Source organism: Pristiophorus japonicus, chromosome 18, assembly GCF_044704955.1.
Source record: "Pristiophorus japonicus isolate sPriJap1 chromosome 18, sPriJap1.hap1, whole genome shotgun sequence".
Classification (NCBI taxonomy): Eukaryota; Metazoa; Chordata; class Chondrichthyes; family Pristiophoridae; genus Pristiophorus; species Pristiophorus japonicus.
This window is the reverse complement of record NC_091994.1, coordinates 49,067,839-49,139,927: the sequence shown is the minus strand read 5'-3', so window position 1 is coordinate 49,139,927 and position 72,089 is coordinate 49,067,839. Positions and strand designations below refer to the sequence as shown.

At 46.7% G+C, this 72,089-nt stretch overlaps 1 protein-coding gene across 3 annotated transcripts; it reads left to right on the top strand.

The window, feature by feature from the left end:
• Window positions 1-32,918: 32,918 nt before the first annotated feature.
• On the top strand, window positions 32,919-64,825 carry LOC139228704 (procathepsin L-like). 3 transcript variants are annotated; one of them, XM_070859973.1, is made up of 8 exons: window positions 32,919-33,001; window positions 37,635-37,776; window positions 38,534-38,656; window positions 41,990-42,169; window positions 46,817-47,035; window positions 51,125-51,287; window positions 60,800-60,905; window positions 64,408-64,825. In XM_070859973.1, the coding sequence occupies exons 1-8, from the start codon at window positions 32,967-32,969 to the stop codon at window positions 64,505-64,507; spliced, it is 1,068 nt and encodes a 355-aa protein (XP_070716074.1). In that variant the 5' UTR covers window positions 32,919-32,966; the 3' UTR covers window positions 64,508-64,825. The 3 variants fall into 3 exon arrangements, with proteins under 3 accessions (XP_070716074.1, XP_070716075.1, XP_070716076.1); XM_070859974.1 differs by lacking the exon at window positions 32,919-33,001 and adding an exon at window positions 33,237-33,362; XM_070859975.1 differs by lacking the exon at window positions 32,919-33,001 and adding an exon at window positions 35,065-35,111.
• The last annotated feature ends 7,264 nt before the right edge of the window (window positions 64,826-72,089 follow it).

Genomic DNA, 72,089 nt, shown 5'->3' with positions numbered 1-72,089 from the left:
GCGATGTATTGATGTAAATGATCCTGTTTTTGTCCTCAACTACGCTGCAGGGCCCTAATGGCTCACAGGCACTGTGATTGCCAAAGAGGGAAATAGGATTCTGGTAGTTTAACTTACCAATGGACAAATCTGCCGCAAACACGTGGATCAAACAAAAAGGAGGTTCAGCAACCCCATAGAAGAAGCAAAGGAAGAACACGATGTAGAGTTCACTCCACCACAGGTGACCGCACACTGGAACCAAAGCGAGGAGAGCCCAATCACTGTGGGCAGTCTGGATAGACCTGAGGCACCGCAAACAGCAGACACTCAGGCCAGCGCCCAACAACCAGAGCCCCAACTCAGGTGCTCTACAAGAGAGCGTAAACCAACAGAGAGACTCAACCTATGATCCCAATAACTTTGCTGGAGAGGTGATGTCATGTATTCAACCAGCATTGTAACCCATGTATAATCTGACCTAAGTTGTACACTGTAAGAACAATGACCACCAGGTGGGAGACACTCCTAACCTGGACCTTCAGGTATAAAAGGGGAAGCTCCACCCACCTTCATCACTTATGTGCGAAGGAATAAAGGACAGGTCACAGACTGACCTTCTCTCAAGCATGGGCCTCGTGTGCATTTATACTATATAGTAAGGACGTATCACTTAAGTTCGGCAGAAAGTTCCCAAAACAGTCCCAGGAATGATCGCAACTCCGACGTGTTGCCGGGCCTAGGCGCCCGGCGAATCGCCTCAGTTTTTGATTCAGTGGGCCGGATCCCATCTGCGGTAACCCTCCTGCCCAGGAACCCGACCTCTGGGGCCCAAAACGCGCTCTTGGCCTTTTTCAGCCGCAAGCCTACCCGATCCAATCGGCGTAGCACCTCCTCCAGGTTGCGGAGATGTTTCTCGGTGTCTCGACCCGTTATAAGGATGTCGTCTTGGAATACGACCGTTCCAGGGATGGACTTGAGCAAGCTTTCCATGTTTCACTGAAAGATAGCCGCTGCCGAACGAATGCCAAACGGGCACCTGTTGTAGGCAAATAATCCTTTGTGCATCGTGATGGTGGTCAAAAGCTTGGAATCTTCCGCTAGTTCCTGAGTCATGTAGGCTGAAGTGAGGTCCAGCTTCGTGAACAGCTTTCACCTGCCAGTGTGGCAAAGAGGTCCTCTGCTTTCGGAAGCGGGTATTGGTCTTGCAGCGACACTCGGTTGATGATGGCTTTGTAGTCGCCACAAATCCTAACCGAGCCATCTGCTTTGAGGATGGGAACGATGGGACTTGCCCAGTCGCTGAATTCAATGGCCGAAATTATGCCTTCTCTGAGCAGGCTGTCCAGTTCACTTTCAATTTTCTCACGCATCACGTACGGCATCGCTCTGACTTTGTGGTGCACTGGTCTGGCGTCCAGAGTGATGCGTATCACTACTTTAGTGCCCTTGAATGTTCCGACACCGGGTTGAAAGATTGACTCGAATTTTTGCAATACCTGCGAGCATGAACTTCGCTCCACGGATGAAATGACGTGCACATCCCCCCATTTCCAATTCGTCTCAGCTAGCCAACTCCTCCCCAAAAGCGCGGGGCCATTTCCCGGAACAATCCAGAGTGGCAGCCGGTTCTGTAATCCATTATGCGTTACCACCAAGTTTGCACTGCCCAGCACTGGGATGATCTCTTTGGTGTATATCCATAGCTGCATCTCAATGCGTTCCAATTTGGGCCTGCTATCTCTGTGTGGCCATAGTCTCTCAAATTGTTGGACGCTCATGAGTGACTGGCTAGCTCCCGTATCTAGCTCCATGTGCACCGGGATGCCATTCAGTAAGACTTTCATCACCATGGGTGGCATTTTAGTGTATGAGCTGTGGACGTCAGCCACATGAACTCTCTGAACTTCATCATCCATAGTTGTTCCCCAGGCCTCATCCTGCATTGCAGACCCCTCGTCTGGTTCCTCTGTCTCGCAGACTAGCCTCGCTACTGCCTTTTTGCACATCCTGGTCAAGTGTCCACTGACATTACAAATCCTACAGGTATAAAGCTGGAACCTGCAGCTTTTGGCAGTGTGTCTACCTCCACACCTCCAACATGAGCTGAGAGTGCTGTCAACAAAAGGACTATTCCCAGGCATTCCTCTCTGATGGGCCGTTTGGCTGTTTCTAAGCACTCTGATGGAGGGTGTTAATGGTCCCATCACAGGATGCATTGATCCCCGTGATGGAGTGAATTGCCAATCCCCTTTCCATTGTCCCTGTTGCGGGCCCACCCTGGAGCTTGTTGCTTGCCTGGGCGGTTTCGAATTGCCCTTGCCTGCTTGTTTGGGCAGTGCCGAAGTGCCCTTGCCTGGGGGGTTTTGTATCACTTTTACAACATTAACTCCTTGGTTCATCGCAACGTTAAAACCGGGGCTGCGTGCGTAAATTAGCTTGGTCTCCTCTTCCCCTGCCAGAAAGGTCTAAGCTACCAACACCGCCCCTTCTAAAGTCAGGTCCTTGGTCTTTATGAGCTTCCTGAAAATGTCGGCATGATTAATGCCCTCGATGAAAAAGTCCCGTAACATCTCCCCCCTGCAGGCATCGGAGAACTTACAAAGACTGGCTAAACGCCGCAGTTCCGCCACGAAGTCCGAGACGTTTTGACCCTCCCGATGCCGGTGAGAGTAGAAACAGTGCCAGGCCATGTGTACGCTACTTGCCAGCTTGAGATGCTCACTGATCAGCTGGCTGAGCCCTTCGAAGGACTTGTCCGCTGGCTTTTGGGGTGCGAGCAGGTCTTTCATCAGCGCATACGTCTGTGGACCACAGCTGGTCAGTAGATGCACCCTCCGCTTGTCAGCCGCTGTCTCTTCCAGCCACTCCTTTGTAACAAAGCTCTGCTGGAGCCTTTCCACAAAGTCATCCCAGTCCTCACCCACACAGTAGCATTCCTCTGTGCCACCAGTGGCCATCCTCGTGGTTCAGTGATTCCCGTTTCTTGTCGCCAGATGTAGTGTCTCTGCACCTTGTTCCAAACTCACACGAGGCATGTATATATCAGACACGGTCACTCTGTGACCTTCACTTTATTCCCAGGACCAAGGAGTGCTGACCTTGGGTGGGCCCTCCTCTTTTATACCTGGAAACCCAGATGAGGAATGTCTCCCTCAAGCTCACCCCCTGTGGCCAGGGTGTGCATTTCAAGGATACAGGTACAGTGTGCATGAGTTACAGTTACATAACTATTGTCATTGCAAGATGGTGAAATAGAAGCCATACTCCATCTGTAAATGTTTGCCCACTCACTTAGCCTGACTAAGGGCTCAGTTTTCCCCAAGCCGTATTGCCAGAGTTACACCCGTTTTACTAGGCCATAAATGCGCCAGAGATAGTTTGCCAAAGTTTCCCCAATGTATAATTCGAATTTGGCGTTGGGCAGAGTGTCCAATCACCTCAGGGGTTGGAACCTGCTGTCCACGCCGAAAAATGAAGCTGCACCTTCTGCGCATGCGCGGGGATAAAAATGATGTTTTTGACGTTCCAATGGACGTGCATGCTCAGTACAGCTCAGATTTGGCCATCGGCCATTTTTAAAGAGCCAGTTGTGTGTGTGAGCAGGAGTGCTGTGAGAGCATTGGGAAAATCGTAGCTGGAGCAATACAGGATGTAACGCAGGGCAAGGACGAAGAATTTCTTACAGGATGAAGTGGAGGCACTAGTTATTGTGTTTGAGAACAGATGGCTGGAGCTGGATACCAGCAGAGTTCACATAAAAGTTCCATCCAAAGAAATGAAAAAAAGCTGGAACTAAATTGCAGAAGATTACTGCGCAGTGGTGACCAACATGAGATCTGGAGGCCAGTGTAAAAAGAAATGGCAGTACCTTGGTCAAGTAGTTTGTGTAAGTAATATTTTCATTTATTCAATGGAATTGCAATTGCAATTGTAAATGTGACCAGCTGTATATGTCCCACCCAGCAGAAAGACACCCTCTCTAAAAAGTTTCATTTTCATCTTTGCAGAGGAAGGTGGCACATAATAAAAGGGAAGGAACTCGAACAGGAGGAGGCCCAGCAAATCTGCACCCACTGAAACCCTTGGAAGACAGGGTCGCTGCTTTGATGGGTTCCACCTGAAGAAAAGCAATCACCACTGCATAAGTTGGGCCCACACTCAAGGGAGAGGGTAAGTCCTGCAAATTCATTGTGGTCCTTCAAAACAGCCTGCTGCCTGGCCTGCGATGTGTGAACCTACTCATGCCATCCACCTTGCCCCCTCCTCTGTTGCTAACCATTTGACTGTTCTGTTATCTTTTGCAGAACTTGAGGACAACCCTGACAATGCAGAAGCAGATTCAGACGCGGATGAGCCTGAAGAGGAGAACATCTTCCAATCCAAACCTCCAGACCAAGAACATGGGGGTGAGAGGGAGGGGGAGGGGATGGAGCTGGATGAAGCTCCCACTGTTGTGCTGACTTTGGAGGAGGAGCCGCTCATGGAGGTGACAGCCCCTTCCGTGCCTCGTGGTTTGAGTGTTGATGGGACATTCCACCTTCCAAGGTTGCGGGTATCAGTGGTGGGGTGCAGTGAGGCACACCCAGGGCCCCACCATCCCAGGCTGTAGGTCCTAGTGGTGTGGTGCAGCGAGGCACACCCAGGGCCCCACTATCCCAGGCTGCAGGTCCCAGTGGTGGAGTGCAGCGAGCCACACCCAGGGTGAGGAGGGGAAGGAGAGCTTGACTGCGCTCTCTTGAGGTGCAGGATCAAACAGGTGTGGTTCAGATGATGTCATTGAGTGCGGAGAGCATTGATCTTACCCAATCAATCCTGGACGCCATTGGTGGGGTGAGTGATGAGGTAGTGGGACTGTCGGGAGAAATAACAGCAATGACACGAGAAATGGGAATGATATCCGGTACCATCAGTGAGGGAATAGTGGCCATGAGGGAGGGAATGTCAGAGGTAGTGCAAACCACATCATTGACCATGAGGGAGGGAATGTTGCAGATCGTTGAGACACTGTCGGGGCACAAGAGGGACGGCATGTTGGAGTTAGCTGCTGCAATAAGGGAACACGCCCAGACCCAGCGTCCATTGACAGAATCAACTGTCACTCCCACTCCAATCCCCACACTAGCCTATGATGAGCCCAAAGCTGGGACCTGCAACTTGCCGCCTGAGCCCTCCAACTTGCTGCCCGGGCCCTCCAACTTGCCGCCTGACGCCGATGCCATCCACCCTCAAGAGGTGTGCAGTACCCGAGATGATAGAAAGAATAAGCTTGGTATCAAGCCCAGAAACACTGCGGGCAGGGGTGGTGGAGTGTCCAAGACTAAGTACAGCGGGCGGTCTCAGAATAATGTGGATGAGAGATGGGTGCAGCCTTTCTTTGCTGCTGTTGTTGTTATTATTATTGTTACTGCTCTCAAATTAAAAGTATTTTGTAAGTTATGTACATTTACAAGTCTATAAGTGATCTTAAAGTTTTTAAGTGATCTTAAAGAGTATATTAAAGTAAAGTTTGAGACAAGAATAATTTTATTCAGTTAAGTTAAGTACTTATAAACTTTTGAATGAAATCATGTTGCATTAACACAACACAACATAACGGAACAACTCCAAACAGTAAACATGTCCATGTGCAATAGTTGTCGCTGAGCCCTCAGGCATCAGTAAAGCTTTCACGGATGAGCTGCTGGCGCAAGGCTCGAGCAATCGTTAAATGGGCACGATGGCCCGACCTCCTCCGCCGTCATGCTCCGGCCTCAGGCACTTGCCTGGCTTCCTCACCCTTGTTGTCGTCCTCGTCCTCCTCCTCCTCCTCCTCCTCCTCCTCCTCCTCCTCCTCCTCCTCCTCCTCCTCCTCCTCCTCCTCCTCCTGCTCGTCACCTGCACCTTACACATCATTATCATCAGCCACTCTCACCGCAGGTGGGTCTTCCACTACCAGGTGCTGCTGTCTCATGATGGCTAAGTTATGCAGCATGTAGCACACAACAGTGAACTACCGACAATCTCAGGGGAGATTGTAACCTCCGGAATGGAATGGTCCGGGCATCGGAAACGCTGTTTCAATATGCCAATGGTCCTCTCAATGATGCTGCACGTTGCAATGTGTGACATGTTGTATTGACGGTCAGCTTCCGTCCGGTTACGTGTAGGGGCGTCATGAGCCAGGTGGTGAGGCCGTACCCTTTGTCTCCTAGTAGCCAGCTCTGTCCTTCTGACTGCTGCTAAAACATGGCAGAGATAACGCAATCGCGTAGGATGAACGCATCATGGGTACTGCCAGGGTATCTTGCATCGACTGGCATGATATGATGCATGTCGTCACACATGAGCTGCGTATTAATGGAGTGGAAGCCTTTTCTGTTCCTGTACATCTCGGAATCCTTCAAAGGTGCTCGCAAGGAGATGTGGGTACAATCAATGCAGCCCTGTACCTTTGGGAAGCTAGCAATCCTGGAGAAGCCCACAGCCCTGTTATGGATTGCTTGGGCGGTCAGGGGAACTTTATGAAGTTATTCCTACGCGTGTACAGTGCAGCCGTGACCTGCCGAATGGAGACATGTGTTGCATGTTGCAAGATGGCGCACACATCCCCAGTTGTAGCTTGAAATTATCTGAAGGCATAGAATGAAAGTGCAGCTGTAACCTTCACTTCAACTGACAAAGCAGCCCTCCTGATGCTTCTCGGCTGCAGGTCTGCTTTGACTAACTCACAGATCTCACTTGCAACTTCTTTGCGGAAACGCAGCCTTCTGACACAGTGTGCATCACTCAGGTGGAGGTACGAACACCTGTCTCGATATACCTGAGGTGGGTAAGGCCTCCTGCCCAGCACCCTATGGGCTCTGATGATCCTGATGCGATGAAGTCGAATCAATTGTCTCCTATGTAGCACCACGATGCAGAAGGCTCGCACAAGGTATGACATTGACAGTATTGCCCCATACTTAAATTTAACCTTTGAAAGAAGCTCAAAACGACAGGAAAGCAGGCAGCACAGGTTCACAGTTGTATCTCTCCAGGTCTGTATAGATGGACCATACCCAAAGGTCTTGTGACCCTCCTCTCTCCCTCCCCGCCCCCCTTGAGTCTTGTGACTTCTCTCTCTCCCTCCCTCCCTGGGCTCCAAGCCTTCCGATCGGCACCTCACTCGCTCTCTCTCGCTTCTTCTCCTGCCCCTCCACCCCGCACAGAGGCTGATTCTGCCGGCCAAATCTGCGACCCTCCAGCCCTGCTTCAAGACATTCAGGTGGCGTGTGAGTGAGTAAAAAAATGAGAAAACTTCTGAAATCCAACAAATTTACACCTACGTTGACAGGTAAAAAAATTTTGAACTTTATTATTGATTTTGATTGTGTCCTTGACGTTCAGGGAATGCAATCCTTTTTGATTTCGGTAAATCTCTGGCTCCTCTAAAGGTGCTTGCAGGGTGATGTGCGTACAGTCAAAGGTACCCTGAACCTTGGGGAACCTAGCAATTCGTCCACAACCTACAGCCCTCTCATTCTGTGCCTCCCTGGTCATTGGAACGTTTATGAAGTCCACCTTGCATGCGTACAGTGCAGTAGTCACCTGGCGAATGCAGCAATGTGTCGCGAACTGCGAGATGGAGCATATGTCCCCTGCTGATGCCTGAAAGGAGCCAGAGGCATAGAAGGCAAGTGCCGCTGTCACCTTCACCTCAACGGGCAGTGCAGTCATGTTACTGCTGGGTGGCTGTCTTTATGAGCTGCCATATCTCTGTGACCATCTCTTTTCGGAAGCGCAGCTTTTGAATGCACTGTGCCTCAGAGAGCTGCAGGTATGAGCGCTATTCCCTGTAAACTCATGGGGGGTAAGGCCTCCTCCCCATACATCTGCGAGCTCTTCGAATACGCCGAAAATGCTCATTAAGAAGACTTCTTCCAGTTCGACGCTGCGTGGAAAAAACAGCCAGCAATAATGGCTGGCCAAGTATAGCCCCCATTCTTTTAAATGTCCTTAAATATCCTTAACAACGAACTACAAACTCACATAAAGCTCATTGTGTAAAACACAGCCTTCCTGCCAAATCCTTTTATGCATGGAACTTCTGCTCCGTTTTTAAAGATGGTGCCATTAGTGCGGGTGTGTCGTGGGTCCGACCTGGTAAGACTTAATTTTTTTCGGGCGTGTTTTTCGGCGGGCGATAAAAATGCCGATATTGGCGAATTTGACACGCCTGGCGATAGCGCAGCATTGCATACCAATTGACATCATAAAAACAGCTAAAAAAACGAGCGGATGATAATTATTAATGCCATTGCAAAACTGCTGCCGAATTTTCCGCCTTGGCGTTAAATTTTGTGTGACTCGTTTAGCGGCAAAAAAATTGCTTTTTCCGCTTCGCCATGGCGGAAAAATGGGCACAAACCTGCCAAATTTCTAGCCCAAACTTCAATAAAGCCAATTGCATCGGTATGAAGGGTGAGTTGGCTAAGGTAGATTTGAAAACTGGATTAAAAGGTATGGCAATAGATAAGCAGTGGCTAGCATTTAAAGAAATATTTCATAATTCTCAACAAAACTGCATTCCTTTGAGAAACAAAAACTCCACAGGAAAAGTGGCGAACTAAAGAAGTTAAGGATAGCATTAGATTGAAAGCAGAAGCTTATAATGTTGCAAAGAATAGCAGTAAGCCTGAGGATTGGGAGAGTTTCAGAAACCAGCAAAGGGTGACCAAAAAATTGAGAAAAAGAGAAAAAATAGACTATGAGAGAAAACTAGCAGGAAATATAAAAACTGATTGTAAAAGCTTCTACAAGTATGGGTGTTTTGTTCACTGTTTTTGTGAAGTTTCTGTTAATTTAATCTTTATCATATATTTATTTATTTTCAAAACTTTCCTCTGCCTGTCTACCCTGTGTTGGGGGTATTGTGTTCGGCATGGTGCAACCCTGTGCTGATGCCCTCCGTCCTGTGCAGCATCAGGGCATGGCGGAGAAAGTTGGTAGTGTTGTTATTGGTGCTACTGGTATGCCTGGTGCTATTGGTATTGGGGCTGATCATCACATTCTGAGGACCAGGGTGAAGCAGTATAAACGGTACCCTTGCTCATGGAATAGATGGCAGGTGAAGTCGAGATGACAGAAGTAATCTGTCAATAGTGAAGGAGGTTTTGCCAATGAGGTGACTGTGGATGGAGACTTTGCTTGAAACACTTGCAGCCTGCAAAAAAGCTCCATCAGTGTTGTAAATGCAGTGAGAAACAGCTTCTGCATGAGGAACGTGATCAGCTGTCAGGTGGAAGCGTTTATAATATATTCGATCCTGTCAACTAATCAGCTGGTGTAATGGCCATTCAACTCCTGCCTCAGGTTTACAGAATTGGTTCTCGAGCAAAATGGTCTCTGTAGGAACTCAGTGAAGTTTACAAGGTAAGTTTAAAATCACTTATTAGGGTCTGAAAACAAGGTAATAATTGTTTAAATTGGGTCCTCTGCCGCTATCAGTCGGGTCAGGTCATGGAAGGCAGACGCGCCTGTGGGAAAGGTGTGTGGGAGTGAGATGTCAGCGGGTTCTTGACTCACTGTCAAAAATTACAACTTTCCCACCTGACCTGACAGCGATCTCGCACACTACCACCCCGGAAAATTTCGGCCATAGTTTCTGCATCAATCATTAACCATAGAATTGAGCATTGGTGAGTGTGTGAGTGTGAGAAGAAGGTGGTGTAGTGGTATGTTGCAGTAATTGTAGGAGAATGAAGGGTAGTGGGGAAGGGGAGTCTTGTATGTACCTGGACCTGATGGCTTGCATCCTAGATTCTTAAAAGAGGTGGCCTAACAACTCCTGATGACATAGAGATACAGAGTGTCCACAGTGTTTGGTCTGCCCTCAAGGCCTCCATAATTAGCACCTGCGAAGAGACGCTCGCTCACTCGACCAGGAAACACCAAGACTGATTCAGTGAGAACAACCAGGAGATCCAGGAGCTAATAAGCCACAAGCACAAGGCATTCTTGAACTGGAAATAGCAACACAACTTGAGAGCAAGAAAGCAGCACTACAGACGTCTGAAGGCCGAGGTCCAACAGAAAACCAGCAACCTAACGAAAAGATTGTGGGTGGAGAAAGCACAGTAGATCCAGCAGTTAGCTGACAACCATGACATGCGAGGATTCTTTAGCGCAGTCAAGACCACCTACGGCCCAAGCACCCAAAGTCCTAACCCACTGCTGGCCAAGAACGGAGAGGTGTTCATCAAGGACAGAGAGGCAGTCAGTGCCAGTAGGAAGGGGCACTTCGAAGATCTCCTCAACCGAGACTCTGTCTTCGACATGAGTGTCCTCGACTCCATCCCACAGCATGCCATCCGCCATCATCTCAGCACAACCCCATCCTGGCACAAGGTAGAAAAGGCCATCCAACAACTGAAGAACAACAAGGCATCAGGAGCAGATAAAATCCCTGCCGAAGCACTAAAACATGGCAGAGAATCACTTTTGGTGCAAATACATGACCTCATTTCTCTTATTTGGAAGGAGGAGAGCATGACAGGAGATCTCAGACACGCCATAATTGTGACCATCTTCAAGAAAAGTGGCAAGTCTGACTGCGATAATTACAGACGAGTTTCACTGCTGTCAGCCACAGGGAAAGTCATCGCAAGAATCCTCCTCAATTGCCTTCTCCCTGTGGCTGTAGAGCTCCTCCCAAAGTCCGCCCACTAAGGGGCATAATGGACATGAACTTCACCGTGCGGCAAATACAAGAGAAATGCAGGGAACAGCACCAACCCTCGTACATTGGCCTTCTTTGACCTCACAAAGGCTTTCGACACTGTCAACCGTGAGGGATTATGGAGCTTCCTCCTCAGATTCAGCTGCCCCCCAAAAGTTTGTCGCCATCCTCCACCTGCTTCACGATAACATGCAATCCGTGATCCTGACCAACAGATCCACCACAGACCCAATTCACATTCAAGGCTGTGTCATCGCACCAATACTCTTCTTGACCTTCCTCGCTGCAATACTGCAGTTCACCCTCAGCAAGCTCCCCGCTGGAGTGGAACTAAACTATGGAACCAATGGGAACCTGTTCAACCTTCATCCCCTCCAGGCTAGATCCAAGGTCATCCCATCCTCTGTCATTGAATTACAGTATGCAGATGACACTTGCCTCTGCGCACACTCAGAGACCGAAATACAAGCCATCGTCAATACTTTCTCTGAAGCGTACGAGAGCATAGGCCTTACACTAAACATACGTAAGACAAAGTCCTCTACCAACCGACCCCCACCACACAGCACTGCCCCCCAGTTATCAAAATCCACGGCGAGGCCTTGAACAACGTGGACCATTTTCCATGCCTTGGGAGCCTACTGTCAACACGGCCAGACATCGCCGACGATGTCCAACACCGTCTTTAGTGTGCCAGTGCAGCCTTCAGTTGCCTGAGGAAGAGAATGTTTGAAGACCAGGACCTCAAACCCAGCACCAAGCTCATTGTCTATGGAGTAGTAGAGATACCCGCCCTCCTATGTGGGTCAGAGACATGGACTATGTACAGCAGGCATCTCAAAACACTGGAGAAGTACCACCAATGCTGCCTCCGCAAGATCCTGCAAATCCATTGGCAGGATAGGCACACCAACGTCAGTGTTCTCACTCAGAGCAACATCCCCAGCATCGAAGCATTAATCACGCTCAATTAGCTCTGTTGGATGGGCCACATTGTCCACATGCCTGACACGAGACTCATAAAACAAGTGCTCTACTCGGAGCTTCGACAAGGCAAGTGAGTCCCAGGTGGGCAGAGGAAACGTTTTAAGGTCATCCTCAAAGCTTCCTTGAAAAAGTGCAACATCCTCACCAACACCTGGGAATCCCTGGCCCAAGACCGCTCAAAGTGGAGGAAAAGCATCCAGGAAGGCGCTGAACACCTTGAGTCTCTTTGCAGGAAGCAAGATGAAGCTAAGCGTAGACAGCGGAAGGAGCGCACGGCAACCCAGGCTCCTCACCCATCCGTTCCTTCAACCACCGTCTGCCACCGTGTGACAGAGGCTGTAAGTCTCGGGTTCATCAGTCACCTGAGAACTCACTTTTAGTGTGGAAGCATGTCATCCTCAACTCCGAGGGATTGCCTAAGAAGAAGAAGAAAAAGGATGCATTGGTTGTAATCTACCAAAATTCCCTGGATTCTGGAGAGATCCCAGTGGACTGGAAAACTGCAAATGTAACACCCCTATTTAAGAAAGGAGGGAGACAGAATGCAGGAAACTATAAACCAGTTAGCCTAACATCTGTCATTGGGAAAAGGCTGGAGTCCATTATTAAGGAAGTAGTAGCAGGACATTTAGAAAATTATAATGCAGTCAAGCTGAGTCAGCATGGTTTTATGAAAGGGAAATCATGTTTGACAAATTTTCTGGCGTTCTTTGAGGATGTAACGAGCAGGGTGGATAAAGGGGAAACCAGTGGACGTGGTGTATTTGGATTTCCAGAAGGCATTCGATAAGGTGCCACATAAAATGTTACTGCACAAGTTAAGAGCTCATGGGGTTGGGGGTAATATATTAGCATCGATGGAGGATTGGCTAACGAACAGAAAATAGAGAGTCGGGATAACTGGGTCGTTTTCAGGTTAGTAAACTGGAGTGCCACAGGGATCAGTGCTGGGGCCTCAACTATTTACAATTTATATTGATGACTTGGCTAAAGGGACTGAGTGTAATGTAGCCAAGTTTGCTGATGATAGGTGGGAAAGTAAGCTGTGAGGAGGATGCAAAGAATCTGCAAATACTGCAAATAGATAGGTTAATGAGTGGGCAATAATTTGGCAGATGGGGTATAATGTGGGAAAATGTGAGGTTATCCACTTTGGTCAGAAAAATATAAAGCAAATTATTATTTAAATGGGGAGAGATTACAAAATTCTGGGGTAGTGAGTGATCTGGGGGTTCTTGTACATGAAACACAAAAAGTTAGCATGCAGGTACAGCAAGTATTATGAAGGCAAATGGAATATTGGCCTTTATTGCAAGGGGGATAGAGTATAAAAGTAGGGAAGTCCTGCTACAAATGTACAGGGCTTTGATAAGACCACACCTGGAGTACTTTGTGCAATTTTAATCTCCTTACATAGGGCCCAAATTTGGCCCTCCGGTTTTTTAGACGCACTTACGTGAGGTGTGCTGACTTCCTACGCTCAAAACGGCACTGAAAAGATATCCCTGTATTCTCCCCGCTCTGTTGACTGTCCTTGTGCTTGGGGCGCAGCGTGGCAATTACAATGGGGGGGGGGGTACGGAGCTAGGGCCCTGGGCTCAAAAAAAATGTGCCAGCAACTCAATGCATATGCATGTGCATGTGCACTGGAGGTTTCGCGCATGCGCAGTAGCTCCTCTGCAGCTTGGGACCCAATGTCCTGCCCCATCCCAGGCCGAGTGGCATCACGACATGCGCCGGGCTGCTGCACGTCCTGGAGAGAGTCCCGCACCTATCCCCCGCCGAATGGCCTGCTGCACCGGCCGGCCCAGCCCGCTGACTTCCCGGGCCGAGGTAGGACTTGAGTTTTATTTTTTATTTATCGATGATTGTGAGGAGAGTTTTGATGGCGGTGGGGGGGGGGGGCGCGGGAGGAGGAGAGTTTTGATGGAGGAGGAGGGGAAGAGTTTTGGCCAGTGGGGAAGAGTGTTTTGATTATGGGGGGGCAGAGTTTTGATGGGGGGGGGGGGGTGTTTTGATATGGGGAGAGAGAAGAGAAGTCCCTCGGAGAAGAAGTCCATTAGTCCCTCGGAGTTCTGCGAGCCCAGCCTGCTGTGTGTCATGTGTGGCCAATTTCCTGTGCTCTCTCTCATGCCCGGGCGTCCCACCCACCCGCAGCTGTCCCCAATAGAGCAGCCTCTCACACCGGTAGGCTTGCTGACTTCCCGGGCCAAGATATGAAGGTAGGTCTTAAGTTTTATTTTATTTTATTTATTTATTATTTATTTATTATTGATGGTTATTATGCTTCTTGAATGTTGTTGTGAAGGTGCTTAGTGCTTTGCAAGGTCCTCACCTAGAGCAGCTGGTGCTTTTACAGAGAGTCGGGATAAACGGGTCCTTTTCAGAATGGTAGGCAGTGACTAGTGGAGTGCCGCAGGGCTCAGTGCTGGGACGCCAGCTCTTTACAATGTACATTAACGATTTAGATGAAGCAATTGAGTGTAATATCTCCAAGTTTGCTGATGACATTAAACTGGGTGGTGGTGTGAGCTGTGAGGAGGACGCTAAGAGGCTGCAGGGTGACATGATCAGGTTAGGTGAGTGGGCAAATACATGGCAGATGCAGTATAATGTGGATAGATGTGAGGTTATCCATTTTGGGGGCAAAAACACGAAGGCAGAATATTATCTGAATGGCGGCAGACTAGGAAAAGGGGAGGTGCTACGAGACCTAGATGTCATAGTTCATCAGAAAGTGGACACGCAGGTACAGCAGGCGGTAAATGTAGTGTCCCTGCATCTTATTACAAACTCACACGAGGCATATATATATCAGACATGGTCACTCTGTGACCTTCACCTTTATTCCCAGGACCAAGGAGTGCTGACCCTGGGTGGGACCTCCCCTCTTATACCTGGAAACCCAGGTTAGGAGTGTCTCCCGCAAGTTCACCCCCTGTGGTCAGGGTGTGCATTTCTAGAGTACAGGTACAGTGTACATGAGTTACAGTTACATGACTATGTCATTGCAAAATGGTTAAATACATGACAGTAAAGAAAGCAAATAGTATGTTGGCCTTCATAGTGAGGGGATTTGAATATAGAAGCAGGGAGGTCTTAATGCAGCTGTACAGGGCCTTAGTGAGGCCTCACCTGGAATATTGTGTCCAGTTTTGGTCTCCTAGTCTGAGGAAGGACATTCTTGCTATTGAGGGAGTGCAGCGAAGGTTCACCAGACTGATTCCAGGGATGGCTGGGCTGTCATATGAGGAGAGACTGGTTCAACTGGGCCTTTATTCACTGGAGTTTAGAAGGATGAGAGGGGATCTCATAGAAACATATAAGATTCTGACGGGACTGGACAGGTTAGATGCGGGAAGAATGTTCCCGATGTTGGGGAAGTCCAGAACCAGGGGACATAGTCTTAGGATAAGTGGTAGGCCATTTAGGACTGAGATGAGGAGAAACTTCTTCACTCAGAGAGTTGTTAACCTGTGGAATTCCCTGCCGCAGAGAGTTGTTGATGCCAGTTCACTGGATATATTCAAGAGGGAGTTAGATATGGCCCTTACGGTTAAGGGGATCAAGGGGTATGGAGAGAAAGCAGGAAAGGGATACTGAAGGAATGATCAGCCATGATCTTATTGAATGCCGGTGCAGGCTCGAAGGGCCGAATGGCCTACTCCTGCACCTATTTTCTATATTTTTATGTTTCTATGTTTCTTTCCACTTCCCTTTGCCCCCCTATCTCTGGCTACCTGCGCTGATTTCTTAACTCTCCGCAAGGGTTTTATGTACTGCCACAAATGCTGGCCTAAGTTAGTTTGGAGCAACTATTAGCTGTCCAAACTGGCTTAAATGGCCAAATCAGCCGTAGGTGGCTGGTAACACCCTCTTTTGAAAAAAAAACTAAACTAAAAAAAATCCTAACTAACTCACTTACACCGACGCAAATTAAATGTGCAGAATGGGGATTTTTAAGAGACTCCAGAAAAATCAAGTTGCTCCTGAGCAAATATGGATCCTTAAGGATGGATATATTTACATTGGAGGCAGTTCAGAGAAGGTTCACTCGGTTGATTCCTGGGATGAGGGGGTTGTCATATGAAGAAAGCTTGAGCAGGTTGGGCCTATACTTATTGGAGTATAGAAGAAAGAGATGAACATGGTCTGAACATGGACCTTGAAATGTCCTTTGACTTCTGTTCTTACAAAGGTCCCATCAGATTATGGATGTGACCTTTCTTAAAGAGTATATTCTGTTTCTTTTTTCATTTTAAACTTCAGTTAATGAATAATGTCTTAACAGTTCAGCAGATCATAAAGAGAAGATGTTTCGGGTGTAATTTTTCATCGTGTGTTGATAAAGACCCAATATTTGACCAACCCTTCCTTCAAACCTGCTGCCATTATCCCACCTCAAAAATCCCACCCTCAACATTTCTGTTCACCCCCAACTACTTCCTTGAGCTGGATTTTCGGTTGTCTATTGCCTCTTTTAGTGGCCAGAGGGAGCGATAATGCGAGCGTTAGAGCTTAGCGAACAGGCACGCAGCTTTTAGCGCCCCAACAGAAAATTCATTCGAGGCTCACCGGGGGCACAAACCGTTAGCGCCCGGCTGCCGACGATCGCTCTGATCATGATGTAATCCTGGTGCAACTCTCACGATTACGCCGTGGTCGTTAAATTCGGTGTATGCGCCTCATCGAGCGCCTGCCAATAACAACGTCTGGAAAAACAGTTGGTACAGGCTTGCAGAGTCGTTAACTGGTGGCTACTTAAAGGGATGAGGAAGCGCCTCCCTCAGAGGTCACAGTCAGTGCAACGTTTACACACAGCACGGTGCGTGAGACTCAGTCACAGTCAGTGCAACGTTTACACACAGCACGGTGCGTGAGACTCCGAGTCTGCAGCGGCAGTCAGACATAACAGTACTGGTTGAAAACAAGTGATTTTGAAAACTTTAATGTGTGCCTTTAAGACTCGGCTATTCCAGGGATCTGATTCAGAGTTCTGCGCGTGTGCAATGGGCCCACAAAATGTACCGACCAAACTTTCGTTATCGCGCACCACCCCCCCCAGCTCTGGTATGCAATGGTTGATTTATCCCCCCTGTCAGCTCCTCGACTGATTGTGACGAATTTCCGGGTGGGAGGTGCAAACTTTTACAAGCTGCTAAAAGTCCCACTCCTCCTGGATTAATGCCGCCACAGAGGCGTGATGAATTTCTCCCCCTTATCTTCAAACTCTATTTTCTCTCCAAGACATTGACTATTGTGTTGCCTCCCAACTCCGTGCTCAACTCTTCCAAATTCTTTGATTCTCTGCAGTTGGCCTTCAGCCATGCTCACAGCACAAAGAACACCCTGGTTAAAGTCACTGATAATATCATTGATGACTGTGACCACAGCACATGATCCTTCTTCGATCTCTCCCTGGCATTTGACACAGTTAATGAAGCTTCTGAGTTCCACCTCCACAGGACTGCCTTTATGTGGTTCCAATCATACCTGCTCCAGTGTATCCAGTACATCCTGACTCTTTGCATGGTCTCTTCACATGCATTCCAATATTGCCACCTCAAGCCCCATATCCTCGGCTCCACCAAGCCCACTTACTCTGCAGCGTTGTGTACTTCTACCTCTCGTTCTAACAGTGTAAACCTTACTCCACACTTTTGCCACATCCAGAACTTATTTCTTCGACACCCGCCTCACTGTCTTTCCAAGCTCCACCCGCTGTGAATTCCAACTCATCCAAAATTACACCAGCCGTATCCTCTAATTGGGCTCAATTTTGCCCGGATGATTAGTGCCGTTTTTTTGGCACGCGCCGCTTTTTTGGGTGTAAGTTTTTAAATTAAAATTTCTCCAAGGAATCTGCACCGGCGTAACTGAATTAGTTACAATTTTTTTAGTTTTTTTTTTTGACGTCATAGGGTGCATTACCTCATGTCTGCGCTAGTTTGTAACATTTTTCAAAGTTTGCCCCCTAGGTCGGCGTATCTGGTCACTCCCAAAAAAACCTTCTGGTGAGTTAAGAGAAAGCAGTGCACAGAGAAATCGGCGCAGAAAGGCACCATTGTTTTTTATCGAAGTTTTGGAGGGAGTCAAGAACACTTTAAATATGCATAATAAAAACGAATGTATTTACCTTACAGCAGAGTAGATGGAAGTTTGATGGAATTCTGAAGTTTTCATTTTCTTTAAACTCACTCGCCACCACCGAACGTCTGCAAACAGGGCTGGAGGGTTGCAGCGTCGGCCATCAAAATCGGCCCCGTGCCCGGACCACAAGGGCTCGGCTGCAAAACATTCCCAAGGGGGGAGGGGCGGAGGTGGCGATCGGAATAAATCACAAGACTGTACTAGGCATCAAATGAGCCGGGGGGTGGGGGTGGGGTTAGGGGAGTGGGGGGAAGAGGGGCGGGGATGCTCAAACCTGGGTGTGGTCCATACAGACCTTGGGAAGAGAGAAAAAACAACCTGTCCTGACTGCCGGCCGTTTTGAGCTTCTTGCAAAGGTAACATTTAAGCATGCGGGCAATACTGAAAATGCCATTCCTTGAGTTGCGAGCCTTCTACATCATGGTTCTGTGGAGGAGATAATTGATTCGCATGAGGAACCGCAGAGCCCATAGGGTGCTAGGCAGGAGGCCTTACCCACCTCAGGTATATCGAGACAGGCACCGGAGTGATGCAGACTGTGTCAGAAGGCTGCGTTTCCACAAAGAAGTTGTAAGTGAGATCTGTGAGTTGGGGAAAGCAGACCTGCAACCTAGAAGAGTCAGGAGGACTGCTTTGTCAGTTGAAGTGAAGGTTACAGCTGCACTTTCATTCTATGTATTCAGATTCTTCCAAGCTACAACTGGGGATGTGTGCGCCATCTCTCAACATTCAACACATGTCTCCATTCACCAGGTGACTGCTGCACTATATGCCCAGAGGAATGACGACATAAAGTTTCCCATGACCTCCCAGGCAATGTGTGACAGGGCAATGTGTCTCCAAGATTGCTGGTTTCCTCAAGGTACAGGGCTGCATTGATTGTACCCACATCGTCTTGCGAGCACCTTTGGATGACATGCATCACATCATGTCAGTCAATGCAAGGTACCCGGAGAGCACCCATGATGCGTTCAGCCTATGCGAAAGCGTTATATCTGCCATGTTTCAGCAGCAGCCGGACGGGCAGAGCTGGCTACTGGGAGACAAAGTGTACGGCCTCGCCACCTGGCTCATGATGCCCCTACGCGTAACCCAGATGGAAGCTGACTGTCAATAAAACCTGAAGGCTTTGTGTCTTAATGCAAGGAGTATCCGCAATAAGGTGGATGAATTGACTGTGCAAATAGATGTTGACAAATATGATGTGATTGGGATTATGGAGACGTGGCTCCAGGATGATCAGGGCTGGGAACTCAACATCCAGGGGTATTCAACATTCAGGAAGGATAGAATAAAATGAAAAGGAGGCGGGGTAGCATTGCTGGTTAAAGAGGAGATTAATGCAATAATTAGGAAAGACATTAGCTTGGATGATGTGGAATCTATATGGGTAGAGCTGCAGAACACCAAAGGGCAAAAAACGTTAGTGGGAGTTGTGTACAGACCTCCAAACAGTAGTAGTGATGTTAGGGAGAGCATCAAACAGGAAATTAGGGGTGCATGCAATAAAGGTGCAGCAGTTATAATGGGTGACTATGCACATAGATTGGGCGAGCCAAACTGAAAGCAATACGGTGGAGGAGGATTTCCTGGAGTGCATAAGGGATGGTTTTCTAGACCAATATGTCGAGGAACCAACGAGGGGGGAGGCCATCTTAGACTGGGTGTTGTGTAATGAGAGAGGATTAATTAGCAATCTCATTGTGCGAGGCCCCTTGGGGAAGAGTGACCATAATATGGTGGAATTCTGCATTAGGATGGAGAATGAAACAGTTAATTCAGAGACCATGGTCCAGAACTTAAAGAAGCGTAACTTTGAAGGTATGAGGCGTAAATTGGCAAGGATAGATTGGCGAATGATACTGAAGGGGTTGACTGTGGATGGACAATGGCAGACATTTAGAGACCGCATGGATGAACTACAACAATTGTACATCCCTGTCTGGCGTAAAAATAAAAAAGGGAAGGTGGCTCAACCGTGGCTATCAAGGGAAATCAGGAATAGTATTAAAGCCAAGGAAGTGGCATACAAATTAGCCAGAAATAGCAGCGAACCCGGGGACTGGGAGAAATTTAGAACTCAGCAGAGGAGGACAAAGGGTTTGATTAGGGCAGGGAAAATGGAGTACGAGAAGAAGCTTGCAGGGAACATTAAGGCAGATTGCAAACGTTTCTATAGATATGTAAAGAGAAAAAGTTTAGTAAAGACAAACATAGGTCCCCTGCAGTCAGAATCAGGGGAAGTCATAACGGGTATAAAGAAATGGCAGACCAATTGAACAAGTACTTTGGTTTGGTATTCACTAAGGAAGCACACAAACAACCTTCCGGATATAAAAGGGGTCAGAGGGTCTAGTAAGAAGGAGGAACTGAGGGAAATCATTATTAGTCGGGAAATTGTGTTGGGGAAATTGATGGGATTGAAGGCCGATAAATCCCCAGAGCCTGATGGACTGCATCCCAGAGTACTTAAGGAGGTGGCCTTGGAAATAGCGGATGCATTGACAGTCATTTTCCAATATTCCATCAGTTCCTATCGAATGGAGGGTAGCCAATGTAACCCCACTTTTTAAAAAAGGTGGGAGAGAGAAAACAGGGAATTATAGACCGGTCAGTCTGACCTCAGTAGTGGGTAAAATGATGGAATCAATTATTAAGGATGTCATAGCAGCGCATTTGGAAAAAAGTGACATGATAGGTCCAAGTCAGCATGGATTTATGAAAGGGAAATCCTGCTTGACAAATCTTCTGGAATTTTTTGAGGATGTTTCCAGTAAAGTGGACAAGGGAGAACCAGTTGATGTGATATATTTGGACTTTCAGAAGGCTTTCGACAAGGTCCCACACAAGAGATTAATGTGCAAAGTTAAAGCACATGGGATTGGGGGTAGTGTGCTGACGTGGATTGAGAACTGGTTGTCAGACAGGAAGCAAAGAGTAGGAGTAAATGGGTACTTTTCAGAATGGCAGGCAGTGACTAGTGGGGTACCGCAAGGTTCTGTGCTGGGGCCCCAGCTGTTTACATTGTACATTAATGATTTAGACGAGGGGATTAAATGTAGTATCTCCAAATTTGCGGATGACACTAAGTTGGGTGGCAGTGTGAGCTGCGAGGAGGATGCTATGAGGCTGCAGAGTGACTTGGATAGGTTAAGTGAGTGGGCAAATGCATGGCAGATGAAGTATAATGTGGATAAATGTGAAATTATCCACTTTGGTGGTAAAAACAGAGAGACAGACTATTATCTGAATGGTTACAGATTAGGAAAAGGGGATGTGCAACGAGACCTTGGTGTCATGGTACATCAGTCATTGAAGGTTGGCATGCAGGTACAGCAGGCGGTTAAGAAAGAAAATGGCATGTTGGCCTTCATAGCGAGGGGATTTGAGTACAGGGGCAGGGAGGTGTTGCTATAGTTGTACAGGGCCTTGGTGAGGCCACACCTGGATTATTGTGTACAGTTTTGGTCTCCTAATTTGAGGAAGGACATTCTTGCTATTGAGGGAGTGCAGCGAAGATTCACCAGACTGATTCCCGGGATGGTGGGACTGACCTATCAAGAAAGGCTGGATCAACTGGGCTTGTATTCACTGGAGTTCAGAAGAATGAGAGGGGACCTCATAGAAACGTTTAAAATTCTGACGGGTTTAGACAGGTTAGATGCAGGAAGAATGTTTCCAATGTTGGGGAAAGTCCAGAACCAGGGGTCACAGTCTAAGGATAAGGGGTAAGCCATTTAGGACCGAGATGAGGAGAAACTTCTTCACCCAGAGAGTGATGAATCTGTGGAATTCTCTACCACAGAAAGTAGTTGAGGCCAATTCACTAAATATATTCAAAAGGGAGTTAGATGAAGTCCTTACTACTAGGGGGATCAAGGGGTATGGCGAGAAAGCAGGAATGGGGTACTGAAGTTACATGTTCAGCCATGAACTCATTGAATGACGGTGCAGGCTAGAAGGGCTGACTGGCCTACTCCTGCACCTATTTTCTATGTTTCTCTGTTTCTATGTTGCACATTGCGATGCGCAGCATTATAGAAAGGACCATTGGCACCTTGAAACAGCATTTCTGATGCCTGGACCATTCCAGAGGCTACTTACGATACTCCCTGAAATTGTCGGTCTGTTCACTGTTGTGTGCTGCATGCTGCATAACTTAGCCATCATGAGACAGCTACACCTGGTCGTAGAAGACCCACCTGCGGTGAGAGTGGCTGATGATAATGATGAGGAAGATGCAGATGACGAGCAGGAGGACTTGGACGAGGATGAGGAAGCCATACAACTATCTGAATCCGGAGCACGATGGCCCAACAGTGTATCAACGAGCTGCAACGTTCCCTCCCTCATGTGCACCGACAGTGTATCAGCTACCTGCAACATTCCCTCCCTCATGTGCCCGGACAGTGTTCCCATTTCTCATGAGAGTGTTGTTACTTCTCCCGACAGTCCCGATACCTCATCTCCCACCCAACTGATGGTGTCCAGGCGTGATCCGTAAGGTCAATGTTCTCCGCACTCATTGCCATCATCTGAACCAGATCTGTTAGATCCTGCATCTCAGGAGAGTGCTGTCGAGCTCTCCTTCACCTCCTCACCGCTGGTATGGCTCGCAACATCCCAGTGGAACCCGCAACCTGGGATAGTAGTGCCCTGGGTGTGCCTCGCTGCACCCCACCACTGGGACCCGCGGCCTCGGACGGTGGGGCCCTGGGTGTGCTTCTCTGCACCCAACCGGAATTCCAGCCTCAGACGATGGGAAACCATGCAATGTCCCACCAACACACAAACCACTAGTTTGGGAAGGGGCTAGCAACTCAATGGGTGGTGTCATGTATTCAACCAGCATTCTAACCCATGTATAATCTGACCTAAGTTGTATACTGTGAGAACAATGACCACTAGGTGGGAGACACTCCTAATGTGGGCCTTCAGGTACAAAAGGGGAAGCTCCAACCACCTTCATCACTTGGAGTGCTAAGAAATAAAGGCCAGGTCACAGACTGACCTTCTCTCAAGCATGGGCCTCGTGTGCATTTATACTGTATAGTAAGGACCTATCAGGTGGCACCTTCACCTCCTCCAAAGTGAGTACTTTCCCTCTCCCCCATTCTCTTGGTCTGGAAGGTGGGATTGGAAGATGTTCTCCTCTTCAGGCTCGTCCTCGTCTGAATATTTTTCTGTATCGTCAGGTTTGGCCTCAAGTTCTGCAAAATATAACAGAACACAGACAAATGGTTAGCAGCAGAAGAGGGGCAGGGTGGGTGGCATGAGTAGGCTCACACTGTGCAGGCAGCAGGCAGATTTAAAGGACCATGATGAATGATAGCACATTGCATCAACCGAAGCATAGCTGATGGAGAACTCCCCACGAACCGAAGCATGGCTAGCCCGCGCACTACTTAACATTTAGCAAAGCCAGACTGTGGAATTTGCAGTACTTACCCTCTCCCTCGAGTGTGGGCCCAGCTTGTGCTTGTGCAGTGGTGGTTGCTTTTCTCTAGGCAGGACCCATCAAAACAGCGACCCTGTCTTCCAAGAGTGTCAGTGGTTTCAGATTTGCCTGGCCCACTTCTGTGCGAGTTCTTTCCCTTTTCTTATGTGACACTTCCTCTGCAAAGATGAAAATACATCTTTTTAGAGAGGGTGTCTTTCAGCTGGATGGGACATATACAACTGGTCACATTTACATTACAATTGCAATTGCATTGAATAATTAAAAATATTACTTACACTAACTACTTGACCAAGGTCCTGCCACTTCTTTGTGCACTTGGCTCCAGATTTCAGGGTGGTCACCATTGCACAGTAATCTTCTGCAAGTTGGTTCCAGCTTTTCTTCATTTCTTTGGATGGATTTTTATGTGACCTCTGCTGGTGCCATCGGGCCTCAATCACAGTAACTAGTGCCTCCACTTCATCCTGTAAGAAATTCTTGGTCCTTGCACCGTGTTACATCTTGTATTGTAGCTCTGATTTTTTTTCAATGATAATTGCAGTTCTCACACAGCACTCAACGTTCTCGCACACACAAGTGGCTCTTTAAAAATGGCAGATTGTAGACTGCACATGCGCGCCCATAGGAAACACGTCAAAAATTTCCTTTTTTTTGCGCATGCGCAGTTGGTGCTGCATCTTTTTTTCGGCGCAGACAGCAGGCTCCACCCGCTGAGGCAACTGGACAGGCTGCGGGGCGCCAAATTTGAAAAATACAGCGGGGAAACTTGGTAAAAATATTTTTGGAGTATTTCTGGCTTAGAAAAACGGGTGTAACTCTGGCAATATGCAAAAAAACGACTTTGAGCAAAATTGAGCCCATACATACAATTCTGCTTGACCATTACTCCAATATTCAGCAACTTATGTTGGGTCCTTATTCCTGAAAGCATTAATTTCTCCCGAATCCCTTCTAAATCCACTCCACCTGTTTCCATTTTTCCACCTTGATCTTTCTTCTCATAACCAAACTATCCTTTTGGTCACCTCTCCTAACTCCCTCACTTTTGCTCCATGTCCATTTTCATTCAGCAGTGAAGCATTCGGTTGTTTATCTACATCAAAGGTGCTATAGAAATAGAAGTTTGTTGACTGATAGAAATACCTTTTGCTCTGGATGTGTTGGGCTGGCTAATGCTGAGCTCAACAATTGGTGGAAGATTTCCTCTGTTCCCTAACTATGTATAATGAAATGCACTGATGATTTCATTACAAATGGGGAACAGAGGACATTACTTCAGATCTTATGCCTGATCCATTGAGTTGAGAAGAGGCTGGTTCTCCCTTGCTGAGCAATGACAATAATGTTCCTCTTCCATTTTATACTTTCCACAGACTCGCACTTTGGAAGCTGTGAGAAGCATCATGCCAATACTGAGCTGCGCCCATTTTCCCAATGGTGATAAAGACCCCAGTGATGATGGGCTGGATCCGTTGTACACACTGCAATGAGTCCCACAAACCAGAGCTTTGTGTGTCGGGGCACGACTGGAATTAGGATGCGGCGGTACATTAATGGACAATCATGCAAGGAGTGCTGACCTCCGTACCTGAATTCCCAATGTGTCCTGTCCCATGGAGCTCTGCACCAGTGAATTAACTTATAAAATCTACCCCACTGCCTCTGGGCCTTGGGTTTGGACCCAGCCCAATCTTCTCTCTCTATTGACACCAATCAGTGTGAGACCCGACCCGAGCGGCAACCTACAAGAGCAGCATGAGAAGAGCAGCAGCAGCACACGAATCAGTTAGCCCAAAGAGCACCGACCGACCAATCAGCTAGCCCAAAGAGCTGACAAGCAGTATCCCTCAATCTTCACAAGGTTTGGAGTGACAACAAAATTCTGCCATCATCCACACGTTGATCCTTCCGTCAAGCTGGTTACACGGCGACTTCGTCGTCTCCCATTCGCGGTTCGCAACCAAGTAACCGCATAATTAATGTTACTCGAATCTCAGGGAATCATTGAGAGCATCGACTCCTCACCCCAGATCTCAAACTTAATCGTTGCTTGGCGTAAAAATGGGGAGATCCACCTATGTATCGACCTGAAAGAAGTCAACAAGGCCATCATCCCCACTCTCTTCCTACCATCGACGAACTGTCTTCAGAATTCCACAGCTCAATAGTTTTTACGAAACTCGACATGCGCCGCAGTTACCTGCAAATACCCCTCGCGGAGGACAGCAAACTGCTCACGGCATTCACGACACATGAAGGTCTGTATCAGTGTCGACACATGCCCTATGGACTATCTTCTGCACCGTGCATTTCAAAAAATTGTCACTACTATGTTAGCAGGCATAGAGGGAGCCCTCAATCTGCTTGACGATATTGGCGTCCATGGATGGACAATAGAAGAGCATGAGCAGCGACTTCACGCAGTTATAGCTAGACATGCTACACATAACATTACACTTAATGCTGATAAATGTACATTTGCTGCTGGAGCAATAAACTTTCTGGGCTACAGAGTCACAGCACAAGGTGTCAAGCGACACTTGACAACATTGACGTGATCCAGCTAATGCAGGAGCCTGTCATCATTGCTTGGCATTTGCAACTTTTATCTGAAGTTCGTACTGCACTACGCGCACATCGCCGAACCACTTCGCAAGTTGCTGCGCAAGGACGTCCCTTGGGAATGGACAGATTCCCAGGCTCAGGCATTCAACTTGCTTAAGGAGAAAATCACATACCCTCCTATCCTCGCACACTTTGATCCGAATGCCACTACATACGTCACCACAGATGTATCAGGCACCACCGTGGGTGCTGTGCTCTCGCAATGGATTGGCGGCCTGGAACGCCCAGTCGCCTTTACCTCTCGCACACTCTCATCAGCAGAATGTGAATACTCTACAGGGGAATGCGAAGCACTCGCTTGCGTCTACGAATCTGAATGCTGGCACATGTACCTCGATGGCAGGAAATTTACCCTCCGTACGGATCACCAAACGCTAATTACGCTACTCGCTACAACTGGATCTGGGCACTGACCACTACGAATCAGCCGACGGTCGGATCGCCTTCATCAGTATAACTTTGATGTACAATACATCGCTGGCAGTCGCAACCATGTAGCTGACATGCTCAGCCGCTCGACACCTGCTTCGGATTCTGGTGCTGACTTGTTCACAGATGAAGACACATATGTTACATCGATCATTACACAGTCCATCAGAAACTTTGTCTCCTCCGAATCACAGAGAGATGCTACGCTCCAGCACGTGTATCACTTCCTCCAGGCTGAGTGGCCTAAGCAAATTCTGGAATAGCTGAAAATTGTCCACAGACTTCGTGATGAATTTTTCGTATTGGAACGATGGCTGTCCAGCTCGTGGTGATAGAGCAGTAATTCCCAAGTCGCTTCAACAGCGCGTTCTCTCATTGACACACGATGGACACCCTGGCATTGCCCGCATGAAACAGCGATGTCACGATTCAGTATGGTGGCCTGGGATTGACACTCGCACTGAGGAGTTTGTCTCACACCGCGAAGCATGCAGTCTAAGTGAAAAGGCCACAAACATCCGACCAGCGCCAATGAAGCTCATTCAATAGCCACAAAAGCCATGGCAACAACTTCAGTTGGATATCTTCAGTCCAGTTGAATCAGCTCCGCAGCACCAGTGTTTCCTTGTTGTTGTACATGACCAATACTTTGTGGCCAATGAGCTGGAAGGGGACGAGAACGCTGACAAACGAAGGGCAATCCTCCTAACTGTCTGTGGGGCAGCAACCTATGGCCTCATGAAGAATTTCCTAGCTCCGGTAAAACCAACAGCTAAATCCTATGAAGAATTGTGTATGCTGGTCCGGGAGCACCTAAATCCTAAGGAAAGCATTTTGATGGCGAGATATCATAGAAACATAGAAACATAGAAAGTAGGTGCAGGAGTAGGCCATTCGGCCCTTTGAGCCTGCACCACCATTCAATATGATCATGGCTGATCATGCAACTTTAGTACCCCATTCCTGCTTTCTCTCTATACCCCTTGATCCCTTTAGCCATAAGGGCCACATCTAACTCCCTTTTGAATATATCTAATGAACTGGCCTCAACAATTTTCTACAGTAGAGAATTGCATAGGTTCACAATTCTCTGAGTGAAGAAGTTTCTCCTCATCTTGGTCCTAAATGGCTTACCCCTTATCCTTAAACTGTGAACCCTGGTTCTGGATTGCCCCAACATTGGGAACATTCTTCCTGCATCTAACCTGTCCAATCCCATCAGAATTTTATATGTTTCTATGAGATCCCCTCTCATTCTTCTAAATTCCAGTGACTATAAGCCCAGTTGATCCAATCTTTCTTCATATATCAGTCCTGCCATCCTGGAATCAGTCTGATGAACCTTCGCTGCACTCCCTCAATAGCAAGAATGTCCTTCCTCAGATTAGGAGACCAAAACTGCACACAATGCTCAAGGTGTGGTCTCACCAAGGCCACAAAATTTGAGGGATTCCTAGAACAAATGCTTAGAGACTTTTTTGTACTGGACATTGGCCATGAGGTAATCCTTCGCAAATTGTTGACTGTTGAAACTCCGAATCTAAGTAAAGCCGTAACGATAGCCCAGGCATTTATGTCCATCAGTGACAACACCAAATAGATCTCGCGGAGTAAAGAAGTTTCGGCCAGTACTGTGCGTAAAGTAATGTCGTTTTCGAGCAAGAATATACATGGCAGAACGTACACGCCGGCTGCTGCTGCTCAACCTCAGATGACCCAGAGTCCGCCATCAATCGTTAATGCGAGGCAGTTAACACCTTGTTGGTGCTGTGGAGGTGATCACTGGCCCCATCAATGCCGCTTCAAGCACTACGCAGAACAATGGGACACCTCCAGCGAATGTGCAGGCGAGCTGCAAACCCTGCAAATCCTGCAAACCACCACGTTGCAGAGGAAGATAAATCCACTGTGGATCAGGCTGAATTGGAGACTCATACCGAGGAGGCAGAAGTGTACGGGGTACACACATTCAACACAAAATGTCCACCAATAATGTTGAAAGTTGAACTGAACGGAATTCCAGTATCTATGGAACTGGACACGGGTGCGAGTCAGTCCATAATGAGTAAAAAGGCCTTCAACAAGCTGTGGGGCAACAAGGCACACAGGCCAAGCTCGGTCCCATTCACACCAAACTAAGGACTTACACTAAGGAACGAATCCCTGTAATTGGCAGTGTAGAAGTAAACGTCTCCTATGATGGAGCAGTACACAAACTCCCGCAGTGGATTGTGCCAGGGGATGGCCCCACATTGTTTGGCAGAAGCTGGCTGGGAAAAATCCGCTGGAACTGGGATGACATCCGAGCGCTTTCCTCCGTCAACGACACCTCATGTGCCCAGGTTCTGAATAGGTTTCCATCGTTGTTCAAGCCAGGCATTGGAAGCTTCTCCAGGGCGAAAGTGTAGATCCATTTGGTTCCCGGTATGTGACCCATCCACCACAAGGCATCATACATGATGCGTCAGAAAGTGAAAATTGAGCTGGACAGGCTGCAGCGAGAAGGCATCCTCGCGCCAGTGGAATTCAACGAGTGGGCCAGTCCGATTGTCCCGGTACTTAAAGAGGATGGCACAGTCAGAATTTGTGGGGACTATAAAGTAACGATTAACCGTTTTTCGCTACAGGACCAGTACCCGCTACCCAAGGCAGACAATCTATTTGCGACTCTGGCTGGAGGGAAGATGTTCACCAAGCTGACCTCGGCCGACATGATGCTGGAACTGGAGGAGTCTTCGAAAGGCCTCACCTGCATCAACACGCACAAAGGTCTGTTCATCTATAACTGATGCCCGCTCAAGATTCGGTCGGCCGTGGCAATCTTCCAATGGAACATGGAGAGCCTGCTAAAGTCGATTCCTCACACCATGCTTTTCCAAGACGACATACTGGTTACAGGTCAGGACACCATTGAGCACTTGAAGAATCTGGAAGTTGTTCTTAGTCGGTTGGATCGCGTGGGACTCAGGTTGAAACGCTCGAAGTGTGTTTTCCTGGCGCAGAAGGTCGAGTTCTTGGGAAGAAGAATCACAGCAGACGGCATGAGACCCACCGACGTCAAGGCGGAGGCCATCAAGAATGTGCCGAGACCACAGAACGTGATGGAGCTGTGGTCATTCCTGGGACTCCTTAACTATTTCGGTAATTTCCTACCTGGGTTAAGCACCCTGCTAGAATCCCTGCATGCGCTACTGTGCAAGAGAGACGACTGGTATGGGGGAATTCACAAGAGGCTGCCTTTAAGAAAGCCAGGAATCTGTTGTGTTCTAACAAGCTGCTTGTCCTGTATAACCCATTTAAACGATTAGTGTTAGCTTGCGATGCGTCGTCATATGGGGTCAGGTGTGTGTTACAACAGGCTAATGAATCAGGGATTTTGCAACCAGTCACTTATGCGTCCAGGAGTTTGTCCAAGGCCGAAAGGGCCGACAGCATGATTGAAAAAGAGTCACGGTGTGCGTTTACGGGGTAAGGAAAATGCACCAGTACTTATTTGGCCTCAAGTTTGAGCTTGAAACTGATCACAAGCCGTTCATATCACTGTTCTCTGAGAGCAAAGGGATTAACACCAATACCTCTGCCCACATTCAAAGATGGGCGTTCAAGCTGTCTGCATACAACTATGTAATCTGCCACAGACCGGGCACAGAGAACTGTGCTGATGCTTTCAGTCGGCTGCCATTGCCCACCACCAGGGTGGAAATGGCACAGCCTGTGGACTTGCTCATGGTAATGGATGAATTCGAAACGAAAAGTCCCCCATTGCGGCCCGCCAGATCAGGACCTGGACCAGCCAGGATCCTTTACTGTCCTTGATAAAAAACTGTGACCTCAATGGGAGCTGGTCCAGTGTCCCAGTGGAGATGCAGGAGGCAATTACCACACGCGCAAAGAAGAAATGTCCCTGCAGGCGGACTGCCTGTTGTGGGGCAATCGCATGGTCTTCCCGAAGAAAGGCAGAGATACGTTCATTTGTGAACTGCACAGCACCCACCCAGGCATTGTAATGATGAAAGCCATAGCCAGATCCCATGTGTGGTGACCCGGCATCGACTCAGATTTAGAGTCATGCGTGTGTCAATGCAACACTTGCTCTCAGCTGAGCAATGCACCCAGAGAGGCACCGCTAAGTTTGTGGTCGTGACCCTCCAAACCATGGTCAAGGATTCACATGGACTATGCAGGCCCATTTCTACGTAAAATGTTCTTGGTTGTCGTGGATGCTTACTCAAAATAGGTTGAATATGCAATAATGTCTGTAAGCACGTCCACGGCCACTATTGAAAGCCTACGAGCCATGTTTGCCACACACGGCCTGCCTGTTGTCCTAGTCAGCGACAATGGGCCGTGTTTCACCAGTGCTGAATTCAAGGAATTCATGACCCGCAATGGGATTAAGCACATCACATCTGCCCCGTTCAAGCCCGCATCCAATGGCCAGGCAGAACGGGCAGTTCAGACCATCAAGCAAAGCTTGAAACACATGTCGGAAGTCTCCCTACACACCCGGCTATCCCGAGTGCTGCTCAGCTAGCGCACCAGACCCCACTCACTCAACAGGATTCCCCCAGTTGAGCTGCTCATGAAAAGGGTGCTCAAAACAAGGCTCTCTCATGTCCACCCTGATCTCCATGATCACATGCAGGGCAGGCGGCATCAACAAAGTGTGTACCATGACCGCGCAAATTTGTCACACGATATTGAGGTTAAGGACTCTGTGTTTGTACTCAATTATGGACATGGTCCAAATGGCTCGCTGGCACAGTCATAGCCAAAGAGGGGAGTAGGATATTTCAAGTCAAATTGACCAATGGACTAACATGCAGAAAACACTTGGACCAAATCAAATTGCGATTCACCAACAGCTACGAACAAGCTGAAGAAGACACCACCAACTTTGACCCTCCAACACACAGACAAGTGGCAACTGACATCACAGTTGACCACGATGCCGAACTCACCATCCCCAGCAGCCTGGCAAGGCCGGCTGCCCAACAGCCCAGTGAAGAACTAACCAACTCACCACACCTGCATTTGTACCGAGACGATCGACAAGGGAACGAAAAGCCCCAGATCATCTCACCTTGTAAATAAGTGCACTATTGCCTTTATGGGGGAGTGATGTCATGTATTTAACCCCTTGCAACCTGTATTACATTACCACCAGAGGGCCTACCTGTTGGAGTCCCAAGGGATCCCAGCATCCCTTGGGAGCACGGTATATAAGCAGGCACCCACGAGGTACCTGCACTCTAGAGTCTCATTAAAGGAGCTAAGGTCACACTTGCTCCTCGTACACAGTACTCAGTTTCATCCTTTATTATGAACGCATCAGTTTGTGTCGTGGATTACCTCACTCGTCATGCTATCGAGCATCGCCTTACTGCTCGGTACAATCCTCAAAACAACGGAGGTGTTGAGCGATTTAACCGCGTCATCAATGAGGATTTGAAAGCTAACCTTGCAGCAAGCCAAACATTCGACGAAGCGGTTCAAATCATTCTCCATTCAACAAAGCACTCGTTGAGCTCATGATTGGGCAGAATTTTCGCTGGCTACTGGACATTCTCAAACTTCCAGCCAAACCTAGCGTGAAGATAACCACACTCACATCCCAGATTTTGAAATACCAACGAAAAGCGAAGTCGTACACTGACACAAAACGACGCACTCAAAAGCCCCAACTGAAGAATGGAGATTGGGTCAGAGTTAAGCGCCCAAACTGGAGTCACAAGCTCGCATCTTCACTTTCGCCTCCACAACAGATCGGGCGAAAGTTCAGCCCTCACACCTATGAGCTCGATGATGGAACTCAATGGAACGCTTGTAGACTGATGCCAACTCACAGGCCAACAGACCAGCAGGATGGAATAGAGGCACTGTTCTATTTCCCAACCGAAAACCTCGATCAAACTCCGCAAGTTCTATGCCAGTCTCAGCGTATCAGAACACAGCCTGTCTATCTCAAGAACTTTGTCTGTTCATAGACTGTGTTTTCAGAAGGGGGGAAACATGTTGTGTTCATACTCTATTTGTTTATTACAGGACAATAGACAGGCTGTGGGAGCTAGTCACATGCTGCTGTAAATAAACATGCTGGTTCCATGCTAGTTTTGGGTCACCATTTTGGGGAGTTGCTATAAAGAACACAGTTAAGTTACTTACTCCTGTTTCAGTTAGCCTGTTTATGTATTTACACAGCAGTACCTGCCTGTAGTGCAGAGAGTGAGCTGGTGCTGGGACCCTGGGTCAGCTCACTCACGTTGTATCATGCTCATCCCATCACACTGCACATGATGCATCAGGAGCACAGCAAGGTCAATGGACAGACTATCTGGCATCAGTAACTCTTAAAGATTCTGGGCCACCCTTAATAACAGAAAATTACTCAAAAAAAGAAAAAAAAAGAAAAAAAAAAGAAAGTATTGTGAATATTACATTTCAAAGCACTGTTTCTGTGCGTCATTGTAAAAGAGGAATTTGATTCTGGAGCAACACTCTGAAATACAGGAACCAATTCCATTTAATTTGTTTATTACTTTTTTACATTTCCCAATCAGTGATGTTGCTATAGGATTGAGGGGAGGATCCCGAAGGCTGTGTGTGTATATAAAGTGGGTGTACACCCGCTGTTTGATGGAGTTGCACTCAGAGAGCAAGATCACTCCAAGGTGAGTTTGCTAATGCAAGGCTTTTGTTTCATTCCCGCTGATATTCATTGATGGATTGGGTGGGATTGATTGGGATAGGATGGGATGGAATCCAAACACATTTTGTGTATATGACCAGATGGAACACATTACAAATTCCTCGGTTTCAGTGTTTTGGGGAAGTGGTTTAATCTGTTTAAAATAACCAGATTAATGAACTCCTCCTCTTCTGTTTTTTACTAATATTTGTTCTCAGGATGTGGACACCGCTGGCAAAGCTGGCATTTATCGTCCATCCCTAGCTGGTTGAAAAGGTGGTGGAGGGCCTTCTATTTGAACTGCTGCCATCCTTGTGATGAAGGTAGTCCCGCAATGGAGTTAGGTAGGGCTTTCCGAGATATTGACCCAATGACAAGGGAGCGGCTATATATATCCAGATCAGGGTAGGGTGTGACTTGGAGGGGAACTTGGAGGTGGTGATGTAACAAGACAGTGCTGCTCTAGTCCTTCTTGATGGTAGAAGGTGAAAGAATAATTTTGGTAATTTTCTACAGCACATCCTGTAAATAGTACATACTACAGCCGTAGGGCGGGGAAACTGAGTCTAGCAACAGGGGCACCAATGAAGTGAAATGCTCTATCCTGGATGCTGTTGAGCTGCTTTAGTGTTGTTGCGGCTGCACCCATCCATGTGAGTGGTGATTATTCCATCACACTCTTGACTTGATTTTGAAGAGGCTCTGAGGGGTTAGGAGATGAGGCACTTATCCCAGAGGACCGAGTCTCTGCCCTGCATGTATAGCTATGGTGTTGATACGGCTGGTCCAGTCCAGCTTCTGGTCAATGGTGTGCACTGTAAATGACCATGTGTGAGCATAATGAGGGGATTTATTTTTCAATTGAGAAACCAAGGTGAAGGGCTGATGTCCACCAAATAGAACACCAAGTTTTTAAAAGAATAGGAGGATTGGGAAGCTAAATCAAAGAGTGGTTGGGCGATGCCAAACTTGTAAAGTATTACAATGTATTTACAGCACAGAAACAGGCCATTCGGCCCAAAAAGTCCATGCCAGTGTTTATGCTCCACATGGACCTCCTATCACCCCTTTTCATCTAACCCCATCAGCATACCCTTCTATTCCTTTCTCCCTCATGAGGTTATCCAGATTACCCTTGAATGCATCTGTGCTATTCGCCTCAACTGCTCCCTGTGGCAGCGAGTTCCACATTCTAACCACACTCTGGGTAAAGATGTTTCTCCTGAATTCCCGATTGGATTTATTAGTAACTATCTTATATTTATTTTCCCTAGTTCTGGTCTCGCCCACAAGTGGAAACATCTCTACGTTTACCGTATCAAACTCTTTTATAAACTTGAAGATATTTATCAGTTCACCCTTAGTTTTCTCTTTTCTAGAGAAAAGAACCCCAGCCCATTCTATATTTCCTGACAGTTTTAACCTCTCAGTTCTCGTATCATTCTAGTAAATCTTTTTGGACCTTCTCCAGTTCCTCTATCCTTTTTATAATATGGTGACCAGAACTGTTCATAGTACTCTGTGTGGTCTAACCAAGGTTTTATGTGAGTTTAACATAACCTCTGCTTTTGAATTCTATCCCTCTAGAAATGAACCCTCGTGCTTTTTTTGCTTTTTACAAGGCCTTATTAAATTGCGTCACTACTTTTAGTGATCAGTGTATCGGTACCCCCAGATCCCTCGGTTCCTCTACTGCATTTAGACACTTCTTTTCTAAGGAGTATTTGGCTCCTTATTCTTCCCACCAGAATGTATTACCTCACACTTATCTATATTGGAATTCATTTGCCAATTACATGCCCATTCTGAAAGTTTATTAATGTCTTTCTGTATTTTGTCACCAACCTCCTCTATATTAACTACACCCCCCAATTTGGTGTTAACCACAAATTTTGAAATTGAACATCTGATTCCTGAATCAAAATCATTTATGCAAATGGTGAACAACAGTGGTCCCAGCACCGATCCTTGTGGAACACCATTTTACACCATTTGCTAATCTGAGTAACTACCTATAACCCCTACTCTCTGTTTCTGTTTTGTGTTGGTTAGACTATCCTGCAGATTGTCGGGGGAAGGAAGGCCTGAGGGAGGTAAGGAGTCCCACAGTTTTGGGACACTGGTAAAAAATGAGCTGGAGGAGGAGATGGTGATGAGTCCTAAGGATAGAAACAGCCATTGCTGATGTTATTCTACAAACATTTAATAAGCTCACAGCAAATTCCTGACTCCATGATATTAAAAAAGACATTAAGCCATTTATTACAAAGCAGCAGATAAACTGATTTTATATCAGTGCACTTGGCATCCATGCAATAACATGGCAATCATTACTTTCTACCCATTGACTTCAGAGTGTAAGGGTGAAGGGAGAGAGGAGGAGCTGTGTGTAGAGTAGTGCATTTAGAGCTGAGCAGGAGCCTAGCTTGAACAGGAAGAAAAATGTCATGAACAGGTGCAGAAAGTAATCGAAGACTAATGGACTGATGTCCTTTATATCCAGAGGACTAGAATACAAGGGGGTAGAAGTTATGCTGCAGCTGTACAAAGCCCTGGTTAGACCACACCTGGAGCACTGTGAGCAGTTCTGGGCACCACACCTTAGGAAGGATATATTGGCCTTGGAGGGAGTGCAGCGTAGGTTTACCAGACTGATATCCAGACTTCAAGGGTTAAATTACGAGGAGAGATTACACAAACTAACGTATTTTCTAAAATTTAGATGGTTAAGGGATGATTTGAGCAAATTATTCAAGATATTGAGGGGAACGGATAGGATAGATAGAGAGAAAATATTTCTGCTGGTTGGGGAATGTAGGACTAGGGGAGTTATAGTCTAAAAATTAGAGCCTGACTTTTCAGGAGTGAAATTAGGAAACACTTCTACACACAAAGGGTGGTAGAAGTTTGGAACTCTCTTCCGCAAATGGTAATTGATGCTAGATCAGTTGTTAATTTTAACTCTGGGATTGATAGAGTTTTGTTAACCAAAGTTATTAAAGGATATGGGGCAAAGGCGGGTTTGTGGAGTTAGGTCGCAGATCAACCATGATCTCATTGACTAGCGGAACACACCCGAGGGGTTAAATGGCCTACTCCTGTTCCTATGTTCCTATCTAACAATGTGGGGAAGATCCAGGAGAAACTGACCACAATACTACAATGTGTATAATATGTATGTGCAGAGTGTGTGTAATTATTTACATTGTAGTGTGTGTGAATGTGAGTGCATATATATATATATAATAATCAATACAGTGTAATTGTAATATATTCACGGTGAAATATCACGACCTCATCATCATAGGCAGTCCCTCGAAATTGAGGAAGACTTGCTTCCATTCTAAAAGTGAGTTCTTAGGTGACTGAACAGTCCAATATGGGGATTACAGTCTCTGTCACAGGTGGGACAGACAGTCGTTGAAGGAAAAGTTGGATGGGGAGATTGGTTTGCCGCACGCTCCTTCCGTTGTCTGTGCTTGGTTTCTCCATGCTCTCGGCGATGAAACTCGAGGTGCTCAGCACCCTCCCAGATGCTCTTCCTCCACTTAGGGCGGTCTTGGGCCAGGGACTCCCAGGTGTCATTGGGGATGTTGCATTTTATCAAGAAGGCTTTGACGGTGTTCTTGAAATGTTTCCTCTGTCCACCTGGGGCTCGTTTGCTGTGTGGGTGTTCTGAGTAGAGCGCTTGCTTTTGGAGTCTTGTGTCTGGCATGCGAACAATGTGGCCTGCCCAACGGAGCTGGTCGAGTGTGGTCAGTGCTTCAATGCCGGGGATGTTGGCTTGATTGAGGACGCTAACGTTGGTGCGTCTATCCTCTCAGCGGATTTGCAGTATGCAGTGGCTGGTGTTCTGTTTTGCTGCTCACTGGGGTTATATTGGGGATGGGTGGGTGCAGGGTGGGGAAGGGAGGACTGTGTTTCCAGCAATTGCAAGTATCCCTTTGGATGTTAACCCAATATACAGAGAACACAATTCTTGTCTTTGCTCTTGATTGGTGTGAGGTTTTTAAAATTCATTCTCGGGATCAGGGCATTTCTGTTAAGGCTGGCATTTATTGCACATCCCCAGATTCCCTGATATAGTGGAATAGCTTGCCGGGCCACTTCAGAGGGCAATTAATAGTGAACCACATTGGTGTGGGACTGAAGTCATATCTAGTCTCGACCAGGTAAGGATGGTCATTCAGCAAAGTAAGGAGATTTAGGGAAGAAAGAGAACCAGTGGGTTTTTATAATTATCAATAAGCTTCATGGTCACTTTTATGGCTGCATATAGTGTCACAACTGTTCCCGGCCAGAATGGAGTTAATCGGGTAATTCCCCCATCAATTTCACCCGCAGACCACACTTTTATTGATATCAGTTTATTTTATTTGAAGATATTTTTAAACTGCCATGGTGGTATTTGAACTCAACAGACTACGGCCATGAAGTATTTTTCTGTTCAGTGAAGCTAAGATCCAAAAATGTGAAAGCAATTGATAGATGATTGAAGAGAATCTATTTGCATATATTGCTCTCCATGCAGAGTAACTTTATAAATCAACTATTTGAAAAATAATCTATGAATATTGTCCACTCAATGTCTAATGCCATTGGTTTTGCTCCATTAGATTGTCCATCATGAAGTTCTCTCTGTTGCTGGGCTGTGTGGTGCTGTCTATTCTGGCTGCAGCCTCAGGCCACACATTTGATTCAACACTGGATGAAGATTGGAAGAACTGGAAATCACAGCATGAGAAGCAGTACACGGAGGTAAAAGGGAAAAATGGGAATTTGTTCTAGTGCAGACCCTACTCCAAACATTCAGCTCACCCAGAAGGGGGAAGGGATTCCATGCACTTGCTAAATGTTGAGAATTCCCATTTGGTGTTAAGGCGGGAGAGGTGAGTTCCCCATTGGATGGAATGGCTGGGAAGTGAAATTGAAAACATATTGGCCCTAAAATTCACTGGGCATTCTCCCAGACTCTGTAACTCCAGAACTGACTGGCAGGGAAACAGCAGAGACCTGGTGTAACTCAGATCACTGAGGATTCAACTGGACTTCTGCTGAATTACCGCAGAAACCATAAATAACCCTTGGGAAGCTTCAGGCTCATTAATTTAAAATACATTGACATTGGTACCACACCCGGTAATCAGAACATATATCCCCTGCTAATGGAGTGCAGGTGACAAAATATAATCCGTGAAACACATGACCTAAATCCTTCCCCTATTATCCAATTTCTATGTTGCTCGCTCCAAAATATTATGTACAGGATAAAGATGTTGATCTTGCTCAGTTGTTTATTCCATGTGTACTTTTAGTGTTGATCTCCCAAGAGTAAGGGCTCAATCTGGTTTAGGTTTGTGTGTGTATGGGAGGGTAATGAGTGCACCCTATCTGATATGGATAGAAACCTGAATGCTAAATATTATTTCAGCTTTTGCACAGGGATTTTAAAATTATTGTATAATTACACTGATGGAAGGTGCTAGAACTTGATAATCCAAATGTCTTTTTTCAGGAAGAGGAGACCTACAGGAGACTGGTCTGGGAGGACAATATGAGATTCATTGAACAGCACAACCTGGAGCACTCAATGGGGAAGCACACATTTACTGTGGGAATCAACCAGTTTGGAGATCTGGTGTGTACAATATGTGTAATATGAGAGGCTATTAGATGACAGTTATTGAGGTGCTATGAATGAATGAGTTGTGAAATATGGTTAGTGAAGTCACAGCACCTCATTTTAACAAAGTCTCCCATTTCCCTTACCAATGTCTGCTTGTATCAAAATAGATTCTTCTCGCCATTGTACATCTCATTACATCCTTGTTGTCCTTGTTAAACATAGAAACATAGAAAATAGGTGCAGGAGTAGGCCATTCGGCCCTTCGAGCCTGCACCACCATTCAATATGATCATGGCTGATCATGCAACTTCAGTACCCCATTCCTGTTTTCTCTCCATACCCCTTGATCCCTTTAGCCGTAAGGGCCACATCTAACTCCCTTTTGAATATATCTAATGAACTGGCCTCAACATCTTTCTGTGGTAGAGAATTCCACAGATTCACATTTCTCTGACTGAAGAAGTTTCTCCTCATCTCGGTCGTAAATGGCTTACCCATTATCCTTAGACTGTGTCCCCTGGTTCTGGACTTCCCCAATATCAGGAACATTCTTCCTGCATCTAACCTGTCCAATCCCATCAGAATTTTATATGTTTTTATGAGATCCCCTCTCATTCTTCTAAATTCCAGTGAATATAAGCCTAGTCGATCCAGACTTTCTTCATATGTCAATCCTGCCATCCCGGCAATCAGTCTGGTGAACCTTCGCTGCACTCCCTCAATAGCAAGAACGTCCTTCCTCAGATTAGGAGACCAAAACTGTACACAATATTCAAGGTATGGCCTCACCAAGGCCCTGTACAACTGCAGTAAGACCTCCCTGCTCCTATACTCAACTCCTCTCGCTATGAAGGCCAACATGCCATTTGCCTTCTTCACCACCTGCTGTACCTGCATGCCAACTTTCAATGACTCATGTACCATGACACCCAGGTCTCGTTGCAACTCCTCTTTTCCTAATCTGTCACCATTCAGATAATATTTTGCCTTCCTGTTTTTGCCACCAAAGTGGATAACCTCACATTTATCTATTTAATACTGCATCAGCTATGCATTTGCCCACTCACCTAACCTGTCCAAGTCACCCTGCAGCCTCTTAGCATCCTCCTCACAGCTCACACTGCCACCCAGCTTAGTGTCATCTGCAAACTTGGAGATATTACATTCAATTCCTTTGTCTAAATCATTCATGTATATTGTAAATAGCTGGGGTCCCAGCACTGAACCTTGCGGTACCCCACTAGTCACTGCCTGCCATTCTGAAAAGGATCTGTTTATTCCTACTCTTTGCTTCCTGTCTGCCAACCAGTTCTCTGTCCACATCAATACATTACCCCCAATACCATGTGCTTTAATTTTGCACATTAACCTCTTGTGTGGGACCTTGTCAAAAGCCTTTTGAAAGTCCAAATACCACATCCACTGGTTCTCCCTTGTCTACTGTACTAGTTACATCCTCAAAAAATTCTAGAAGATTTGTCAAGCATGATTTCCCTTTCATAAATCCATGCTAACTTGGACCGATCCTGTCACTGCTTTCCAAATGCGCTGCTATTACATCTTTAATGATTGATTCCAACATTTTCCCCACTACTGATGTCAGGCTAACCAATCTATAATTCCCTGTTTTCGCTCTCCCTCCTTTTTTAAAAAGTGGGGTTATATTAGCTACCCTCAAGCCATAGGAACTCATCCAGAGTCTATAGAATGTTGGAAAATGTCCACCAATGCATCCACTATTTCTAGGGCCACTTCCTTAAGTACTCTGGGATGCAGACTATCAGACCCTGGGTATTTATCGGCCTTCAATCCCATCAATTTCCCGAACTCCATTTCCTGACTAATAAGGTCCTCCTTCTCGCTAGAGCCTTGGTCCCCTTGTATTTGCGGAAGGTTATTTGTGTCTTCCTTCGTGAAGACAGAACCAAAATATTTTTACAATTGGTCTGCCATTTCTTTGTTCCCCATTATAAATTCTCCTGAATCTGACTGCAAGGGGCCTACATTTGTCTTCACTAATCTTTTTCTCTTCACATATCTATAGAAGCTTTTGCAGTCAGTTTTTATGTTCCCGGCAAGCTTCCTCTCATATTCTATTTCCCCCCACCTAATTAAATCCTTAGTCCTCCTCTGCTGGATTCTAAATTTCTCCAAGTCCTCAGTTTGCTGCTTTTTCTGGCCAATTTATATGCCTCTTCCTTGGATTTAACACTATCCCTAATTTCCCTTGTAAACAGCGAGCACCATGGGCTGGAGCACTGTCCATACGTCTGCTGTACTTTTTGTTATTGCCAGTGTGAATAAAAAGAATGGGATGATCCCACCTGCACCAAGCTAACTGGCACCATAGAAATGATCGGATAGTGTTGGCAGTGCTCAACATGCCAGCTGCATCAATCTCTCCTTGGCCCCAACCTCCCTGCAGTGATGGACCAAAGCCCAACATTGGGATCAATGGGAATTTAGACTCATTGTCATTATATTTTATCATAAATATTGATTTAACCGCTGGAAAATTGGTGTGAAACAAGGGCAATTACCATGGGAGACAGGTCCATTAGCAGCCTCTGTTTTCTCAGTCCTGATGTGTGAGCTTTAACAGTTAGTGTGGGCAGAGTATTTGACCAGGGCAGCATCAAAATACAACCCGATCCTTGAGCAACAGCTGCTCTCCAATGCACTGACTTGTGATCAGAAATGGGAATCCTGCCTGACTTTCTTCTCTAAGTCCAAGAACACGAAGGCCAATTGTAGACCCAACTGCAGCCCCAGCTGAGATCAGTTAATTATGCACAGGCTGGTGATGGAACCTGGGACCCTCCTGATCAGTATGGCTCAGTTATGCACCAATAAACTCAGCCACCATGAGGAATGGCAGCTTTTAACCTTTCTCCTCATGGACACGATGGGCCAAATGGCCTCCTGGGGGAATAGCAGCTTTTACCCTGGCTCCTCACTGGTGAAAGTCTTCTGTAAGATTATAATTACCATAGAAGATTATCGAATGTTTTCACAGAAAATAAGGTACAATAACTGCCGCCATTTTGATCATTGTACCATAGACCAGAGAGATGCTGTATCGCCTTCAGGTTTCGTTACCCCCACTTTATACTGGAATGTGAAGAAATAGATTGAATCATGTTTTCCTGCAGTTCCTTATTTTAGTCAAAGATTAGACATGAGTATTGAGTGTGAGCATTGCTTGATACTCTCACCTCCCTTTGTCGCTAGACTCAGAGAATGGATGAAAATGTAACCCTGGGAGGCTATCCACCCGCCTCCTGCACATTCTACATTAACAGTCAGTCATTTTATTAATGAACGTCCATGTACTTAAATTTCTAGACCACTGAAGAGTTCAATAAACTCATGAATGGATTCCTCCCAGCCGAAGCTGATAACTCAACTGAAGGAGCAGTTGATGAAGATGATGAAGATGATGAAGATGATGAAAGTAATGATGTTGAAATGGGTCCAACTGTCGACTGGCGCACAAAAGGCTATGTTACTCGAGTAAAGAACCAGGTAAAAATCAGAAGGAATCCTCCTAGCGATTTTTAATTGTGAAGTTCTGAAGAAAAGTTGAAGTTATGCATCTTGGTCTCACACTTAATAAGAAATGGGTTGAGACTATCCAATTTCACACATGACTCTTATAGCCTGCAGTGAGATTATCAACCCATAGGGCTAAAAATTCTCCTGCGCTGCACCTCACATTAGTGCCTCCTGGGGGCACTAACAGGGTACCTTATTTTGCCTGCGGGGGAGGGGGGGGAGGCTACTGGTTCCACGGGAGTGAGCGGAGGAGCGAAACCAATAGCACCGTGCCCCGCTGGTAGCGCCCCAGGCTGCTGCACTTCCGTCGATGACATCATTGCCATGCATGACAATCCCTTTTCGACTGACTGCGGCCCGTTTTTGCCCCATGGCAGAAATCGTGCTGCACCCTGTGAGGTTGCCGCGGATAAGGTCAGTGCCAGCCTCACGGGTCGTGAACTGGGCTGTACTCCACTCATGGGGCGAGATTTAAAGGGGAGGTGCGCGGTGCCATTTTGTGCTGCCCTCCGACTTACCAGTCCGACCTCAGTGACAAGTTTCACAGGGTCGTTGCCACAATCGTGCAGCCCGGCATTCTGTTTTAGTGCCCAGCTGCATGTTACGGGACCTCGCATCACCTGCTGGCCTAGTGAAGGCCGCTGAAAACCCTTGGAACGCATCAGCGCAGAGTCCGCGTAGCGCTCCATGTTTCGCCCGGGTAGCGCCCCCAAGCCGGCCCTGACAGGAAGTGGAGTGCCCACCATTGTGGTCCACTTCCTGTCAGGGGCTGTAACCCCAATTTAGGTCGTGGGAGGGGCTTCTGTGCCGGGCACAGGAAGACCCGCCTCACAAAGGTTACTGCCCCCAAACGGGACGCTCCGGAATTTCGCCTCCTATCAGGCTAAGCTGGATTTAAACCTGGGTCACCAACAGAGTGCTAACTTACTGTGCCCCTGGCTCCAGCCCAAATCTGTCTGTTTAAAACCATTCTACAGTGAACCATGTCTCCGCTCTAAGAAACAAGAGTACAAGCACTGCCCTCCCAACCCTGGCACACAGACACTCATTGAGCCATATGTTTCCTATCAACCTCACTATAGAAGATGGACTAACGATAGTGTTAATCTGCACTCCACCTTACAAGAGATGGAAGAAGATTTTGGCCTAGACATTTGTTAGCTTCTGAAAATGGGCTCGTGGATCGGGCATGATCAGCCCGCGCCGTTCAAAGGAATGCAGGCACGCCGCGAACTTGGTGCAGCCTGCTGATTCGCCTGATTGCGGGGTCCAGCCCAGGCTAACCCACTGCTGAGTGGGGGGGGGGAAAGTTCAGGTGAGGCTAGCACCACTTAAAGCTAGCCTGCACCTGTAAAGGCAGTCTGCACCTCTTAATGGGGAGGTGCATTCTGCCAGCAGAATTTCATTGAACTGGCTGAGGAAGATAGCAGATAAGAAAAATGTCACAACAGGGAAGAGAGTGGGTGCCTAGGTTCTCCGATGCAGCACTGGTGAAGGAGGTCAACTCGAAGAGAGAGATGCTGTTTCCACAGATGGCCAGGAAGCCCTCCAGGTAAAAGTCCAATGGGAGCAGATAACCGCTGTGGTGAATGCCAGCTGTTTAGCCCCAAGGATCTGGACGCAGTGCAGGAAGAAGTTTAGTGACCTCACACGAATGGTCAAGGTCAGTGAATTCATCTTCAAATGCCATTTCTCACCATCTGCACTATTAGCCTCACACACTGCTCAATGCACCACACCCCCATCATTCACCTGCCAACATCTCTACCAAATGTGACTCATACATCACATTCATAGCTTCACCTCACCCTCACACATTTACCACTGATGCAAGTTTCACACCCATATCTCTCAGCTTTCACACACTGTCCACTATTCAACCATTACAGGCACCTCACCCAAACACATTGCACTGCACTCACTGACACACTTCCCTTTCTCTTGCAGTAAGAGGTGGCTTACAATCGGTGCCAACGGGACCTACACAGAGAGGGGAGGGGGTGGGGAGAAGCGTGGCAGGCGCGCCTGCACAACCTGACCTCCATGGAGGAGATGGTGCTGGCCATTCTTGGCAGGGGCCATTGCTGAGCCCGTGATCAGCGGCTGGGCTGGAAGAATACAAGATGACGGTATCCTCATACGTAATCCTCCTTCTCACATCCCACTTTCACCTCATCCCACAATCTCTTATGATTTACAAGCTGCACCTGGTGTAAGCCTGCACCTCTTGCTTTCCCTGCTTCCCCTCAACACAACCTTACTCTTGTGCCTTTCTCCTTTTAGACACTGAAGAAATCCAACCTGGCTAGCCAGCGGCGCAAGAGGATGAGGGTGATGAAGAAGAAGAAACATCGCTTACACACTCCTAGCCACCAGCTCAGATGCTGACACGCTGCGTACTTTTGAGTATAGGTTAGAATCGGGATCTGCACATGATGAGATACTGGGCATGAGTGGGCTGCAGCCAGGGCAGCATAATCAGCATCCACCCAACGTCTGAGTGCTGCAATGGAAGCTCAGAATGAAGTCATGCAAGCTCAGCTTGCTGCCATGCAAACACAGACTGCTGCTATCATGGCTGGGTTTATCAGTGTTGAAAGGGGCTCGCAGGGTGTCACAGCAGTCCAACAATATGTCCTCCAGCAGATTACGAGGATTGTTGAGGCACCGCCCTGAGGAAGAGGCAGTGTCTCCGTGCAGCACGAACCTGCCGTACTCTCTCAGGATGACAGCATGTGTCCTCCCACCACTGCAACTCCGCCAGGGCCCTTGCTGTTGTCTGTCAGCCAGCCAACCCAGATTGCTGCTGCCCATGGCGGGATGCTGCAAAGGCACCGCAGGCGAGTATTCGATTATGGATATCCCGGGTAGAAAGGGGCCATCTGGGTTGCCTCCTCCTTTCCGCTCCCTCCTCTTCCACGTCCTCCTCCTCCTCAGCTGATCACTGCATGCCTGGGGGCAACGGCTGTGTCCTCATCATGGCAAGGGTGTAGAGAGCGCAGCAGACCGTGACGAATTTTGAGACGGGCTCTGGTGAGTACTGCAGGGCTCCTCTAGAACAATCCAGGCACCGGAACCATTGCTTCATATAATGGTCTGCTCTACCATGTTCTGTGTGGCAGCATGGCTCTCATTGCATGCATACTGGGCACATGTGGTTAGTTGTGGAGTGGAGTCATGAGCCAGGTTGTCAAGGGACAGGCCTTGTTCCCAGCAGACAGCCTCTAGATTGTTGGGGTGGAATTGTGGGAACAGTGGACTAGCACAGAATAAAGACTGCTGCCAGGATACTGAGCATTCACCGTCATGATATGCTGGGAGACCCTGATCAAAGACGCCCTAAGTGGAGGAAGTGCATCTGGGAGGGCGCTGAGCTCCTCGAGTGTCATCGCCGAGAGCATGCAGAAATCAAGCGCAGGCAGTGGAAAGAGCATGCGGCAAACCTGTCCCACCCACCCTTTCCCTCAACGGGTATTTGTCCCACCTGTGACAGGGACTGTGGTTCTCGTGTGGACTGTTCAGCCACCTGAGGACTCATTTTAAGAGTGGAAGCAAGTCTTCTTCGATTCCGAGGGACTGCCTTTGATGATGATGCTGAGCATGGTCCGAGAGAAGGCAATGAACTCCCCTCTCCTGGCCAGAAGCGCGTCTGTCACCTCTCTCATGCTGCAGTGGAGGGTGAACTGGGAGTTATTACAGATGTCGCCTGCTCCAGCCTGGAAGGATCCCGATGTGAAGAAATTCAGGGCCACAGTCACCTTCACAGCCATCAGCAGCGCTGTCCTTGCCCTGGTGTGAGGCTCCGGGTCCTGCTGCAAGAGGTGGCAGAGTTCTGTGAGCACCTCCTTCATAAAGCGCATTTGCCTCACACAATGCCCCTGGTTCAGGCTGAGGTAAAAGGGTTTCACTTGGAAGACCCCAGGTGGGTAAGGCCTCCCGCTGACAGCCCTTCTCACCCTCCTCCTCCTCCCTCTGCGAGCTGCATGTCCTCTTCGTTGCTGCCTCTGCTCCATCTCCCTGTCATGCTGCAAACCAAGGGGAATGGAAACTACATCACCCTTGACAGGGCCCAAGTGGTCTGACCAGAACTCTCAAAGTCAGAACAAAGGCTTTCTCCACGTGCTGCATTACTTCCTCTCACCTCATCAACGTTAAACAACTCTGAACGCACCAAAGACTTATACAGACTTAAACAGCGCCAGTAGAAATTAATCAGCAACTGACTGAGAGTGTTTGCTGATTCCTTTAACTATCGCTGGTGGGGAGGGTCCTTGCTGCTGCTGAGCGCCTGTCCAGCTGTGCGAGGTTAACACAGGACGTTAGCTCCAGCGATGACGCCGAAAATGGCAGCGCTGGCGTCAAATCAGCATTGCACGCTGAGTGACGTCACAATTTGCCCAATCGACATACTTCCTGCGCGCACCTAACCGCCGCCCGACCACTCTAACCAAAATGATGCCCAGCGGCCCCACACCACAAGTGTGCACGCGCGGCGCAGATGCTATTGTTGTCATAAAATGGCACCCGTAGCGCTGAAAAATCAGGCATTACGGAGCTGAATTTCTAGCCCAATTCATCAGAATGTTTTTAAAATGATTGTATTTCTGTAATTACCAGGGACGATGTGGCTCATGCTGGGCTTTCAGTGCGAATGGTGCCCTTGAAGGACAGTGGTTTAAGACTAAAGGACAACTGGTTCCTCTGAGCGAACAGAATCTGGTCGATTGTAATGTTCGCAACAAAGGATGTCAAGGTGGATGGATGCACAGAGCCTTTAAATATGTGAAGCGAAATGGAGGGATCAACTCTGAAGCAACTTATCCGTACACTGGAAGGGTAAATCTCTTTTAAATGTGTTTCAAATTCACCAGCCACAATATATTTATAGTGTTCATGGCATTAGACAGCAGAGCTCAGTCCAAATAGAATGTACGATGACCCTACTTTGGACCAATTCTTCCCTGGGAATCTGCTCCCTGGCTTCTGCCAATGTCACTGTACAACCAGTGCTCCATAGGATGCGAGAATGAGTACTTTCAGGAAGGGTTAGTCTTCCTCTCACTTCTTCCCTTATTTTATAATGATCTATCAAATCCCCTCTCAACATCTCCTGTTGTCATACAATTCGGATGAGGAGTTAAGAGGGTTTGGGGCCGAAATTGCCCCTTTCCTTAATGTCTCTTAACACCGGAAAGCGGCAGCCACGCTGCGGAGTACAATGGCCACCATTATCAAAATTTCGCTCCCATGTTATCCCGGCGGTGCCCTGATTCCCACCCACCCCCCCACCGCTCTGCTGGTGCCGATCCGTGCTAAGTGCGTCATCACCGTGCGCACCACCGATGTTCCTCTCCAACGTCAAAATTCCACCATGAAAATCTTCGTCCCGCCCGACGGTGCCAAAACAAGCTTTTTCGCAGTAGTCCATTGAGGCTGAGGTCTTCTGCAATGGCAGTGCAACTCTGCTTAAACCTACTGCCGCTGAGGCCATGTTTTTTTTTGTCGGCCGCCTGCTGTGTCGGCCCGAAAATTATGTCCCCGTGTAAGGCCAGACCGCCAACAGGCAGCCCAGCACCCCGTCTTGGGTGCCAGGCCGCTGGCCTGGCCGAATCCCTCCCTTGTGTCCCAGTGGACTGAAGTTTAAAGATCATGCAGGCTGTCCCCTTTAAGTGAAAGGGAGAGCCGTGGTGACTAGGCACCGTGATGATGTCATCGCGCTGGGCACTCCGCACCGTCCCCAACTTCCGCCCCTCTAGCGTTGCCACCGCCGCATACCCACCCCGCTTAAGAGCAACTTCCGGATCCGAGTAAAAAAAAACAACGCGGACTTTCGCTTAGAGGTGACCTCAACCATCGCGGCGGGAAAAACCATAGAAACGGAGTGCATACGCTCGTTTCGGGTAGGGGCAATTTCGGACCCTTTAAGTTTGTATGTATTACCCGACTGCTCGCCATTCTGTGACCCAGAGTGTCGGTGTGCCAGTGTCAGCTGAGTCAACACATCATCTGCCATGCTCTGCGCTTGATCCGTGGAAGTTATAGCATCACCCAGTACAACAGTTACCATGGCAACACAATGATGTACAGGACTGGAAAAACAGGACTAGGAAAGATTATTTTAATCCATCTGGCTCTCCCATACAGTCCATCTGGCTGGTCAGTTACTAAAATATAAGCTGTGTTTTTAACCACAAAATAAGCAGGTAAAGTTTGGTGTGTGGCCTATACACAAGTTATTAATATTTGGTGGGAGGCTCAAATTTGGGTGCAAACTATTTGAAAGAGCAGCCTATGTGTAACTGAGAGGCATTTATCTTCAGGAATGCAATTTAAGCCACAACTTGATCAGTTCAAAGTTTTGAATATTGTTTTGTAATTAAGAACCAACTTGTTTTAAAACCATTAGGTGAATATTTGTGTAAATTGCCTTCAGTGCTGATGCTGTTTTTGCAGCAGCCACTGGTCTTACTGCAGATGACAATTCATGTCACAATTGTCCCTCTGTTGTAGTATTGAATGCTGTCCTGGTCAGTCTGCTGCAAGAATCTCCCAGCTGTTTCTATCAATGCCACACAGTTTCAGCCTGTTCTTCAGTGTATCCTTAAAATCTTTCCTCCATCTATTCCATACACTCATGTTTGAACTCCTTGTAGAAGATATATTTTGTGTCTGTTTTCATCCAGCAGAGTTGTGATTTTATTGGTACTGTCTCAACTCTGTTTGATTTTCCCTGTTTCAGCCCCTCACACTGGGTAACGTGGCCCTGTCTTTCTCTGCGGAATGGGTCTGAGGTGCTGTGAAACTGAAGCTCTTTGATGTGAGGGCCGGTTTTACAACCATTCATCTTCTCCAGCAGTACCCCAGAGTCGAGGATGACTTGATTCCACACTAAAATGAGTTTTGAGGTGACTGATGAGCCCAATACATGATCTACAGTCTCTGTCACAGTTGGGGCAGACGATGGTTGGAGGGATAGGTGGGTGGGGTGCTTGATTTGTCGTACGCTCCTTCCGCTTTTTGTACTTGGCTTCCACGTGCTCCCGACGAAGAGACTCGAAGTGTTCCGTGCCTTCTCGGATGCTGATCCTCCACTTTGAGCGGTCTTGGGCAAGGGATTCCCAAGAGTTGGTGGTGATGTTGCATTTTTTCAAGGAGGCTTTGAAGGTGTCCTCTGCCCTCCTGGGACTCGCTTGCTGTAACGGAGCTTGGAGTAGAGTGCTTGTTCGGGAGTCTAGTATCGGGCATGCGGACAATGCGGCCTGTCCATCGGAGCTGGTCGAGCGTGGTCAATGCATTGTGTACCTTTGGTCTTGGCGAGAATCCATGACCTAATTTCTCTTCGCCACCATGGAAGTAACCCCACTCAAGAGGAGGCTGCCAGGCTGCCTGTTGGCGGGCCGGCCAAACCCAGGTGCATAATTGTCGGGCCGACAGCGCAAGTCGGCCGTCAAAAAAAAACATGGCGGCAGTGAGCCCTCCTCTTTAAGGGAAGCCACACCGCCACTGCAGAAGGCCACACCCTCACTGGACCACTGGAAAAAACAGGTTTTGGCACTGCAGGGTGGGCCGAAAATTTTCAGAGGGGAATGTCGCCATCGGGCGGGGGGGGGGCGGGTGAGGTGGTAGATCGATGGTGCGCATGGTGATGACGCACTTAAGCCAGATCGGAAGCAGCATAGTGGTAGTGGAGGGGATCGGGGCACCGCTGAGAAACCTCAGATGGGCAATTGGGCTATCAGTGGCCAGTCCATGAAAAGTCGGCGGCAATGGTTGAGTCTCCAATTTCCGAAGCACTGCACCATCTTTAACAACAACAACATTAATAACTTGTATTTATATAGCACCTTTAACATCCCAAGCCACTTCACAGGAGTATTATGAGATTTAAAAAATTGACACCGAGTCCCGTAAGTAGAAATTAGCGCTGGTGACCAAAAGCTTGCTCAAAGAGGTATGTATTAAGGAGCGTCTTGAAGGAGAAAAGAGAGGCGGAGAGGTTTAGGCAAGGAGTTCCAGAGCTTGGGGCCTAGGCAACAGAAGGCACGGCCACAAATGGTTGAGCGATTATAATCAGGGATGCTCAATGGGCAAAATTAGAGGAGCGCAGACACCTCGGGGTGTTGTGGGGCTGGAGGAGATTACAGAGATAGGGAGGGGTGAGGTCATGGCCGGATTTGAAAATAAGGATGTGAATTTTTAAATCAAGGCGTTGCTTAACCGGAAACCGATGTAGGTCAGTGAGCACAGGGGTGATGGGTGAGTGGGACTTGGTGACCCATGGACAGCTGGGTTTTGGCTCACCTCTAGTTTACACAGTGTAGAATGTGGGAAACCAGCCAGGAGTATGCTGGAATAGTCAAGTCTAGAGGTAACAAAGGCATGAATGAGGGCTTCAGCAGTGGATGAGCCGAGGCAAGAGAGGAGATGGGCGATGTTACGGAGGTGGAAATAGGCGGTCTTAGTTATGCTGCAGATATGTGGTTGAAAGCCCATTTCAAGGTCAAATATGACACCAAGATTGTGAACACTCTGGTTCAGCTTCAGACAAGAAGTTGGGGAGAGGGATAGAGTCATTGGCTCAGGAATGGAGTTTGTGGCGAGGACCGAAAACAATGGCTTTGGTCTTTCCAATATTCAATTGGAGAAAATTTCTGCTCATGTCACACAAGCAGTCTGACAATTTAGAGACCGTGGAGGGATCGAGAGAAGTGGTGGTAAGGTAGAGCTGGATGTAATCAGCGTACATGTGGAAACTGACGCTGTATTTTTGGATGATGTTGCCAAGGGGTAGCATATAGATGAGAACTAGGAGGGTGCCAAGGATCCATAGGCTGTTAAAGATCCTGTAAAGATATCGCTGGTACTTTGAAAAGCATCACACGGTATTAATGAACTTTAATCTTTAACATTTTCTTTATCACTCAGCGCGGAAGCTGCAAATTTCAGAAAAATCAGTTTGTTGCCACCATCAGAAGATATAGAAAAGTCGTGCGCCGTGAATCCAAATTAGCAAATGCAGTGACAAAGATTGGACCCATAGCTGTTGCTATTGATGCAGGTCAGAGAACCTTCCAACATTATAAAAGAGGTAAGAAAAGAAATACTTGCATTCATATAGCGCCTTTCATAACCACCGAATGCCTCAAAGCGCTTTGCAGCCACTGAAGTACTTTTGGAGTGTAGTTACTGTTCTAATGTGGGAACACGGCAGCCAACTTGCGCACAGCAAGCTCCCACAAACAGCAATGTGATAACGTCCAAATAATCTGCTTTTGTTATGTTGATTGAGGGATAAATATCGGCCAGGAAACCAGGGATAACACCCCTGCTCTTCTTCAAAATAGTGCCATGGGATCTTTTACGTCCACCTGAGAGGGCAGACGAGACCTCGGTTTAAGGACTTATCCAAAAGACAGTAGCTCAGACAGTGCAGCACTCCCTCAGTAATGCTTAGATTTATGTGCTCAAATTCCCAGAGTGGGACTTGAACCCACAACCTTCTGACTCAAAGGCAAGTGTGCTACCCACTGAGCCACAGCTGATACTATGGACGCCCAGAAACTATGGATAATATGAATCAACAGGCCTATCAAACTATTCTATATAATATATTAAAATCATACATCTGTACACACTTCCTCGGTCAATTTGTTTCAATATTTATACAGGAAACTACCGTAGCCCTACATTCCCTTCAAGTTTACCAGCCCCTGGGATGTGCTTTCCAGTGCTGTCAAACACAGCCTTCTCCCAGTGTTCCCATATACCACATAGGTGTCAGCACTTCCACACCATGCCATCCCCTCCTGGGTACTTCTATACTGAATGACACGCTCTCGATGCCCCCATACCTTGACTGCCCAGTGTGGTCACACTCCAGGTCCAGCACCCTGATGGCAACATGACAACCCTGCGCCATTTTCCCAGTACTGCCACCGCACAGAAACTCCACTCTACTCCTAAAACAAACCACTGCCACCCCACTCCTACCATAGATCAAGAACCTCCTGTCACCATTGTCTTACTCTGCCCTATTGCCATTCCTCCCACACCTCAATCTCCACCAATGGTGCTATGCCCAGGACCTGTAATCTGGAAAATGTCCCGATCATCTTTTGTATTCCAGCTTTTGAGGAAGGAAGAGATAAAATCAACCATATACTTTGATTAAAATATGACTAAACTCTTCAGTAAGTAGATGAATATATATTTTATCAAACCACAGCTGAGATATAAATCACCAGGCACATTTAATGACCATTAAACAGGTAAAAACAATCTATATATTGTGGTTTCAACATGTGTCCCTGATCCATGAAACACAGTAACTCACTTCTGAAATGGTGAAACACTGACACTTGGGATCAAGCTCAGTCTCCCTGATGCCTTCTAACACCAGAACTGACTTTTGAGGTACAGTCAGTCTCACATTCGACATCCTTTTGAAGATGTACTGAACAAGGGGCATTAGGAAACAATATCTCTCCTAATTACATTAGATAAACAACTATTCACAGATTACCAATTACACAGACTGTTTACAAAAATATATCTGCCATTACAGGAAAGTTCAAAGGCTTCTCTCAGCCTGTCTGCCTATACTTGCCCAACGTGTCAGGCTGACCAAAGTGAATAGAATGACAACTAAGCAGAAAAGTGTTAAGAAATGTTTTATTGAACAATATACTGAGTGGCTCTTTTGCATTCCAGGGTGTGATGTAGCTGGCAGAGACCAATATTGACCAAACAATCACTAACGAGGTGGTACTCAGTAAGATAATGGGACTAAAGGCAGATAAATCCCCGGAAGCTGATGGCTTGCATCCTCATGTCTTAAGAGAAGTAGTGGCAGGGATTGTGGATGCATTGGTTGTAATTTACCAAAATTCCTTGGACTCTAGGGAGGTCCCAGCAGATTGGAAAACTGCAAACGTAATGCCCCTATTTAAAAAAGCAGGAAACTATAGACCAGTTAGCCTAACATCTGTGGTTGGGAAAATGTTGGAGTCCATTATTAAAGAAGCAATAGCAGGACATTTGGAAAAGCAAAATTCGGTCAGGCAGAGTCAGCATGGATTTATGAAGGGGAAGTGATGTTTGACAAATTTGCTGGAATTCTTTGAGAATGTAAAAACAAAGTGGATAAAGGGGAACCAGTGGATGTGGTGTATTTGGTCTTCCAGAAGGCATTTGACAAGGTGCCACATAAAAGGTTACTGCAAAAGATAAATGTTCACAGAGTTGGGGGTAATATATTAGCATGGATAGAGGATTGGCTAACTAACAGAAAACAGAGAGTCGAGATAAATGGTTCATTCACTGGTTGGCAACCAGTAACTAGTGGGGTGCTGCAGGGATCAGTGCTGGGACCCCAACTATTTACAATCTATATTGACGACTTGGGAGAAGGGACTGAGTGTAACGTAGCCAAGTCTGCTGATGATACAAAGATGGGAGGAAAAGCAATGTGTGAGGACACAAAAAATCTGAAAAAGAACATAGACAGGCTAAGTGAATGGGCAGAAATTTGGCAGATGGAGTATAATGTTGGAAAGTGTGAGGTCATGGACTTTGGCAGAAAAAAAATCAAAGATTTTTTGTGGGCACGTGTGCATGAAACACAAAAGGATAGTATGCAGGTACAGCAAGTGTTCAGGAAGGCCGATGGATTCTTGGCCTTTATTGCAAAGGGGATGGAGTATAAAAGCAGGGAAGTCTTGCTACAGCTATACAGGGTATTGGTGAGGCCACACCTGGAATACTGCATGCAATTTTGTTCTCCATATTTAAGAAAGGATATGCTTGCTTTGGAGGCAATTCAGAGAAAGTTCACTAGATTGATTCTGGAGATGAGGGGGTTGACTTATGAGGAAAGGTTGAGTAGGTTAGGCCTCTACTCATTGGAATTCAGAAGGATGAGAGGTGAGCTAATCAAAACGTATAGGATTATGAGGGGGCTTGACAAGGTGGATGCTGAGAGGATGATTCTGCTGATAGGGGAGACTAGAACTAGAGGGCATGATCTTAGAATAAGGGGCCGCCCATTTAAAACTGAGATGAGGAGAAATTTCTTCTCTCAGAGGGTTGTAAATCTGTGGAATTCACTGCCTCAGAGAGCTGTGGAAGCTGGGACATTGAAAAAATTTAAGACAGAAATAGACAGTTTCTTAAACGATAAGGGGATAAGGGGTTATAGGGAGCAGGCGGGGAAGTGGAGCTGAGTCCATGATCAGATCAGCCATGATCTTATTGAATGGCAGAGCAGGCTCGAGGGGCCATATGGCCTACTCCTGTTCCTATTTGGTAGAATTCTTTATTAAGATGAAGAGTAACAAAGTTAATTCAGAAACTAGGGTCCTGAACTTAAGGAAAGGTAACTTTGATGATATGAGGCGCGAATTGGCTAGATTATACTGGCAAATAATACTTAAAGGGTTGACGGTGGATAGGCAATGGCAAACCTTTAAAGATCATATGGACGAACTTCAACAATTGCACATCCCTGTCTGGAGTAAGAATAAAACGGGGAAGGTGGCTCAACCGTGGCTAACAAGGGAAATTAAGGATAGTGTTAAATCCAAGGAAGAGAGATACAAATTAGCCAGAAAAAGCAGCAAACCGGAGGACTGGGAGAAATTTAGAATACAGCAGAAGAGGACAAAGGGTTTAATTAAGAGGGGGAAAATAGAGTATGAGAGGAAGCTTGCCGGAAACATAAAAAATGACTGCAACAGCTTCAATAGATATGTGAAGAGAAAAAGACTAGTGAAGACAAACGTAGGTCCCTTGCAGTCGGATTCGGGTGAATTTATAATGGGGAACAAAGAAATGGCAGACCAATTGAAAAGTACTTTGGTTCTGTCTTCACAAAGGAAGACACAAATAACCTTCCAGATGTACTAGGGGATCGAAGGTCTAGTGAGAAGGAGGAACTGAAGGATATCCTCATTAGGCAGGAAATTGTGTCAGGGAAATTGACGGGATTGAAGGCCGATAAATCCCCAGGGCCTGATAGTCTGCACCCCAGAGTACTTAAGGATGTGGCCCTAGAAATAGTGGATGCATTGGTGATAATTTTCCAACAGTCTATTGACTCTGGATCAGTTCCTATGGACTGGAGGGTTGCTAATGTAACACCACTTTTTAAAAAAGGAGGGAGAGAGAAAACGGGTAATTATAAAGCGGTTAGCCTGACATTAGTAGTGGGGAAAATGTTGGAATCAATCATTAAGAATGAAATAGCAGCGCATTTGGAAAGCAGTGATAGGATTGGCCCAAGTCAGCATGATTTATGAAGGGGAAATCATGCTTGACAAATCTTCTGGAAATTTTTGAGGATGTAACCAGTAGAGTGGACAGGGGAGAACCAGTGGTGTATTTGGACTTTCACAAGGCTTTTGACAAGGTCCCACACAAGAGATTGGTGTGCAAAATCAAAGCACATGGTATTGGGGTAATGTACTGACGTGGATAGAGAACTGGTTGGCAGACAGGAAGCAGAGAGTCGGGATTAACGGGTCCTTTTCAGAATGGCAGGCAGTGACTAGTGGAGTGCCGCAGGGCTCAGTGCTGGGACCCCAGCTCTTTACAATATATATTAATGATTTAGATGATGGAATTGAGTGTAATATCTCCAAGTTTGCAGATGACACTAAACTGGGTGGCGGTGTGAACTGTGAGAAGGAAGCTAAGAGGTTGCAGGGTGATTTGGACAGGTTAGGCGAGTGGGCAAATACATGGCAGATGCAGTATAATGTGGATAAATGTGAGGTTATCCACTTTGGGGGCAAAATCACGAAGGCAGAATATTATCTGAATGGCGGCAGATTAGGAAAAGGGGAGGTGCAGCGAGACCTGGGTGTCATGGTTCATCAGTCATTGAAGGTTGGCATGCAGGTACAGCAGGCGGTGAAGAAGGCAAATGGTATGTTGGCCTTCATAACAAGGGGATTTGAGTATAGGAGCAGGGAAGTCTTACTGCAGTTGTACAGGGTCTTGGTGAGGCCCCACCTGGAATTTTGTGTTCAGTTTTGGTCTCCTAATCTGAGGAAGGACGTTCTTGCTATTAGAAACATAGAAACATAGAAAATAGGTGCAGGAGCAGGCCATTCAGCCCTTCTAGCCTGCACCGCCATTCAATGAGTTCATGGCTGAACATGAAACTTCAGTACCCACTTCCTGCTTTCACGCCATACCCCTTGATCCCCCGAGTAGTAAGGACTTCATCTAACTCCCTTTTGAATATATTTAGTGAATTGGCCTCAACTACTTCCTGTGGTAGAGAATTCCACAGGTTCACCACTCTCTGGGTGAAGAAGTTTCTCCTTATCTCGGTCCTAAATGGCTTACCCCTTATCCTTAGACTGTGACCCCTGGTTCTGGACTTCCCCAACATTGGGAACATTCTTCCTGCATCCAACCTGTCCAAGCCCGTCAGAATTTTAAACGTTTCTATGAGGTCCCCTCTCACTCTTCTGAACTCCAGTGAATACAAGCCCAGTTGATCCAGTCTTTCTTGATAGGTCAGTCCCACCATCCCGGGAATCAGTCTGGTGAATCTTCGCTGCACTCCCTCAATAGCAAGAATGTCCTTCCTCAAGTTAGGAGACCAAAACTGTACACAATACTCCAGGTGTGGCCTCACCAAGGCCCTGTACAACTGTAGCAACACCTCCCTGCCCCTGTATTCAAATCCCCTCGCTATGAAGGCCAACATGCCATTTGCTTTCTTAACCGCCTGCTGTACCTGCATGCCAACCTTCAATGACTGATGTACCATGACACCCAGGTCTCGTTGCACCTTCTCTTTTCCTAATCTGTCACCATTCAGATAATAGTCTGTCTCTCTGTTTTTACCACCAAAGTAGATAACCTCACATTTATCCACATTATACTTCATCTGCCACGCATTTGCCCACTCACCTAACCTATCCAAGTCACTCTGCAGCCTCATAGCATCCTCCTCGCAGCTCACACTGCCACCCAACTTAGTGTCATCCGCAAATTTGGAGATACTACATTTAATCCCCTCGTCTAAATCATTAATGTACAATGTAAACAGCTGGGGCCCCAGCACAGAACCCTGCGGTACCCCACTAGTCACTGCCTGCCATTCCGAAAAGTACCCATTTACTCCTACTCTTTGCTTCCTGTCTGACAACCAGTTCTCAATCCACGTCAGCACACTACCCCCAATCCCATGTGCTTTAACTTTGCACATTAATCTCCTGTGTGGGACCTTGTCGAAAGCCTTCTGAAAGTCCAAATATACCACATCAACTGGTACTCCTTTGTCCACTTTATTGGAAACATCCTCAAAAAATTCCAGAAGATTTGTCAAGCATGATCTCCCTTTCACAAATCCATGCTGACTTGGACCTATCATGTCACCATTTTCCAAATGCGCTGCTATGACATCCTTAATAATTGATTCCATCATTTTACCCACTACTGAGGTCAGGCTGACCGGTCTATAATTCCCTGCTTTCTCTCTCCCTCCTTTTTTATTGAGGGAGTGCAGCGAAGGTTCACCAGACTGATTTCAGGGATGGCTGGACTGACATATGAGGAGAGACTGGATCAACTGGGCCTTTATATACTGGAGTTTAGAAGGATGAGAGGGGATCTCATAGAAACATATAAGATTCTGACTGGATTGGACAGGTTGGATGCGGGAAGAATGTTTCCGATGTTGGGAAGTCCAGAACCAGGGGACACAGTTTTAGGATAAGGGGCAGGCCATTTAGGACTGAGATGAGGAGAAACTTCTTCACTCAGAGAGTTGTTAACCTGTGGAATTCCCTGCCGCAGAGAGTTGTTGATGCCAATTCATTCGATATATTCAAGACGGAGTTCGATATGGTCCTTGTGGCTAAAGGGATCAAGGGGTATGGAGAGAAAGCAGGAAAGGGATACTGAAGGAATGATCTTATGGAATGGTGGTGCAGGCTCGAAGGGCCAGATGGCCAACTCCTGCACCTATTTTCTATGTTTCTATTTCTTATGTTCTTATGTTCTTCTTCCAAAAAATAATTTAAGAACTGTGTACTATGTGCAAGACTTTTAACAGATTTCTAATAAATTGACCCTGGGGATGCCTATGGTCAGTTGATGAATAGAAGTTTTTTTATATATGTTAAATGCGACGGAGTTGAGACTGAGACAGTTGGTCCACAGCACCACCTAGTGACCAAAACCCGCAACTACATTGTGATGGATGACAACAAAACTGAATGGGAAATATGGGCAATGGTAAATATTGACACAAAAACATGACCAGAAATCATGACAACAGGAAGTGTGATACCTGGACATGATTGTTAATATAATACCAGTCGATGCAGTGGATTCAGTTGAAGTAGCGTTAAAGTTATATATGCTGTCCTTAATTTTGTATAATACACTGATTCCATGGTACTATTTGTAGTTAATTAGCAAAATTTGCAGCAATTTGGGAATTATCGTTGGTTGGAGGGCAGGGGGTAGAAATTGCCTTTCTCTCAAACAGGGCGCACGCACCCCATTTCAATGGTTTTTACAGTAGCTGTGGTTGAGGTCGCTTCTTGAGTGAATTCCGTTCTTGGCTGTTTTTTTAAAATTCAGATCTGAAAGTCACTCTTAATGGGGGCGGTGACTAAAGGAAAGGGGTGGATACGCAGCGGCGACAACACTTGAGGGGCGGAAGTTGGTGGCGGTGCGGAGTGACCCTTCACTTAAAGAGGAGAGCCACCGCGATTTTAAAACTTCGGCATATTGGGCCACCAGAGAGGGTTTCAGCTGGGCCAGTGGCCTGGCACCCAAGGGCACCTGTTGGCGACCTGGCCGAAGCCCGGGGCCATAATTGTCGAGCCAACAACGCAGATGGTCGACAAAAAAACATGGCCGCAACGACAGTGCGCCCTCCCCTTTAAGGGAAGCCACACAGTCGCTGCATGAGGCCATACCCTCACTGGACCACTGGGAAAAAATTGGATTTGGCACGGCCAGGCCGGCCGAAGATTTTCGAGGGGAATGTCGCCATCGATGGTGCGCTCGGTGACGCCTTGCTAACCACAGATCGGCAGCAGTGTAGCGGTAGTGGGTGGGATCGGGGCACTGTCGAGAAACATCAGAATGGCAATTGGGCTATCAGCAGCCATTCCACTCCGCAGTGTGGCCATCGATTTGCGGTGATAACAGGCCTTCAGGAGAGGGGCAATTTCAGCCCCAAGAATTAGGAGCAGAAGTATGCCATTCAGCTCCTTGAGCCTGCTCTGACATCCATGGCTGATCTACGACCTCAACACTACTTTTCTGCCCTATCCCCATATCCTTTGATTCTCCAAGAGTCCTGGTTGATAGTGTAATTACCACTGGTTGCAGGGTGTAATTACCATTGGTTCCAGGGTGTAATTACCATTGGTTGCAGGGTGTAATTACCACTGGTTCCAGGGTGTAATTACCATTGGTTCCAGGGTGTAATTACCACTGGTTGCTGGGTGTAATTACCATTGGTTGCTGGGTGTAATTACCATTGGTTCCAGGGTGTAATTACCACTGGTTGCAGGGTGTAATTACCACTGGTTCCAGGGTGTAACTACCATTGGTTGGAGGGTGTAATTACAACATGATGAGACCAAAATTGCCCCTCTCCTTAAGGCCTGTTATCACCGCAAATCGGCGGCCACGCTGCGGAGTGAAGTGACTGCCGACTTTTCGTGGAATGGCCCAATTGCCCTCTCTGGTTTTCCCGGCGGTGCCCCAATGCCCCCCCCTACCATTCCGCTGCTGCCGATCTGTGGTAAGTGTGGCATCACCATGTGCACCTCTGATTTAAACCCTGATGGCGACATTCCCCTCTGAAAATCTTTGGCCCTCCTGGCCGTGACAAGACAGGTTTTTTCCCAGTGGTCCAGTGAGGCTGTGGCCTTCTCCAGTGCCTCTGAGCAGTGGTCCAGTGAGGCTGTGGCCTTCTGTGGCCTTCTGTGGCCTTAAAGGGGAGGGCGCACGGCCGCTGCCGCCATGTTTTTTTTTTTGTCGGCCGACTACGCTGTCGGCCTGATAATTATGCACCCAGGTTCGGTCCCAACAGGGTGGGTGCCAGGCCACTGGCCCATCGAAACCCTCCCTGGTGGCCCAGTGGGCAGAAGTTTTAAAATCACGGAGGATGATGTCATCGTGGCGGTCACACCGCATCCCCACAACTTCCAGCCCTCAGGTATTGTCACCGCCCCCATTAAGAGCGACTTCCGGATCCAAGTTAAAAAAAACAATAAAGAGCTGAAAGTCTCTCAAGAGGCGACCTAAACCACAGATGTGGTTAAAACCATGGAAACTGAGTGGGAGCTCCACATTTCGAGCGGGAGGCAATTTCTACCCCAACAGGTTTACATCAACATTTTTCATTAAAAATGTGGACATTGGGATTTATAATAGAAAATGTCAACAGAAGTGACAGAACTGTGACAGCAGGAAGTCAGGTTTTGTAAACAGGATGATAGACTGTAAGATAACTAGAGAGGAAATGATGACAAAGAACAAATATCTGTTAGAAGGAAAAATGGAGAAGTTAATTGTACATTTTACAGTTATATCATATTAAGGATAAGTGTCTGCTTACAGGAGTGTACTATGATAAAAATTGCAGCTCCAGGAGATTAAACCATGCAGTGCTGGTGGTTGGATTTGGATCTGAAGGTGGAAAAAATTATTGGATTGTTAAAAACAGGTACGTACTTTACAAAATGCTATACAATGATGATAACTGGGGCAGTGGCAGAGCACAGCATTTGGTCTCAGTATTCCTGGGGTAGGGAGGGAAACATCAGCCAAAGTTCCCTCTGCTGATTACTGCTCAGAGGCACTGGAGATTCACAAGCATGATACCCGACTGGTATACTGATACACTTATCAGGAAAGGCCAAACAGGCAGAGGCTCTTTTCTCTAGAAAATAGAAAGCTGAGGAGTGATCTGATAAAGGTCTTTAAGATAATGAAAGGGTTTGATAGGGTAGACGTAGAGAAAATGTTTCCACTTGTGGGGGCATCCAAAACTATGGGTCATAAATATAAGTCACTCATAAATCCAATAGTGAATTCAGGATAAATGTCTTACCTAAAGAGTGGTAAGAATGTGGAACAAGCTAATGCAAGGAGCAGTTGAGCCAAATAGCACAGATGTATTTATAGGAAGCTCGATAAGCACATGAGAGAGAAAGGAATAGGAGGATATGTTAATAGGGTTAGATGAAGAGGGGTGGGAGGAGACTCGTGTAGAGCATAAACACTGGCACAGATCACTTGAGCCGAATGGCCCGTTTCTGTGCTGTAGTCTATGGACTCGATTTTCCAGGAGGTCAGCGGGCGGGATCGGTGGCGGGTCGGGTGGGAAAGTGTTTTTTCCCCAGTGGGTGGGACCCCGCTGTGAACACACCACCACACACCTTTCCCCAATATTGAGTCTGTGAGTGCTGAGCATACCCGAGACACAGCGGCGGGTTCACAGCGGGGGACCCAATTCAGGTATTTACTGGCTTGTTTACAATGAATTTGAGCTCACCTTCTGCATTTGACAGTTCACCCCAGGTTCCAGGCTGGTCGTGAACCATAACAGTCAAGCTGAGGCGGGAGTTCAGTGGCCATTGAACCAGCTGTTGAGTTAACAGCTTCAAATGTATAGTAAAAGCTCCCAACCTAGAGATATCGTCCCTCAGCCACAAACTCTCCCTCACTGCATTTCCACAACAGATTCACCATGCTGCAAGTCTTTACAAAAGTGTCCAATCAGTTTGCCCTCATTCCTTCTCTCACCATTGACAGATCACTTCTGTCATCTCCACCTGCCATCTCTTCCATCAGCATGGGTGCCCTTTATACTCTCTCACCTTGATCCTCAGAATCCCAGCACGATCATCCCCAACACCAGCAGCATCAAGCACACCAGCAGCACCAACAACAGCATCACCAACCTTCTCCGCAATCACCTGATGCTGTACAGGACAGAGGGCATCAGAACCCAACCAGAAGTCCGGGAGGCCAAGGATGGAATCACCATGGCCAGATTTATTTCCCTTGACGCTGTTCCCTCTGGCTGCCACATGATGCATCAGGTTGGCACAATCCCACGCCAACATCATAAAGCATCTCTACAATGTTCAAGCAATTCCTTTCACACTCACCGCCATTGCAGGGGGGGTACCGTTTTGTCTCACCATTCACTGCAACTCACTAAGCCACTTGCAAAGGTGCACATAAATCTGCCCAAGAACGCAAAGTGTTGAAAATAAAGGTTTCAATGTTTGACACCACATTAACACAAACTTTACACGAGCATTCCACAAAACACCCAAGGGCCTACTGCTGTGTATCTGTAAAGCATGCACTCCCATGTTCCGCCACCAGGGAGCTCATCCCCTGAAGTCCCAAGGGATCCTAGCATCCCTTGGGAGCACTGTATATAAGCCGGCCCCTATGGCCTGTTCCTCACTCTGGAGTGTCTTATTAAAGACTGAGGTCACTGTTTCTTTAACCTCCCTGTGTGCAGCCTCATCTGTGTTAGGAACACAATACGTACCCCTGTGTGTTGTTAGTTGCTATGATTGCACTAGGATGAGGGTGAGTGTGAGGGTTGGCTAGTGAGATGGGGATGTGATAATGTAGATAGTGGAGGATGGGAGGAGGTACAAGGTAAGTTGCTGTGAGTAAGGATGTGCAGGAGTAGGGTAGGGAAGGCAGAGTGATGAGATGTAATGAGAGGCAAAGAGGATGAAGTTGAGTGCAGCTTTGTACGAACATTTCGTGATCGACTGAGATCATTGAAATGTTTGTGGCATTGCACCCAGGTCCTCCTGACCACATCCTTGTTTGTGCCCTCCTCTGCAATATGCAATTGGCTTGCGTTGGTGTCCTAGAGAGGTTTTTTCCGCCTATGAGAAGGGAAGATGACTTCCCTGTGTGCTGTGTCTCTCTCCATAAGCTTATGACCATGGCCGCTTTAAGGAAACCAACTGATGATGCGCCATGAATGATGTCACCAGACCAGCTTCCTCTAATTGCCGGCAAATGTGCTGGGCGGGCTTAATACGCCCAATCAGGGGAAATTCAATTCAGAGGCCGGGATGGAGACAGCAGCAGGGTCAGGACCCACCACCGACATCGTCTGACACAGTTCCGCCAAGATCAGCAAAATCGCGGCCTTTCTATCTGTGCAACCAACACTGGAAAATGTGTTTGTTTGGAGGTGAAGGTTTGATGACAGAGTTGAGTGGGATGATATCATGGTTGGATGGGGGGGTGGCAGGATTGGGAGAAGTAGACTGTATCAGGGTTGTATGGGTTGGTAGAATGGTTGGGTGAGGTGGATATTATCCGCATTGGATGACAATTTAGAATGATTAAGTGAGATGTATGGTATCAGAATTGGATAAGCTGGTAGAATGGTTGGATGAGGTGAATGGTGTCAGAGTTGGCTAGGATGGTAGAATGGTTGGGTAAGATGGATAGTATCAGGATTTGATGGGGTGCTAGAATGATTGGGTGAGGTAGCTGGTATGAGGGTTGAATGGGGTGACAATATTTGGAAGCAAATCGTTAGGATGTACTATCCTTGGAGGGCAAAATACATGCATACAAATAAGGACAAAATAAGACCATCTGGTCCATCAAACCGGCACCATCCTGACAAGGTGCAAGCTACACGCACCATCAACTCTCCCTCTGCAATCACACAATCTCCTGTGAGTGGCAATCTTAGGACAATGCAGGTAAGAACTCTGGGAAATTCTTCTCCTCATAAGACAATCCGGCAAGCTCCAGGGCACCACGGTGACTGATATCACCTGTCCTCACTGACCCACCTACCTTCTATAGCTTGAGATGTCTTCAACTCTCAGGATCTCGCCTAACTCCCTTTTGAAGGCTTGTACTGAATCCACACCCACCGCATGGACTGGCAACTTATGTCAGAGGTGACAAAGACAATAATTACTTCCTGGCACCTAAGCTAACTTTATGTTTTCACAGCTCGTACTGATGTGGTCTAATTCTGCCCGGCGATCGAGCTCAAATAACCTATGCACTTGGACAGAATCCAATCCCTCCATTATTTTAAATATCTCCATCATATCTCCTCAGAATCGTTGCTTTTTCAGAGTAAAAAGCCCCAGTTCTCCAAGTCCGTCACTTGAACACAACTGTGATGTTAATGTCATTCTTTTTTTCTTATTTTCCAGTTGGGGAACAAGATGGGGTGACCGAGGTTACATCAAAATGGCTAAGGACAGGAACAATAATTGTGGAATTGCCAACTATGCAGTCTATCCAGTAGTGTAAGGGCTCATGTGTTCAACCAGAGCTCCGTAGAACTCCGTCTGAAAGAATGGTGGAAACGCTTCTGCTGACGCTTACTCATTCTACACCATTGTTTTAACTGTCTACTGCAATTGAAAAAAGTGTGTGTTCAGTGGATCAATAACAGCTTCTACACTCTTCTATAGTTTAGCATAAAATCTAATCCCATTGTGTATTTGATAAATGTAGTCAAAGCAATGTACTAATGTTCTGAGAGACTACATTGACCAACTTGTGTAGAGACAATGGGCTGCATGTACTAGTAGTGTCGAGCAATGCAATAAACGCTGCCAGCAATCACTTCGAGAGTCTTTTTATTGCAAAGGAACTTACTGAATTATTTTGTCTTTTTTTCTCCATGAATTGTCTAGTTTAATTAAAAATGACAAGTGTCTTCAAATAATGTACACAAATGTATAGTGTAAGAATCCTGAGAAATCTCCATTTTAGATTCCCACTAGTTAACATGGACAAAATGAAATAAGCATTAGTAGTTGTAGGTTTAAGTTTGTATTATGTAACTATTCGTCAATGTATGCCGATTCTCCAGTAATCATGCTTTTAAACTAGTGTAATGTGCCTTGGGTAGACCCGGTTAGATTGTAAAATGAAAGAAAGAGGCCTGCTTGACCCAATATAAAAAATACAGATTCCAACAAGCCTTGTTAGCAAAGCGACAGTCAGTCTGTGAGAAAAACTGAGAGAATTAATAGAATTCCAGAGACTGAGAGAAGAGGCAGGGACAGTAAGATGGTTATGAATTAAATGTTAGTTTTTTTTTGAATACTTGTTTTAACAACAACAACGTATTTATATAGCATCTTTAACATAGTAAAATGTCCCAACATGCTTCACAGGAGTGCTTTAAGACACAAAATTTGACACCGAGCCACATAAGGAGAAATGATGGCAGGTGAGTTGGTTTTAAGGAGCGTCTTAAAGGAGGAGAGAGAGGTAGAGAGACAAAGAGGGTCAGACAGGGAATTCCAGAGCTTTGGACCAAGGTAACAGATGACACGGCCACCAATGGTTGAGCGATTATTATCCGGGGTGCTCAAGAGCGAAGAATTAGAGGAGCGCAGATATCTCAGGGGGTTGTGGAGTTGGAAGAGTTTACAGAGATAGGGAACGGCGAGGCCATGGAGGGATTTGAAAATTAGGATGAAAATTGCTTAACAGGGAGCCAATGTATATCAGTGAGTACAGAGGTGATGGGTGAACGGGACTTGGTGCAAGTTAGGTCGTGGGTAACAGAATTTTGTTTTACATCAAGTTTACATAGGGTAGAATGTGGGAGGCTGGTCAGGAGTGCATTGGAACAGTCAAGTCCAGAGGTAACAAAGGCATGGATGAGGACTTCAGCAGTGAATGAGCTGAGGCAAGGGCAGAAATGGGCGATGTTACAGAGGTGGATATAGGCGCTCTTAGTTAAGCTGCCGATATGATGTCAGAAGCCCATTTCAGGGTCAAATATGACACCAAGGTTGCAAACAGTGTGGTTCAGCCTCAGGCAGATGTAAGGGAGAGGGATGGAGTCAGTTGCATGGGAACGCAGTTTGTGGTGGGAACCGAAAACAATGGCTTTGGTCTTCCTGATATTCAATTGGAGAAAATTTCTTCTCATCCAGAACTGGATGTCAGATACGCAGTCTGACAATTTAGAATCCCTGGGAGGTCGAGAGAAGTGGTGGTGAGGTAGAGTTGGGTGTCCTCAGCGTACATGTGTAAACTGACACTGTGTTTTCGGATGATGTCACCAAGGGACAACATGTAGATGAGAAATAAGAGGGGGCCAAGCTCAGATCCTTGGGGGACACCAGAGGTAACGATGCAAGGGCGGGAAGAGAAGCCGTTGCAGATGATTTTCTGGCTACAGTTAGATAGATAAAAATGGAACCAGGTGACTGGAGTCCCACCCAGCTGGACAATGGTGGAGCAGCGTTGGAGAAGGATCGAGTGGTCAAGCAAGGACAGAGACGTCAAGGGTTGTTTATTTGAGGAGCGGGTTGATGATGGCAGACTTGAGGGAGAGAGGGACAGTACCTGAGGAGAGAGAACCATTAACAATGTCAGCTAACATGGGAATCAGAAAAGGAAGTTGGTGGAAATAGGGTCGAGGGAGCAGGAAGTGGGTCTCATGGACAAGATGAGCGCGGAGAGGTCATGAGGAGAGATTGGAGAGAAACTGGAGGAAGATATGAGTTCAGGGCTAGGGCTCGGGGGCAACCCTGAGAGGAAATTTGATCCGGTAGCATAGGGAAGGAAGGGAAGTGGCAGACGCAGCTGAATGGATGGTCTCAATCTTAAAGATAAACATAAGAACATAAGAAATAGGAGCAGGAGTAGGCCATTTGGCCTCTCAAGCCTGCTCCGTCATTCAATGTCATGGCTGATCTGATCTTGGCCTCAACTCCACTTTCTTGCCCACTCCCCATAACCTCTGACTCCCCTATCGTTTAAAAATCTGCCTATCTCTACCTTAAATATATTCAACGACCCAGCCTCAACAGCTGTCTGGGGTAGAGAATTCCAAAGACCCTCTGAGAGAAGAAATTCCTCCTCATCTCCGTTTTAAATGTGCAAGCCCTTATTCTGAAACTGTGCCCCCTAGTTCTAGACTCCCCCAAGAGGGGAAGCATCCTCTCTGCATCTACCCTGTCAAATCCGCTCAGAATCTTATACGTTTCAATAAGATCACCTCTCGTTCTTCTAAACTCCAATGAGTAGAGGCCCAAGCTGCTCAACCTTTCTTCATCTCAGGAATCAACCTAGTGAACCTTCTCTGTATTGCCTCCAATGCAAGTATATCCCTCCTTAAATAAGGAGACCAAAACTGTACGCAGTACTCCAGGGGCAAGACTTCCCGGGGCCGAAATTGCCCACTGTAGGAAACGGGGCACACCTACCCTGTTTTTGTTGTTTTTACCGGCGCAGTGAATGCTGTGGCCTCTTGAGCAAAATTCCGCTCAGCGGACTGGTCATAATGGGGGCGGAAGTGCGGCGGTGAGCGGAAGTTTGCAGTCTAGAGGGGCAGAAGTTGGGGCGGGTGGAGTGTCCGCCGCTGTCATTCACCAGTGTAGCGCTGGCGACGTCATCACTATGCCGCGTCACCACATCTCTCCCCTTCATTTAAAGGGAAGAGCCGCTGCCATTCTTTATGTTCGGTCCACTGGCCCACCAGGGGAGGGTTTTGTCCGAGAGGGGGTGCAAGGCTGCCTGTTGGCGGCCCGGCCAAACCCGGGGGCATAATTGTCGGCGCGACATGGCAGTCAGCCGTCAAAAAAAAAAATGGCTGCAGAGGCAGTCGGTCCTCCTTTTTAATGGTAGCGGTGCCGCCATTTTAAACAGACTCAAAACTCAGTGCACCAGTAAAAAAAGCTGCCTTTGGCACCACGCAGCAGGAGCAAGATTTTCTCAGCGGAATTTCGCCATCGGTGGGGGCGGGGTAGATCGGCGGTGTGCGCTCTGATGACACACTTAGGATGGATCGCCAGCAGCGGATCACCACCGGGATACCGTAGGAGCGGTATTTAAAAAATGGTGGCCATTACACGAAAAGTCGGCAGCTATTGCACTCCACAGTGTGGCCGCCAGCGGTAACAGGCCTTAAGGGAAGGGGCAATTTCAGCCCTCCCTACTTTTATACTCTATCCCCCTTGCAATAAAGTCCAACATTCCATTTGCCTTCCTAATTACTTGCTGTACCTGCATACTAACTTTTTGTGTTTCATGTACAAGGACCCCCAGATCCCTCTGCAGCATTTTGTAATCTCTGTCCATTTAAATAATAATTTGCTTTTGTATTCTTTCTTCCAAAATGTATAACCTCACACTTTTCCACATTATACTCCATCTGTCAAATTCTTGCCCACTCGCTTAACCCGTCTATATCCCTTTGCAGATTCTTTGTGACCTCTTCACAACCTGCTTTCCCACCAATTTTTGTATCATTAGCAAATTTGGCTACATTGCACTCTGTCCCTTCATCCAAGTCATTAATATAGATTGTAAATAGTTGAGGCGCCAACATTGATCCTTATGGCACCTCGCTAGTTACAATTTGCCAACCTGAAAATGAACCATTTATCCCAACACTCTGCTTTCTGTTAATTAACCAATCCTCTAGCCATGCTAATATATTAACCCCAACCCCGTGAGCTCTTATCTTGTACAGTAACCTTTTATGTGGCACCTTATTGACTGCTTTCTGGAAATCCAAATGCACTACATCTACTGGTTCCCCCTTGTCCACCTGCTCATTACATCTTCAAAGGACTCCAGCAAATTTGTCAAACATGATTTCCCTTTCTTAAAACCATGCTGACTCTGCTTGATTGTATTATGATTTTCTAAATGTCTTCTACTTCCTTAATAATGGACTCCAGCATTTTCCCAATAACAGATGTTAGGCTAACTGATCTATAGTTTCCTGCTTTCTGTCTCCGTCCTTTCTTAAATAGGTGCATTACATTTGTGGTTTTCCAATCCACTGGAATCTCTCCAGAATCCAGATAATTTTGGTAGATGACAACCAATGCATCCACTATCTCTGCAGTCACTTCTTTAAAGACCCTAGGATGCAGGCCATTAGTTTCTCTTTTACCTTTTTCTCTAGTGATAGTGATTGTTTTAAGTTCCTCCCTCCCTATAGCCCCTTGATTATCTATTATTATTGGAATGGTTTTAGTGTCTACTATCATGAAAACTGATACAAAATATATATTCAAAGTCTCTGGCAGTTCCCTGTTTCCCATTATTGGGCCGGAAATTGCGCTATGCCAGGTGCTTATGAAGTGCGCATGCACTCAGTGAGAACCGGCTTTTGCGATCTGTCAAAATTTTGACAAATCCTATACATCCCACAGGTAGGACATCCACGGGACAGAAATTGGGCTATTTGCCCAAATCTTGCCCAGCAAATGTCCTTCAAACTCTTACGCTTGGTAAAAGTAGGCGTATAGCCTACTTTTACCAGTATAAGCGTTTTAAAACATAGAAAAATAAAATGTAATCACTCATTTTTATATTAAAAACCCTTTAAGGTAAGTTTATTTTTAACCCTATTAAAACACATTAAAAAAATTTCACCCTTCCAATTTTGTTTAAAAAAACATTTAATTACATTCAATTTCAATAAATTTTAAATATGTGAGTTTTTTTTTTAATTTATTGTGTTGTGTTTCTTGTTTTAGGGGGGTATTCTTATTGATAGTAATAGGAGTTCAACAGTGTTCCCATTATTATCAATGAGAATACTAGATAGTGATTGGTGGACCAGGCCCACATGATCCCAGGCTTCACTTACATATCTGGAGGACATATTCCCATATGCTGCACAGCGAATGACCAGAATCCGACGTTCCTCTGGGACCACCAGGTTTTTTCATAGATTTTTTTCGGGTCGGAGGAGTTTGTCCGAAGGAAGCCTCCGACCGCAATTTTCTCCCCATTAATTTCCCAGTCTCATCCTTTAAGGGACCAATGTTTGCTTCAGCTACTCTCTTCCTTTTTATATACCTGTAGAAGCCCTTACTGTCTGTTTTTATATTTCTTGCTAGTTTACCCAACTTCTATCTGATCTACCTTTTCTCTCCGTATTAATATTTTAGTCGCCCTTTGCTGGTTTCTAAAAATTTCCCAATCCTCTGGCCTGCCATTAATCTTTGCAAAATTATATGCCTTTGTTTTCAATTTGATACCAGCCTTAATGTCCTTAGTTAGCCAAGGATGGTTCATCTTTCTTTTAGAGTCTTTCTCACTGAAATATATCTTTGCTGAGAGTTATAAAATATCTCCGTAAATGTCTGCCACAGCTTTTCTATCGTCTTACCCTTTAATCTATTTAAATACATAATTAAATGTAATTAAGTCTGTATTTAGTTCCTTGTCTTTTTAATTGATCTGGATTAAGAAATGGGTAATTAAATTAAATATCTACCTGTAACACAAAGCACTACAAATATTGTGGGCAAAACGCTACAATTCCTTCCCCTTCTTCTCTGAATTCCCACTCCTTCCAAATTCCCAAATAAACCGCTCTGTATAAATCCACTCCCTTAAAGACTGCTCTGTGCAGGCCAATCTGTACTCTCAAAAACTGTTGACTTTTAGAGCCGAAATTGAGCCCCGACCTAAACGGGGTGCACTTTCCATTTTTCAAAGTTTTCCTCCGCCCCAATCCATGGGGGGCAGAGATACCGGAGAAATTCATCTCTTTGTTTTTTTTCCTGTCGGGGCAGTGATCCGGGCAGCTATGGGGTGGAAGTGCCTTTGCAGAGGGTCAGCCGCCCTGACCAGTCATCAGTTAAAGGGGAGCCCTTTTTTGGTGTTTGATTTTCCAGGCTTTTTCCCCCTTCCCCCAGGTCTCTCTTAGAGCGCTGGCTGTTTAGCTCATGATTTTCACTTTCTCAGCCAGCCTAATGCCCTAAAAGAGGAGCCTCCCTTAGCGAACGCCAAACACTCAGGGCCCAGCTGATGAATTATGCTGACTGAGGCGCAAACTATGCCCAGATGCAAACTTTACCAAGACGTCACCAAAATGAGCAGAAATGAAAATTTTGCCCAAATTGTTTTAATAGGGACTAGGGCATCAAAGGTGGTGGTGAGGGTGAGATTGAGCAGATCTAATTGGGATTATGGAGACATGGCTCCAAGGTAACCAAGGCTGGGAACTCAACATCCAGGAGTATTCAATATTCAGGAAGGACAAACAGGAAGGAAAAGGAGGTGAGGTAGCGTTGATGGTTAAAGAGGAGATTAATGCAATAGTAAGTAAGGACATTAGTGTGGATGATGTGGAATTTATATGGGTCGCGCTGCGAAACACCAAAGGGCAGAAAACGTTGGTGGGAGCTGTGTACAGACTATCAAACAGTAGTAGTGAGGTTGGGGATGGCATCAAACAGGAAATTAGGGACGCGTGCAATAAGGGTACAGCAGTTATCATGGGTGACTTTAATCTACATATTGATTGGGCTAACCAAACTGGTAGCAATATTGTGGAGGAGGATTTCCTGGAGTGTATAAGGGATGGTTTTCTAGACCAATATGTCGAGGAACCAACTAGAGGGCAGGCCTTCCGAGACTGGGCCTTGTGTAATGAGAGAGGATTAATAAGCAATCTGGTCATGCGGGGCCCCTTGGGGAAGAGTGACCATAATACGGTCGAACTTTTCATTAAGATGGAGAGTGACACAGTTAAGTCAGAGACTAGGGTCCTGAACTTAAAGAAAGGAAACTTCGATGGTATGAGACGTGAGTTGGCTAGGATACACTGGCTAATGATACTTAAAGGGTTGACGGTGGATAGGCAATGGCAGACATTTAAATATCACATGGGTGAACTACAATAATTGTACATCCCTGTGTGGCGTAAGAATAAAAAAGGGAAGGTGGCTCAACCGTGGCTAACAAGGGAAATTAGGGAAAGTGTTAAATCCAAGGAAAAGGCATATAAATTGGACAGAAAAAGCAGCAAATCTGAGGACTTGGAGAAATTTAGAATTCAGCAGAGGAGGACTAAGGTTTTAATTAGGAGGGGGAAAATAGAGTATGAGAGGAAGCT

Bases quoted from the DNA above. Each gene is read 5' to 3' on its own strand.
- LOC139228704 (XM_070859973.1), top strand. From the start codon at position 32,967: ATGGAGTTGCACTCAGAGAGCAAGATCACTCCAAG. The intron at 33,002-37,634 runs GTGAGTTTGCTA...TTGCTCCATTAG, and splicing joins GAGAGCAAGATCACTCCAAG to ATTGTCCATCATGAAGTTCT. The intron at 38,657-41,989 runs GTGTGTACAATA...TTAAATTTCTAG, and splicing joins TCAACCAGTTTGGAGATCTG to ACCACTGAAGAGTTCAATAA.